Here is a 72089-nt window from a genome sequence, read left to right as displayed (position 1 = left end):
CGCGAGATCCGGGTGGAATCGGGTATGAACCGAGAATAAGATGAGCCTAGTGTTTGAACCTGGGATCAATACTTAACAATAAACAGATCTTAGATCTAATATATATACGATTAATCCGAAATATGGGTCTAGCTCATTATCACGTTTGATTGTATGTTATCTATATATATGTTATCAGTAGTATGTGTATGTGTATAATATTAGTATGAAGATTGAGAGAGAGAGAGAGTCTGGCAGAGGTTCGTTAATTAAAATCTCAATACTTAAATTAAACTGTAAACAGTGTTCACTATAAATATGAAGATGGACCTAGTTCGTTAACATTCCATAACGAACTAGGGTCCACTTCGTTACATACATTAACAAAGAAATAAACATAACGAATCACCCCCTGATTCGTTAAACATCCTTAACGAATCATGAGTGATATAACTTAGATCTAGTTCGGTAAACATCCTTAGCGAACTAGACTATTTCATAAACGAACTAAAAGATATAATTGTTTATTACATAAACCAAAACGAGAAATACGTTGATGATAAATACAAAGACTCGAGACGCAAAACCGTGCACTAACAGACACCCCCTCGTCTTGAGCTCTTTGTCTTTACTTTATTTGAAACGCTTGGACTGCTAGTCTATGCAACTATGAATTCCGTTCTCATAACATACACGCACAACGCGTTGGAATTACATAGCCAGATCATAGTCTTCATTACGCTCGATCAATATCTTATTCTTGTGTAGCACATCGTTGTCGGTCTCTGTTAAGTTAACCAACCACATCGGATCGATGATCGATCAGCTCAGTCTTTAAACCTGTACCAAGAACAATGACGGCCTCGCCAGTACGATTATCGTAGTACCAACGGTTGAAAGATAAATGCATGTGTTGGTTCATTGTCTTCACCGGCACACGCTTCATCGTCTTCGGCGGATTTACTTTAAGGACCAACTTCTTCCATCCCGTTTTTGGATCAATCTCGTCGATTCGCTTTCGGATAGGAATTTGTGGCTTAAAATACTTAAAACCATGATTCACCTCAAACACCAAGTGTTGGTGAAAACGTTTTGCCTGATAGTCCTCGCCGCGATTAATAAACGGATGATACGCCATAGTGCGCACATTCCATCTCGGTAATGAGAGAAGGTTAGACATCCTTTCGTAATACTGGACGCCCTTCTCCCATTTAACAATACATACCTTGAGTTCAGAATCAAACAACCAAGAAATAATATCACCTTGCACTTTTGACACGGCCTTGAATGTGGTCTTCTGGTTGGCTTTGGCTCGTGCAACAGCTTCTTCTTTTTGTTCTTGATCAACAAACCTAAATGCCTTGATGATCTTACTTGCTTTCTTGTGTCTGAACCAACTCTGAATCTCCTCAAGAGACGGATCGAGAAGCGAATCAGATTTCATATCAAAGACTTTCTTGCCTTTGGAATTCTTCTCAAGATGGTCTTCTGCTTCTTAAACTGTTTCTTCATTAAATAATTGAGCATTCTGATCAACATTGGTGTGTTGAAACAGATCAGGGTAATCCTCAGCAGTCACATCCTCCATCTCAACCTCCTCATTCTCATAAATATAATCCGTACTCATCTCAACAGTAGGATCATTTAGTATCTCATCATCATTAATTACCTCAACATCGGGCTCAGCTTCTAACACGGTCAAATCGTCTTCATTCAGACTAAGCAAGATAGCAATCTGCTCTCGTGTCAGTGATTTATCAACGAACTGCCCCACAGATATCTCGTCAGCATTCACAATACTCCTAACCATCCCCTTTTCATCAACGAAAATAACTGTATCGGCCTCGATCATCTCAATCGGTTTTGCAGCCGAATAATCATGATAGACAATCACCTGCTTGCTCGAATCATCAACAGAACTCGTACCCGCACCAGAAGATGGGTCTTGAGTTTGTTTAGTCTCACCACCAGCACCAGATTCATCTGGATCCTCATCGTCATTCTTGAGATTTTTCAGCGCATCATCATTGCATGTCAGTTGCAGAATAAGCTCCTCTTGTTCTTTAATTTTCACACCCTGAGACTCAACAATCTCATGAAGGGCTTTTGTTTCCTTTTGACAGAAAGAAACATAACTGATCAGCTTCTTCTGGTTCTCCATCAGACGTTCTTGATTCATACGGTCACCAGACATTTGATTTTCATTCAAACGTAATAGATTCAAAAGCATGTATGTCTGAGGATTCGGTGGCATAGCATACAAAGATGGATGAACTGATTGGATTGGTCCTTGAGGCCATGTAATTCTCATAAATGAGATATCACTAGGTGGAGGAGGCCTCATGGATGGTGTTGGAGGAACAGTAGAAGGTGTAGTAGAAGGCATTGATATTTCAGCTAAAGCCAGTTGTGGAATCATACCAAGCCTGTCGTGAGGAACCATCGACGTTGTCAAAGTAAGCGCCGGAGTGCTAGTAGTAAGCGGCACTGCCGGGCGTTGAGGAGTTGCGGGACGAGACGGTTGAACACCAAAAGAAACTCCAGCTCCAGCTGATACACGTCTCTTTGTTGAGCTTGTAGATGTCGGCTCTTTACCCTTTCATTTTCGTTCTAGTTGAGCTGCAATTGTAGCAGCTAACGCGGCTTCGACTGCAGCTTGTTGTTCTCGGAGAGCTGCATCACCATCACCACCATCACCATCACCTCCATCATCACCATCATTGTTCCCACATTCTCCTCCATCACGCTCGGAATCTGAGTCATCATGGATCCAGCGATCCTCGCGAGGACATACATAATCAGGATTTGCCATGATGACCAATCAATCTCTTGAATCTTGGAGGAGGAGATTGACGGTACAGTTTCAATCTTCATATTTTATCTGCCATCATATTATCCAATTTAAACTTATCATTCACATCATTCGGATCAAGCACCAAATCCCTGATAGCATCGTTGAAAAAAATTGGACGAAACGCAGATACATCAAAAACTTCACCCGTCGTTTTCCAAGAATACAATTTTCTTTCATATGATCGAAGATCATTTCAGAAAAATTGTAACGTTTGTTCAGAACAAGTGCAACAAATGCCGATTGTAACGCAACGTGGCATTCGTCAAACCCAGCATTACGTCCACCAAGGCAGTGAATAAGAGCATGAAGTAAATACTTGTATTGGGGACACAAGTATGCCTTGTTATACATAGACGCAGTAATACTGCGAGTATAAAACAATCGTCTAAACAGTCCCTTGATCAGTTCTTTATCATATTCACTGGGATCATCAATGGTATCATCAAATTGTAACACTCTTCGAACTGTTTCAGCTGAGACGACAACTGGTTTGTTATTAACCACAACAACAATATGGTCCTCAGCTTCTACATATTGAGCAGTGTTCCAGAATTGACGAACGATGTTGAATCTAATATTTGGACTAGCAGTGACAGCGTAATGAATACGGGAACGGCGTATAAATGCCAGCATACCACCATACACATCCTCATCGGGAAATTTTGTATCAACGAATGCAGACACATTATGCCGAGGGTCATAAGGAAGTAAAGGAACTTCCTCAGCTGGTTGATCAGCATCTTGAACTTGTTGTGCATCCTGAACTTGTGGTGGTGCATCAACAGGAGGATCTTGTTCCATATTATCAACCATAAACATGAATAAATAATATCAACTGTCAGTAAATTTAAAATTCATAAACACTATTTGTTATATATAATTTGAATCTTGTGAAATTATAATATTAATAATAAATTAGATTAATTTGAAAATTTAGTTTAAATATGTCATTCGTTAAGAAAACAGTCTGATTCGTTATAAGATTGTAACGAATCAACTGATTCGCTATCAAGTAAACAATTTAACGAAATTAGCGAACTACTATTAGAAAATAACGAACTAATCTCTAGTTCGTTAAGAATTGACGAATACACCGCGAATTCGTTAAGTAACTTATTCGCTAATCTAGTTCGTGTTATTTACTTAAAGAATTGGACACGAATGAGTTCCAATTCGCTAAGTATAACGAATGGCCACTAAAGGCTTATTCTTTGACTATCTTTGTCAAGGTCAAAATTGACAAGAACATAGAAAGTCAAAATTGAAAATTTGAAATCAATTACTCCATAATTATCGTTGAACAACCGAATCGACAGTCGTAAAGATCTCGGAAACACAATGCAAAGAAAATGGTCTCGATTTGAAGTTCAGAATCATGAAATAAGTTGGGTTAATAAGGGTTTGAACACAGCGTAACAACCCGAAAACAACAATCAATCACTTACCCAGCAATCAATCAATCAAACTATGATTAAAGATCACCAAGGGTCTCGAAAATCCATTCCGATTACAATGATATCCAAATACAATACAATAATCGGGTATTTAATCAGATAATGAAGATTTTATAAACCTTAAAACCCCGATATCAAATACTCAGAATTAACATAGCAAATCTTTGCCATTTTTGACGAAAATCACAAAGATGTGATCATCTTTACCTTATGAACAGAATGGTATACTCAAAAGTCTGAATTTCGAAGATCGAAAAATATTGCAAATTTGGATAGTGTAACCGTGTAAATAAGGAAGAAGAGTGAATAGTATAGGACGGTTCGTATGCACGTTGTCCTATATACACCATCTTTTCACGTTTCCCAATGTACGAATCAAACTGATTCGTTTGAAATTTGAAATAACGAATCAGACAATTCGTTAAAGTTAACGTAATACGTGACATAACGAATTAGATTCAATTCGTGTCTTGATTCGTTAAGTATGCATAACGAACTGGATGTGTTTTGTTACAGAGTGCGGAAGCGAATTAGGTGAACGAAGTAGAGTGTAGTTCGTTAAAAAAAACAACAACCTAATTCGTTATCCATAATTAACGAATTAAACTTTATTTAATTTTAACTTTAAATAAATTAAATCAATGAATTTTAAATAATAAAATAAATTGAGGAATTAATAAATTTAAGTAATTAATATTAATTTAAAAAAAAGTTACGGAGAACCTTTATCTCGATAATCAAATACCTTAAAAGTCGTTTCACGTTTGAAACCGATAAATTAAAATAATTTACATATAATTTAAAAGAAATAAATAATCTTAATTAATATCAGAGCGCGTGACTGCTCTCGATACATAAATTAACTTAAAATAATTAAATAATATGAAAAGAATAAAAATGTAAAATCATTTTGTATTTTGAAATCTTCAACATAAAAACTAAATATTTACCATAAAATTATCTGAGAATTTAAAACAAGAAAAATATTTTTGAGTTTTTGTATGAGTTTCAAAAGCAGTACATATTTTTTTTGGATTTTTGTCGAGTTTGAGCAGAGAATCATATTGACCAAATTGCCCTTTTATCACAGTTTTATATTTCAGCGATATTGTGACTGGTGTTAAGTCGGTTATTGGTATTGTTGTCCACTTAAATCTAATAACAAACTTTCAAGTGTTTTTGTGATATGATTAACGGTTCAATTAGAGCACAAAATATCAGAAACTATCAGCCTCTAATCTCGGTTCAAGCTTAATTTGATTTTTGCCATATCACCCCAACTTGACTTAAATCATTATATTGATGATCAAAATTTGTTTTTTATAGAGGTTCATGAGCAATGCATTGATTTTCTGTTACTATGAGTGAATATGCACGAGTCCATCTGTCGGCTTATATACATTGTATCCCCTGGGCTCCGTTTCTTAATGGTATTAAGACGCGCGCAAGGGAGGAACAATGTATGACAAACAGCGTATTTTGATCAAGTCAGTAATTTAGATTTGTACGAAGTACAGCAGTGATCAAGTTTAATGACTTTGGGTTTGCTCTAAAAGCGAGTGAAATATTCATGCATATGAATACCCAGATGATTAAGCCGCATAAAGACTCACAGTGTCCAGAACCTCAAAGCTTGTTATTTGCTTTATTTTATTTTTGGTGATCAAACAAATATAAGGCTTGAGTATGACAGGTTATTACATTTCTGCCATCCTTAACGAGACTTTTCCTAGAAACTAACACCTCTTTCAATTTGGCGTTTTATTATGTTTATATCACATACTTTACTCTACTTATTTGTTTTAAGACCTACCAATGCACCAATGCAATTAAGCGCACAGTCTTTTAAGCTTACTTCTTGCTGGATTTGGAGTCAAGATAGTCAATGTACTATCATTTTCTATTTTTGCTTCAAAAACTCAAAATTTTGAGGAGCATAAAGCAAAATAAAGATAAATTTAATCGCCCCAGCTAACTTAAGTCAATAAATAAATGGCTAACCTATCAATTCAACAAGTGAATAATAGGACCAAGACATGCAAGCATGCTTCACAAAATTAATAACTAACATAATTTTCAGCGAGAAAATAATCTAAAAATGCATAACGAACGCCCAACTACTTTCCATTATCAGGTAAATGGCTATCCTGAAGGTTCACAAGAAACTATCAGGACCAAACATATACAAGTATATGTCCTTCAATTGTAAATAATTGACATAATTTTAATCGAACGTATGCAAAAATCTTTTTGGTTTTTCTCTATTCATACCTTAAAAACACAATCTTTTTGTCTTTTTCAATTTTCTTATAAACAAAATAAACTTCACAACCTTTTTGGATTTTCGGATTTTTCTGTACATGCTGAAATCACAATCTTTTTTAGATTTTCAAATTTTAAAATGTTTTTTGTTTTTCAAAAAAATATTTAAAGGAAAACATTAAAGAAAAGAAATCACAATATTTTTATTTTTCTAAATTTTCAATTGTTTTTGGATTTTAAGAATTTTTAATGTTTTTGGGTTTTAACTATACAAACGAAAAGCACAATATTTTTGTATTTTCTAGTTTTTCACCCCCTAAAACCAAAATAAATTTTAAAAGAAAAACGACAGTAAATAAAGATATCCTTGTTTAAGGATATCAGCGAGGGTCTTCAATCCATTTAAACCAAGCAAAAATTGAAAACGCGTTTTATCAAAGGCTTTGGTAAACAGATCGGCTTTTTGAAAGTCAGTATGTACTTTCTCAATGTCAATCGACTTCTTCTCAAAGCAATCCCGTATAAAATAATATCGAATTTTGATATGTTTTGTTTTTGAATGTTGTACGGGATTCTTTGCGATAGAAATTGCAGCAGAATTATCAATAAAAATAGGAGTAGTAAGAAACTTCAAACCGTAGTCTCGAAGATATTGTTGTATCCACAAAACCTGGGAACAGCAACTCAATGCTGCAACATACTCAGCTTCGGCGGTTGAAGTGGAGACCGTTGTCTGCTTCTTACACTGCCAGGAAACAAGCTGGTTTCCTAAAAAATGACATCTTGTAGTCGTTGATTTGAAGTTGATCTTGCAACCTCCATAGTCCGAGTCTGAGAAGACAGTAAGCTCAAAGTTGTCATCCTTGGGGTACCACAACCCAATGTCTGGATTTCCCCTCAGATACTGAAGTATTCGCTTAACCGCAGCTAGGTGAGTCACTCGGTGACTTGATTGAAACCTAGCACAAAGACAAACAACAAACATAATGTCGGAGCGAGAATCCGTTAGATATATTAAAGAACCGATCATGGCACGATAGATGGTAGGATCAACGATATCCTCCAATTCATCCAGTAATAAATTGTGACCCACGGGTAGAGGAGTAGAAGTGATTTTTTTCGGCAGATATCTTGAATCGGCTCAAGACATCATTCACATACTTGGTCTGGTGAATAAAGTTTTCGTTTGCAGACTGGTGAACTTGCAATCCTAAAAAGAAATTCATCTCTCCCATCGACCTCAACTCAAACTTCGTTTGCATGGACTTCTCGAACTCCTTACACAACGTGTCGTTTGTAAACCCAAAGATAATGTCGTTGACATAAATCTGGACTAAGAGAAGATCATCACCAACAGTCTTATGAAATAAAGTGCAGTCGGCAGTCCCTCGTTTGAAGTCGTTATCAGTCAGATGGTCAGCGAGCGTGCCATACCAAGCTCTTGGGGCTTGATGTAGACCATACAGGGCATTGTTTAATCGGTAAACTCGGTCCGGATAATCAGGATCTTCAAAACCAAGAGGCTGTAAAACAAACACTTCCTCGTGTAGTTCACCATTGAGAAAAGAACTTTTAACATCCATTTGATAGACCTTTATATTCTTATAAGCAGCATACGCCAGAAAGATTCGAATCGACTCTAAACTTGCAACTAGAGCATATACTTCTGTGTAATCAATACCCTCTTGCTGATGAAAACCTTGCACCACTAAACATGCTTTGTTTCTTGCGATCACACCTCGATCGTCTTTCTTACACTTAAATACCACTTAGTCGGAATAGCTTTCTTGACTCTAGCATGTTTGTCGATTAAATCCCAAACACCCAAACGAGCAAATTGCTGTAATTCTTCTTGCATAGCTTCTACCCAAGAAGGATCTTGAAGAGCCATACACGTACTGTCAAGTTATAGTTATGAATATGAATGCTATGTATTATGTATGAATGATTGCTTGTCGGTGCGTGAACGATCTTCGGATATTGCACGTACTGCCAAGTTATACCTATGGATATGAATGTGATGTATAATGTATGAATGATATGTATGTATATTATGAATGAATGTAAGAAGTAGGGAGAATGCTCTTTAACACGTATAAGTATGTAAAGTATCGATAGACGTAAAGTGTGTAAATAAAGAATAAAAGAAAGAATGATTGAAAGAAAGAATATATGTATATATATGTATATATGTACGAAAGAAAGATGAGCAGATTAAGTATATAATACGGGTCTTCGGATGCGTATGTATAAGTATGTGAAAGTATTGTATGTTGTATGATTAACTAGAACTCACTCAGCGTAGCTGACTTTTAGTATGCACGCAGGTGAGTAGAATGAGGCAGCTCGCTTGATGAGGACACATGGCAGAAGAATGAGAGTCTGGCATCTGAAGACTTAAAGACGTTTTAGAATTTATATTGAAAGACAATATGTTTTATTATGACAAAGTTATGGATTCGTATGTAATGTTTTATGAATGTTTTAATGTTCCGCGAATGTTTTAATTAACTCTTATATTAAGAACTACGTTTATGAGTAAATCCAACACCAAATGTAGGGCACCGGTAACGGGGCCTTACAAGTTGGTATCAGAGCAAAGTTCGAGAGATTTAAGCATCCTACATGCTTAGACTCGAACAGAGAATGGGATTTAAGTAAGAAAAGAAAGAAGATGCCAGTTCAAGATATCCATGTGTCACTCAAGCAAGCTCAGTAACGGTAAAGTGTATGGTTAAATATGTATGTTAATATTAGCTTGATTGCTAAAGAAAGGATACGTGAATGTTAGGGATAGGATTATTTGATTGATTAACTGTTTAAGATAGAACAAGCACAAATAGACTCATAAGGGGAAGTGTATAGGACACGGAAAGTAACGTGATCAGCTAATCACAATTGGCCACTGTTATTACCTGTTAGCCTTACTATCCTTGTACTAAATGGTTCCTTAAGTGATGACGTTTGTGTTTTTCTTCCAGATTACGATGGCTGGATCTAGGGTAGTTGTTGGAGTAGGAGGCCGCACTGGTGTCGTGGCAGGCCTCGTCGTGTCCAACGACCTTTGGTAGAAACAGCCTCCAACACGGGAGGTGAAGGAAGCGCAGCTGGACGAAACCCAAGCAACAATGAAGGGGTTCAGCTAGATCCCTTAATCCAAGCAGCTATTGTCCAAGCAGTAGCCACTGCTGTAAAGAACATGAATCCGAAGAGGTTTGCTGGAGACCGTGAAAGAAACGCTGAAAGGGCAGAAGGAGATGGTAGGAAATATGATGAAGGAGAAAGGGAGGCTTCGAGCGTGGTGAGGTCTGTGAAGGCTGATGATATAAAGAGGGGCCGAGGTGGTTGCAACTATAAGTACTTCAAGGGTTGTGACCCACCGAAACTGACTGGTTTGGGAGACGCAATCGCTGCTCTTCAATGGATAACTACCATGGATAAAATCATCCGAATCAGCGAGTGCCGCCCCGACCAAGCTGTCGGCTATGCCACCCAATCGTTTGAGGAGGAGGCATTGTATTGGTGGGAAAGTGTGGAGCAGAGGAAGACCCGGGATGAGATTAAGGCCCTAAGGTGGGAGGATCTGATAGAGATGGTGATGAAGAGGTTCTGTGCTGACGCATAAGTTGAGAGGGTGGAGATGAAGTTTCTGAACCTAAAAGCCGGAACGGTGACACATCGTGAGTATACCATCGAGTTCAACCGAATGTCTAGGTTGGTACCCGATATGGTTAACATAGAGTCTAAGAGGATCAAGTGTTATGTGAGGGGATTGCCGCAGAGAGACCGCACGCTAGTCAGGACGAGTAAACCTGCTACCTTTGACTCTGCTGTCGAGCTCGCAGAGATGGTTTATGCAGACCTGGCTGCGGATGATATTGTGGTGGAAGAAGAGAAGAAAGTTAAACGTCCCGATATGGTTAACATAGAGTCTAAGAGGATCAAGTGTTATGTGAGGGGATTGCCGCAGAGAGACCGCACGCTAGTCAGGACGAGTAAACCTGCTACCTTTGACTCTTCTGTCGAGCTCGCAGAGATGGTTTATGCAGACCTGGCTGCGGATGATATTGTGGTGGAAGAAGAGAAGAAAGATAAGAAGTGGGTAAATGTTAAACGTCCCGATACTCAGTTATGGAACTCCAAGGATAAGAAACAGAAAGTATGGGAGAAAAGATCGTGCAAGACGTGTGGAAAGATGCATGGAGGTGAGTGCAGATGGGGTAAGGGTTCAGACGTTTGTCATAAGTGTGTGAAGAGCCATGCTGGTGAGTGCAAGTTTGGTACGAACCCTTGCTACAAGTGTGGAAAGGTGGGACATTATGCTCCCGACTGTACTACAAAACCCGCATGTTACAAGTGCGGTAAGCCAGGCCACTTTGCTAAGGAATGCACCGATGGGGAGATGGAGGTAGTGGAAAGAAAGATGCCGATCAAGCTAGGCCGAGGACCAGAGCCTACATGCTGACTCAAGAACAGGCCAAACAGATCCCGGATGTTGTGACTTGTACGTTTTAAGTAAACGGTATTTCTGCTTCAGTATTATTTGATTCGGGTGCGAATAGAAGTTTCGTAGCTACACCATTTAGAAAATTAGCTAAAATGAAATGTTGCCGAGTGTCTGAAACTTTTATAGTAGAAACCGCTAGTGATGCTTCAGTTAAAATAATGAAAATGGTTAAGGACTGTATGATAGAATTAGAGGGACATGAGTTCCCTGTTACCTTGTATGTTATGACCTTAGGAGGGTTCGATGTGGTTTTGGGAATGGATTGGTTGTCAGATTATGAAGCTCAGATAGTGTGCAAGAGTAGGATAATAAGGTTAAAATCCTTGGATGGTAGTGCGGTGACGGTTTATGGTGATAAGGAAAGTTCTGGGCTTAACGTCATTTCGATGATAAAAGCCGAGGGATTGTTAAGGCGAGGGTGCGGTGCCTACCTGGCGTATGTTGTCAACGCTACGGCCGAGATGAAAGAAATGAAAGATGTTCCTATCGTGTGCGACTACCCAGAGGTATCCCCAGAGGATCTTCCGGGTTGCCATAGGAGCGAGAAATAGAATTCCAGATAGATTTAGTACCAGGAGCCCAGCCCGTCTCGAAAGCGCCTTACCGCCTAGCACCATCCGAAATGAAAGAACTTATGTCCCAACTGCAAGAACTCCTCGACAAAGGTTTTATTAGACCCAGTGTTTCCCCGTGGGGCGCACCGGTGTTGTTTGTCAAAAAGAAGGATGGAAGTATGAGAATATGCATAGACTATCGTGAGTTGAACAAGCTTACGGTAAAGAATAGATATCGTTTGCCAAGGATTGATGATATGTTTGACCAACTGCAAGGTTCAAGTTGGTTCTCACGGATAGATCTTAGATCAGGCTATCATCAATTGAAGGTGAAAGAGGCTGACATCCCTAAGACAACGTTTCGGACGCGGTATGGACACTACGAGTTCCTCGTAATGTCATTCGGTCTAACGAATGCTCCCTCAACATTTATGGACATGATGAATAGGGTGTGTCGGCCAATGTTGGATAAGTCAGTTATTGTCTTCATCGACAATATATTGATTTATTCTAGAAGTGAGTCGGATCATGCGGCGCATCTGAAAGAGGTATTAGAGACTCTTAAGAAAGAGAAGTTGTATGCTAAGTTTTCGAAATGCGCGTTCTGGTTGCGGGAAGTGCAATTTCTTGGTCACGTGATTAATCCTGAAGGGATTACTGTGGACCCAGCCAAGATTGAAGCGATAACAAATTGGAAGACTCCACATAATCCGACTGATATACGAAGCTTCCTAGGGTTAGCTAGCTACTATAAGAGATTCATCGAAGGTTTCTCCAAGATAGCCGCACCGTTGACCGGTATGACCCGAAAGTCGATAGTATTCAGTTGGGGTAAGTTTCAAGAAGAAGCTTTTCAGGAGATAAAGAAGAGACTCACGCAAGCTCCAATCCTTACTCTACCCGATGGTGATGAGGATTTGGTTGTTTGTGCAGATGCCTCGCATCAAGGGTTGGGTTGCGTGTTGATGCAACGAGGGAAGGTTATAGCATATGCGTCTAGACAGTTGAAAGTCCATGAGAGTACTTATCCGACGCATGATTTAGAGCTAGCAGCAGTAGTGCATGCTCTCAAGATATGGGGGCATTATCTGTATGGTACTAAGTGCACCATTTACATAGATCATAAGAGTTTAAAGTACTTCTTCGAGCAGAAGGAATTGAACATGAGACAGAGGAGATGGTTGGAGTTGATTAAGGATTACAACTGCGACATTAAGTACTATCCTGGTAAAGCTAATGTGGTCCCCGACGCGCTAAGTCGTAAGAATGAAGAAGTCCTTGCAACAGTGAAGTCATACCAGTTGATTATGAATTCAAGTCTGTTTGATGAAATCATCAAAGTACAGTCAGAAGTATTGGTAGATGAAGGGCTAGTGAAGAAAGAAAGGATTTTCGGTCAGAAAGACGAGTTTATGGAAAACACTCATGGTGTTAAGACTAGGTTTGACCGTATGTGGATCCCACGCCATGGAGATTTCAGAGGTCGAATCTTAGATGAAGCTCATAAGTCAAGGTATTCGATTCATCCAGGAGCTACGAAGATGTACCAAGATTTGAAAAGAGATTACTGGTGGCCAAGCATGAAGAATGATGTAGTAGATTATGTCAGTAAGTGCCTAACTTGATTGCAAGTCAAGGCAGAGCACCAGAAACCTTATGGAAAGATGCAGCCTCTAGAGATACCAGAATGGAAATGGGAACGCATCACCATGGATTTCATAACTAAGCTACCTCATACAGCTAAGCATCATGATACCATCTGGGTGATAGTTGACCGTTTGACTAAGAGTTCTCACTTTCTGCCCATACGAGAGGCCATCTCGTCAGAAACGTTAGCCAATTTGTTCATAAAAGAGGTTGTGTCTATGCATGGAGTACCATTATCGATCGTGTCCGATAGAGATACTCGGTTTACTTCGAGGTTTTGGAAGAAATTTCGTGAAGCTATGGGAACGAGATTGAACATCAGTACGGCGTATCATCCTCAAACCGATGGACAGTCTGAAAGGACGATCCAAAACCTTGAGGATATGCTACGTGCTTGCGTTCTAGATTTTGGAGGAAGTTGGGATGATCATCTGCATCTAGCAGAGTTCTCCTATAACAACAACTACCATTCAAGTATTGGTATGATGCCGTTTGAGATGCTTTACGGTAGACGATGTAGGACCCCAGTATGTTGGGGATAGATCGGTCAGAAGGAGATGGGAAGCCTAGAAGTGGTTCAAGAAACGTCTTCAAAGTTCAATCAGATTAAGGCTAGGATGTAATCTGCTCAAGATAGACAGAAGTCTTACGCTGATAAGCGGCGATGACCGATTGAGTTTAACGTTGGGGACAATGTGATGATTAAGGTATCGCCTTGGAAAGGAATCATTCGTTTCAGGAAAAGGGGAAAGTTGAGTCCAAGGTACATTAGACCGTTTAAGATTATAGACCGTGTAAGTGAATTGGCTTATAAGCTGGATTTGCCAGAGGAGTTAGAAGGAATTCATTCAACCTTCCATGTTTTTCACCTAAGAAATGCCTAGCTGATGGCACGTCTCATGTGCCATTAATGGACATTGAGGTTGATGAACAGTTGAACTACATTGAGCAACCGATCGAGATAGTTGACCGCAAGGAGAAGCAGCTTCATCACAAGGTTATACCTTTAGTGAAAGTGATATGGAAGCATCGCAAAGATTCGGATGCTACTTGGGAAGCTGAGGATGAGATGCGCAAGTATTACCCGAATTTGTTTATGTAATAGTTAGGTTTCGGCGACGAAACCTCTTTAAGGAGGGAAGACTTGTAACATCCTACATTTGGTTATTATAATAAAATAAATTTCGTTATTTTATAGTGGGTCGTTATCGATTTAGATAAATAGAATACGAGTTGGGCTAGTGTTGGGTAAATGAATATGGGTTATGGACTTGGGTTAGGAATGAAAGAAGGAAAGACCATGGGCTTAAGCCCATGATCCATAAATATATAAACCCTTAATCTCCATTTAATCCTCATTCACACATATTCCATACACCACCCAAAACACACACTTAAGCTTTCTCTCTAGTTCTCTCCTTCTCTAGCCGAAACCAAGAAAGAATCCGAGCACCGACCCGAGGTAATGATAGTTTAATATTATATGAGCTTAACCCGTTAGATATAGTCACGAAACAACGAGCCGACACCGTTAAACCGTTTAAGTCCCGAGATCCAGGTGGAATCGGGTATAAACCAAACCTATGATGAGCTTAGGGGTCACCCTAGCTCAGATCTGGATCGAACGGGACGAAAAACGGCTCCGACGAGTTCGCGGTTTTCAGGCGGCTTTCCGGCGGCGGTGCCGGAAAAGTTAATACGAGGTAGAGAATGTTAGGGAATGTTTTGACATTCCCTGACCTAACCCTAGTTCGTTATAGGAACTTAACGAATTGAAGGGTGATTCGTTAGTTAATTCGCATAAGGGAGCACGACGAACTAGCTCTAGTTCGTCTCTGATTAGTTAGGGGAAGGGGTAACGAATTACCTTTGATTTGTTATGACCAGTTCGTATAAGGATCAGTTCGTTAAGGTCCAATTCGCTATATGGACCAGTTCGTGAGAGGGTCCAATTCGTCATAAGGACCAGTTCGTTATAATGCTTGATTCGTTACAAAGACAGATTCGTTATAATAGTTAATTCGCTATGAACTCCCATTCGTTAAGGACTGATTAACGAATTAGAAGTTTAGCAAATGACAAGAACAGTCCCTGGACTTAGAAAAGATTGATTTAATTACAAAGAAGCCCTTAGACTTTCAAGTTAGCCAATTAATTAATGATTCAAAACTCTAATGGAAAATGTGTTAAGACATTTAATGGAAATAAAATTTTTCCAAGCTCGACCCCAGCCAGGGGCTCTGCCCCTTGGACCCTGCTAGGGGCTGCCGCCCCTAGACCCCGCTGCCAGGGGCGCTGCCCCCGGACCCCCGTTCGTTGTGGGTTATATAAAGATAGAAATACGTTATGCATAGTAATAGTTAATTAATACATGTAATTATTACACAGTTAGACGTGCACAGCTCAAGAAAGGAATAACTATAAACGGCGAACGTAACCGCATTTAGGTGAGTTTCTAGCCCCATTCCTTGTTATGTTTTCAGGGCTGTGTGCATACTCGATGTGATTTGTTAATACACTTATCCTAAGTGATAAGTGTATGCCCTATGTGATATATGTGAACGGTAAGAATGATTTCTTGTCGGTATGTGAAAGATCTTCGGATATTGCACGTACTGTCAAGTTATAGTTATGAATATGAATGCTACGTATTATGCATGAATGATTGCTTGTCAGTGCGTGAACGATCTTCGGATATTGCACGTACTACCAAGTTATACCTATGGATATGAATGTGATGTATAATGTATTAATGATATGTATGTTTGTTATGAATGAAAGTAAGAGGTAGCTAGGTACAGAAGAAGGGGACTGAGCCCTAATAATACTCAAGGCAGAAAGGGACTGAGCCCATATAGTACTCAAGGAAGAAAGGGACTGAGCCCTAATAATACTCAAGGTAAAAAGGGACTGAGCCCTAATAATACTCAAAGTAGAGAGGGACTGAGCCCTAATAATACTCAAGGTAGAATAGGGACCGAGCCCTAATAATACTCGAGGCAGTAGGGAGAATGCTCTTTAACACGTATAAGTATGTAAAGTATCGATAGATGTAAAGTATGTAAAGAAAGAATAAAAGAAAGAATGATTGAAAGAAAGAATATATGTATATATATGTATATATGTACGAAAGAAAGATGAGCAGATTAAGTATATAATACGGGTCTTCGGATGCGTATGTATCAGTAGGTGAAAGTATTGTATGTTGTATGATTAACTAGAACTCACTCAGCGTAGCTGACTTTTAGTATGCACGCAGGTGAGTAGAATGAGGCAGCTTCCTTGATGAGGACACATGGCAGAAGAATGAGAGTCTGGCATTTGAAGACTTAAAGACGTTTTAGAATTTATATTGAAAGACAATATGTTTTATTATGACAAAGTTATGGATTCGTATGTAATGTTTTATGAATGTTTTAATGTTCCGCGAATGTTTTAATTAACTCTTATATTAAGAACTACGTTTATGAGTAAATCCAACACCAAATGTAGGGCACCGGTAACGGGGCCTTACAAGTTGGTATCAGAGCAAAGTTCGAGAGATTTAAGCATCCTACATGCTTAGACTCGAACAGTTGATTATAACACAAAATCCAATTCCAGTCAACCACAACTCACAAATACCTTACCAAACACAAATCAAATCCAATCATTCCATAATCAAACCAATTCAACCTCAAATTGATTCAAAATCAAACCGAACATAAACCGAATCAATTTTCAATTAACTAAAATCAAATAACAGGCAAATCAAGCGTAATTTAGCACCGAAAGCTCTGAGACCACTTGTTTGAACCTGGGATCAATATTTAACAATAAACAGATCTCAAATCTTATATATATACTATTAATCCTAAATACGGATCTAGCTTATTATCACGTTTGATTGTATGTTATATATATATATATATATATATATATATATGTTATCAGTAGTATGTGTATGTGTATAATATTAGTATGAAGATTGAGAGAGAGAGAGTCGGACAGAGGTTCGTTAATTAAAATCTCAATACTTAAATTAAACTGTGAACAGTGTTCACTATAAATAGGAAGATGGACCTAGTTCGTTAACATTCCATAACGAACTAGGGTCCACTTCGTTATATACATTAACAAAGAAATAAACATAACGAATCACCCCCTGATTCCTTAACGAGGAGTTAATGAACTAGAGGTAATTCGTCAGGTGATTCGTTAACAGAAGCTTAACGAACTAGCCTTAATTCGTACCCAAATTCGTTAAGGAAAAAATAACGAATTAGCCCCATTCGTTATAATCATTCGTTAAAAGGAGATAACGAGTTAGAAGGATCAATTCGTTAAAGAGGGGTCATTCGCTATGAAGTTCAATTCGTCAAAGGACCAGTTCATTATAGGGTCCAATTCGTCAAAGAACCAGTTCGTTATGATAGTCAATTCGTTAAGAACTGAGTAACGAACTAGAAGTTTAATAAAATGACAGCTTAACCCAGTCAGGGGCTCTTCCCCTTTGACCCCGCTAGGGGCTACCGCCCCTAGAACCCTGCTGCCAAGGGCGTTAAATTGAATTCAGGTGAGTTTCTAGCCCCACTTCCTTGTTATGTTTTTGGGGCTGTGTGCATACTCGATGTGATAGTTAATACACTTACCTTAAGTGGTAAGTGTATGCCTTGTATGATTCATGTATGATGATTTCTTGACGGTGCGTGAACGATCTTCGGATATTGCATGTACCGTCAGCTGGTAATTAAAGATACGAGATATATGATGTATGAATGATGTATGTATGTTATGTTGATAGTACGTGAACGATCTTCGGATATTGCATGTACTATTAAGGAAAGTATGTAAAGACAGGTATGGTACAGTTGCACAAAACAAAGGGACCAGGCCCTAATAATCTGTGAGGATAGGGATCAGGCCCTTATAATATATGTGAAGTTGGGGACCAGACCCTTATAATATCTATGAGGTTATAGGGCGGAAGGCTCTTTAAGTAGTATGGATAGTTACGCATGTAAGGTAGAGTATGAATGATGTACACCCCTTCGGGCATGTGTGCAAGTATGTGAACTGATTGTATGATTAACTAGAACTCACTCAGCGTAGCTGACTTTTAGTATGCACGTAGGTGAGTAGAATGACGCAGCTCGCTTGAGGGGAAACACATGGCATGGAAATGAAGACACTAGCATATCAAGAAAATGTTATGTTGTTTAAAAGACAATGTTTTATGTTTAAACGATTTGAATGCTCATTAAGACAAGAATTTCGGGTTATGTAATATAGTGGTTTGAAGTTTTTATATTCCGCGTAAAGTTTTAATTAACTCTGATATTTAGAACTGTGTTTATGAGTAAATCCAACGTCCAATGTAGGGCATCGGTAACGGGACCTTACACATGTTCACTACATCCAAGAGATTAATGACGAGGTTTTTTTTTAACAATATAAACATATAATAATAATGGAAAAAAAGGAACTACAAAAAATTTTAAAAAACAACAAAAAATAAGTTCTTTAGGAGTTTTTAAGTTTTCTTTTTAAGAAGAGTTTTCATTTGTTCACACCCTTATATATATGTGTGTGTGTGTGTGTATGTTGTTGAGATTAAATATGATTAAAAAATTAAGTAGGGGAGAGAATAAATATATACGGTGATTACACTAGTTTAAACGGCTGTTACACTTATGCAGTGTTGCAAAAATCCCGACTAGTCACCGATTAATCCCTGATTAATCGCTAGTCCCCACTTCACTGATTAAATTCGAGCAAGTCCGCCAACTAATCGGTCAATGGTAAAATTCGACCAAAATCGGCAGTTTCCGGTCAAATCAGGCCAAATTTGGCGGCTTCCGGCAAGATTCCGATCAAAAACAACGGTTTCTAGTGAGATTCCGACCAAAATCAACCGTTTTCCGCTAGAGATTTTAGCAAAAACCCCGGTTTCAAGCGAGATTCCAACCAAAATATGTTTTTGTATGTATAAAACTGAAAACTACATGTAAAAATGTGTGCATGTATATATAAAACTAAAAATTATACATTAAAATCTGATCCGATTAATCTCTACTAATCCCGATTAATCGTAGTCCCCACCCCACCGCCCGACTAACGACAAGCGATTTTTACAACACTGCACCTTTGTAAAAAGTTGACTCTGTGCGTAAAAAATGTTGTAATTGTTCTACGTACATGTAACCTACATATATTACATATATGTAAAAAATTAGAAAAAATGTTACATTAAGTTCTTTCGAGTTCTTAAAACTCAAAGTGTTTTTCAAAAGAAATCAACTTTATATGTATGTATATATATGTGTGTGTGTGTGTATATATATATTTATAAATGATCGCCTAGTAGAACGATTAGTTGTAAATAGATATTTGTCTAAAACACAATAGTGATAGTACAACATCTTAGATCTTAGGTTATTTTTAAACAAAGAAAGAAACATATATATTTATACATATTTTTGGTTTGAATTAATAATTTTTTTCTAACATAATAGAAAATTCTTATATATATATATATATATATATATATATATATATATATATAGGATTAAGTTCATGAGAGAAGTCAAATTATTGTGAAAAGTCCGAGAAATCAATGCAGCCAAACAAATTTTTTTTTCTTTTCTTTTTCTCTTTTTATTAAATACAGTGATAGAATGGTAAAACTTTCTAAGTAGTTTATATGAAAAGTATTTACTGAGCGTTCTCTACACAAAAATATACCATACATAGATATTATTCACTAATTTATTTCATGTAGACTATATAAATTACAAAACATCAGTACAAAAAAGAAATTGAGTAATAAAAAGATTATACAATATTTAATTAACAAATTATACCATTACATACAAAATACCATGTACACACTACACCACCCATAACTTTCCTTCACAATATATATACTATCCTACACCAGTAACCAACTTCCCTTCATAACATCAATAGTTTTTATCTTTCTTAGTTATGTCCTATGCAAACCATAATCCCTATTTATTATCGTTGCCCCTGCATAAGTTTGTTGATCATGTATGTTAGTCATCTGCAAAACCACAATCGCAATTTCTTATATACAACTACATAGAATAGAATTTACCTACACACCACTCTTATATATTACTGCATAGAATATTGTTACCCACACAAGTTAACTTACACTATGAACCTACATAGTCCTACACAAAATATAGATTACCTACACTTTTAAATTCTGAACTTACATAATCCTACACACAAAATATTACCTAAACTGTGCTGTGTAGGGAGTAATGCATAGTTTATAAAATCAAATTCATTATTTGGACAACTTATATAATAATTGTTTAGAGTATGTATGACGACACATTTTAGTATACAGTGTAGTTCTGACTGGTGAAGTGTAGGACTTTCTTCTGCAGTGTGGGAACAATGAAAAAAACTTTTGAATCCTAAAAGAAACAATATGATAGGTTTGTGAAGTGTAGGAAATTAAACAAAACCATTTTTAAACTACACCAACACACTTACCCATTTCTCAATACACAGTCACAAACACAAAATTTACATATGCATTCAAATAACTTTCAAACACATACGCATCTATGAAATCCTCAAAAATCCAACTTTCATCATAAATCAAAATTATAATTGAGTATATTTATTAGTGAAGGTTTATATAAATACAAAAGAAAATTCACATGAATCCGTATTACATGAAAGCCTTAATATTATCCCTAAGTCATTAATTCAATAACGAAAATCAGTAATTCAATCAATGTCAATGACGAGGGGATAATTTGATTTAAATAATAACACAAGGAAATCGTCTAACCTTGATGTCGATGCAAGCATATGAGATGAAATCCTAGAAAAAAACCCAAAATCGTTCTAGTCGATATTGAAAGCATCTTATTAACATTTCAAAATCATAATCCAGGTCATTAGACACAGAATTAGGATTTCTCATTCTTTAATTCGACAAAAAAAGATGAAATTTGATGATGAACAAAACCCTAACCATTGTTAACGGTCGACTCCTACACCTCATTCACTACAAAAACTAGGTTTTGATACAACTCTGCAGACTAATCTTCATCAAAAGAGAGAGGATATGTAAGAATAAGTTAAATATATGTGAGGATTGAGAGATTTTTAATAACTTTGGAAACTATGAAAATTTGATGATGATATTGTGATATATGGGATTTTGATTGACAACCTCCAGATTAGAACGTTTCATCTAAAAACAAAATTACTATACTAACATTTTCTATTAAAAAATTCCTTAAATAAATGAACCCACTAATTACAAAAAATTACAAAAATTCCATAACCAATATAGGTCATTGATCAATCTAATCAATGATTATAAATCACTTCTCGCATTTCTCGCAATAACTTAAATTCTCTCCTGAACCATCCTGTACACACACACTTATTAGTTGATTATTTTATAATTAGTCAAGGATTTGAAATTACGCTTGTAAAGTTTTCATAAAATGATTGCGGAATATATGCATGGTTATAAAGATGAAGTTATGAGGAATATGAAGAAGGTAGTAAATAATATTCTTAAGGACATAGTCATGGAATTTGGATGAAGGTGTCGCATGGCGGAATTAGGTTAAGCCTTTAGGAAGGTAGTGAGTGCGATTACTATAAGGAAGATGAGTACTGGATTGAAAAAAATGGTTAATCTTCGAGTTGACTGACTGGAGTCGAAATGGATTCATGATATGTTTAGCAAAGGTGACTCAATCAGTCTGAGGTTGATGCATTGGCAGCATAACGGGATTTTTCTTGGGTTATACGGGAATGTTGGGGGCATTCCCTACTTTTGGTTTGGGTTTAATAAATTGCGTGACGTTGAAAAGAAAAATATGATGGGATAAGGCGCGAGACAAATATGAAATTATGATACTAATGTTAAAGAGAAAAAAATAATTAAAAATTGAAATGAGATAATAACGAAAGTTTAATTTTTATTTTTTTAGAGAAAGCATATGCTAAGGTGACAAATCATGTCGAGTTGTCGATGATCCCTAAACACAAAAGTTCGGAGACTTTAGAATATGCGTAGTTGAGTAACTTACTAAAACACAATAGAGTATGAAGTCATGAAAATAAACCAAGGTTATAAATTGCAAGGGATCAAATAGAATTTGAAATAGAACTTGAGATAATTTGTTAAAATGATGTGACATAATTTTGAGTTTGATATCAAGATACATTACAAGAAATATTATTGAGGTGGGGGCAGGGTCAAGTGTCAAAATAGCATAAGATAGCTTTGAAAAAAAATAATATGAGTCAACTTGACAAAATAACATGAACAAAGTTGATAATATAATAGGAGGTTGATATCATGAAGTAAGATAACATGAGGTAACTTATAAGATATATCAAATAAATTGATAAAATAACATGAGGTAAACAACAAGAAATAAATTTAAAATAACACGAGGTAAAATGGATAAAATTACATGAGGTAAAGTTATCAAATGACATAAGGTAAAACAACATGAGGTAATGTGTAAAATAACATATGAGGGTAAAGTTGATAAAATTACATGAGGTAAATTTATCAAATAACATAAGGTAAAACAAAATGATGTAATGTGTAAAATAACATGGGGTAAAATGGATAAAATTACATGAGATAAATTTATAAAATAGCATGAGGTAAAACAGCACGAGATAAAATGGATAAAATTGCATAAGGTAAATGGAAAAAATAACATGAGGTAAGTTGATAAAATAACATGAGAAGAAATGCATGATGTAGCATTGAGGAAATAACAAGAGGTAAATTTATTGTGTAAAGAAAAAAATATAACTTGGGGTAACATCACGTGAGGTAAATTAATAAACTAATCATGTGGTAAATCGAAAGAAATAACATGAAATAATAAGAAAAAATAAATTGATAATCGAATAATATAAAATTCAAAGAATATTATAATCTACGAAATTTGAAAAAGGGATTGAGTTTGATATTGAAATATAGATGGATGAATGTAACATCCGACGTTTCTAAAATAATAAATAAAGAAATATTGTTATTTATTTTCGCTTATTTAATCGTCGTTAAATAATTAATAAAAAAAATTGTAAAGGATGGTAGACTTTATAGTGATGGGCTTAAAATAAATCATGGACTAGGTCCATAAACATAAGGAGTATATATATACCCTTAAACGCTTAAACCCTAGTCACTTTTCATTTTTTCCAACACACACACAAACACTTTCTCTTCCATTTTCGGATCCAAATCCGAGGAAGAACCGGAGCTTGTTGGTGTTTGAGCATCTGGAGGGGCAAGATATACACCAAGAATTTTTAGACCAAGGCTGCCCATAAGGTATGACCGGGTGGACGACGGCCACATGCTGACACCCCGCTAGGCCCGAATTTTTATTACAAAATTATATTTGTTTTTTATTAAAACAATATGTATAATTAGTGTTTAAACTCAATTACATAACCACTAGTTTGGTCTAATGGTAAAGGGGTATTACTCCCAACCAAGGTTGCAAAAGTCCTAGGCGGACCCTAGGCGGCCGATTGGGGAGTTGGGTGTACTCGGAGTACTCGGAGAGTACTCGGACATGGTAAATATAAAGAAACTTAGTTTTTGGATATTATATATATGTCGAATATCACAAATTTACTAATATTTATAACAAAATAGGTAAAGATCAATATAAATAAGAGAAATACACTTTTAAATAATAAATTATAATTGTTAGTCATTAAGTAAAAAAATGATATTTATTCTTTAATTTTAAAGAAATACGAGTAATGTTCTATTTTTAAGCCAAAATGGGCTCAAGTTCACCGACTAGTTGCGATTTGGACTAAGGTTGACCACCTTTAGTCAATTCTTAGTAACTAGGCAGAATTAAAGAAACTAGCCTCGGCAGCATACCTTGTAGTACTCGGGGAGTACTCGGCCTTGGAAACCTAATTTTACAACATCTCTCCCAACTCAAAGGTTATAGGTTCTACTCTCATTTGAAGCATGTTTAAACCTATTTTTATACAAAAGGTTTTTACACAACCCAATCATAACTGTAACACCACGTCTATAACCCTATAAAATTTTAGCTAAATTAGTTAACTTATAAAGTATAGGGACCAAACTTGAATATTCTGAAAACATCACCCATCACGATAGGCGACGAGGTAAACATAAGCCCATCGCGTAGCGCTATGACCTTACACACAGACACAGAAATAGGCGGCGTAACGGTACGCTACGGCCCAACCACAACGGTCATCGCGTATCGCGTTGACCATGCTGAGTCACTGGACACGTGTCCAACCATGTGTTAACACGTGGCACGATATAACAGGCCACGTGTCCGAGCTGGTTTAGCGGCGTCAAATTGCGGCATCGCGATACGCGACGAGTGTGAGAAAACCCATTGCGTATCGCGATGGATACCAAAATTCGCCTATAAAAGGGGGTGATGGGCATAACCCATTTTCATCCCAAAACACACTCAATTGCACACGCTTAAGCATAGGGAATTGTGCCCAATAACCGAGACGAGCCGACGTGCCATTTTTGTGAAGTTTGTGCAAGTAAAGAGGTCATAATCAAGTAGCAATCATATAAACGAGTAGATCAAGATCTTGCCTTTTTCTTATTATCATTCTTGGTATTCGATCTAAGGTAGGAGTTATGTTTAAGTTATTTTAATTATAGCTTAGACAATCAATCGAGGTAATGGCCTTTAACATTGAAAGTATTTTGTAAACATTCACATTCATAAACGAGTTTTCATAAAAGTTACTTCATAGCAAAGTAATGTTAAACAAAGATATATTTCGACGGGCATGTAGTAAAATGTAAGTGTGATATCACTAGTAGTAAGTTTATTGCCTAAAGAAAAGTAATTCGTATAAATCCCAATCAACTGAGGGACCCGTTTACTTACCTGGAGAAACTTACCATCGTGTTATAACCTATTAAGCCAAAACATGCTACATAGAACGTCATATAAAAACAAAGTGTTTTCATTCACAATCAAAGATAAATGAACCTATTATGTATAGGTTAAATATCATTCTCAATCAATCAGTCAAGGTTTCCAACACCGACAGTACAGGTGAATACGTTAACCTTTTGAATCAGTCAAAACTTATTTATACTCAATAAGATGAACGGGTGTTTGTCTTAAAGAGTCAGTCAACGTTTACATCAGATTACGTGATCTCTAAAACGTTATAATACAAAGTAGAGAATAAAATCAACTCAGACCGAATACAGATGTGTCTGGATTCAAACATAACTGTTCAGCCTAACCAGTCAAAGGCTACGTGGCCGCGGGCTAACGGTCATAACTAGTTTCCATTAATGGCTACGTTCTCGGGAACAATTGTGTGTGTAGGGAAGTGATACATAGACGGGAAGTAGAAATGCTTCCGTTGAGCTTGTCGAGAAAACTATATTTGTATTGTAACGTCATTCAAGTGTTTTATAGAGTCATACGTGTTCACCAGCATATAGCTGACGTATTTTTCCAACCCATTGCAGATAATTAAGCATAAGTAGCATTAGCAAGGATTGGAGTGTTATTGAAGATAAACTAAATCCTTGTAATATGAAATATATATTTTGTAATCTAATACTTGGGTATTTAATTCCCAAGTAAATTTTCAATGTAAATTAATATTTTATTCAAACCTAAAGTCTTTCGCTGAAATTTACCCATAACTCTGATATATTTATAAAACAGGTACCAACTCGTGGTCACACGCCTAGACCCTAGGTCGGGGTGTGACAGGTTGGTATCAGAGCCATCGGTTTCAGTGAATTAGGTATTTAAACATTAGTACCTAAGCTTTAACCTTAATGTTATTATTATTATTATTATTATTATTATTGTTCGTAGGGATACGATAAGATTGGTAAACTTCCTATCCCTAAGCCTAATTGAGTGCATATGTCTTAAGTTAACTATCTTGGTCATAGATGCCGAGTTGCCATTCGATCAAAACCGACATTCAACTACGATCCATCCGATATGGAGAGTAGCAATAGTTATTATACTAGCTTTTTCAATCACAATCAACCGATCATTCAGACATTACCCTATGGGGGCCAACCCGTGTATCTCCCAGGAAGTCAGCAATGCCCAATCGAAATCTCCGACAACACTACCGACAACATTCCCCAGTACTGTTCATTTGAAATTCCAACTTACCATCCTTCCGAGGAGCATGAAGTGCACAGTAAGATCAAACAAGAAACTGATTCATCAAGCTAGAAGATGGCATTTTGGATCGCCACCACCGGATTGCCAATACCAAGTTCCACAAACTAATGCCGAACCAAGCCGTAAACCAAGGATGAGGGTTATCTTGCCCTATAAAAAGAGATTAGTTCAGTCACCAATCAGAAATCTTTATGAATCAGAGGAGGATCCCAAGGAAGAAAATGAGGAAAACCAAAATCCTTATTTTCCTCCATATGTTGGACCGAGACCATCAATTTCCCAACAAGCTAATAAAATCTGTGAAGAGGCAAACCTAATCGAGGAATTTAACACAACTGATATCCCCGATGAGGAATTGAATGCATACGTTGCAAATCCACACCTCTATCCACGAGAGAACACTTCTCTTCCCAGCTGCACCTGCGCCTATGAGATATCTTAACCCGCCTAACTCGGTGATGGACGAGTTGAGGAACGAGAAAGTGGATAAGAAAAGAATAGAAAAGAAAATAGCTAAGAAATATAACAAGATGAAAAATCTTGTTAAAAAGTGGATTAAGGATTAGGAATCGTTGTAACTGTTATGTACTCTTTCTTGTAAATAAATAATGTATTATAAAGAAAGTTTGTCTTTTCCTAAAATCTTGTCTTATTCATGTAACAGCATGTCTGGACAAGATAAAGTTAACAATAACCTTGATGTACAAGTAAACAACAGTAAAGAAAAGACTGTTGAGAGAACATTCAAGCGATACCGAAGGATTAGGTGCTCGGTATTCGCGATCTAATAAAAGAAGTTGTACCACCACTCTATGATTTAATGAAAAACGACCCAAGTTAGACCGCCTCTCATTCTAATAAAAGGGCGAGTCAAAGCAAAAGTGAAAATGTTAATTCAAAGAAAGAAAGTAAGAAATAGGAAAAAGAAACCGAGAAAGAAGCAAGTGATGAAAGCTCAACAACTGAAAATGACCTCTGTGATAAAACAAAGAAACTTAAAATACACGAAGGTTGTGATTTCAATATTTTTAAAGTTTATAATCCTAAAGAATTCTATGGAGATAAAGGAGCAATAGTTACCCTCCGATGGTTGGAGGAAATGGAGTCGATAGTAATGATTAGTAAGTACACGAGAAGGGAGAAGGTTCAATATACCTCCCAGGTGTTCAAGTGGGAAGCACTTGAATGGTGGAATACCCTAATCGGAATCAAGGGTAGAGAGGACCTGTATAATTTGGAGAGGGCAACGTTTAAAGCCATGATATTAAAGAAGTTTTTCCCGGTTCATGAAATGGATCAAACTCAAACCAAACTTTGGAATCACAAGGTTGTGGGAACAAACCTCAAGGAATATAACACCAAGTTTCTTGAATACTGCCTAATTGTACCTCACTTGGTCACTCCAGAAATTAACAAAGTGACGCGATACATTTACGGGTTACCAATCGAAATCCGTGACTTAGTTCGGTCACATATGCCGTCCATGTCGGAATCTGCTATGGAGTTGGCCGGGTATTTGATGGATGGGATGATTAGAAATCGAGATGAGAAAAAGAGAGATGATGGCAAGACGCCAGTTGGAGGTAAAGTGAGAAAAGTTGAGTAGAAGAGGGAAGAGGCGTTTGTGTATAGTCAGCCTGTATGCAAATCTTGCGGAAGGAGACATTTCGGTAGATGTCTTCAACCAACTAATACCATCACATGTAATTTCTGCAAGAGACCGGGACATGCGGTAGCCGACTGCAAGAGGAAAGTAGTGGTATGTTTTGATTGTGGTAAAAAGGGGCATTTTAGCACTAAATGTCCGAAGAAGAAGCCGATAGTGGCGGTTGGTGCAAGTGGCAGCGGTGCCAAGACCGATGCCAAGAAAGGAAACGCTCGTGTCTTTATGCTAGACACCCAGAAGGCAGCTGATAAATCGGACGTGATCACCGGTACGTTTCCTATTAATAATGTTTATGCTAGGGTTTTATTTGACTCAGGTGCGAACCAAAGTTTTATTTATTATAAATTTTGTAGTCTATTGAATGAACCCTTAGTTAAACTAGATAAACATTATGAAGTTGAAACTGCTGATGGAAATGTGAGTATAATAATTGAAGCTTTAAATAATGCCACAATTTCGTTAGTCGATCACATCATACCTGTATGACTGCTACCTATGACGTTAGCAGGTTTTGATGTAGTTTTAGGTATGGACTGGTTATCTTCTAATCAAGCCTGTATCTTATGTAATGATAAAGCCATTGACATTCAAACGTCTAACAATAAAACCATTCGTATCACCAGAGACAAAGAAGCAGGAAAAGTAGAAATCATTTCTAAAATAAAATCAAGTAATTGCTTAGGTAAGGGATGCCTTGCATTCATGGCCTATGTAACTAAAGAACCCGAACCCAAGAAGACGGAAGAAGTACCAATTGTATCCGAATTCCAAGATGTGTTTCCAAACGAGTTACCAGGAGCCTCGCCGTAAGACGGAAGAAGTACCAATTGTATCGCGTTGACCATGCTGAGTCACTGGACACGTGTCCAACCATGTGTTAACACGTGGCACGATATGACAGGCCACGTGTCACGAGCTGGTTTAGCGGCGTCAAATTGCGGCATCGCGATACGCGACGAGTGTGAGAAAACCCATTGCGTATCGCGGTGGATACCAAAATTCGCCTATAAAAGGGGGTGATGGGCATAACCAATTTTCATCCCAAAACACACTCAATTTCACACGCTTAAGCATAGGGAATTGTGCCCAATAACCGAGACGAGCCGACGTGCCATTTTCGTGAAGTTTGTGCAAGTAACGAGGTCATAATCAAGTAGCAATCATATAAACGAGTAGATTAAGATCTTGCCTTTTTCTTATTATCATTCTAGGTATCCGATCTAAGGTAGGAGTTATTTTAATTATAGCTTAGACAATCAATCGAGGTAATGGCCTTTAACATTGAAAGTATTTTGTAAACATTCACATTCATACACGAGTTTTCATAAAAGTTACTTCATAGCAAAGTAATGTTAAACAAAGATATATTTCGACGGGCATGTAGTAAAATGTAAGTGTGATATCACTAGTAGTAAGTTTATTGCTTATGGAAAAGTAATTCGTATAAATCCTAATCAACCGAGGGACCCGTTTACTTACCTAGAGAAACTTACCAACGTGTTATAACCTATTAAGCCAAAACATGCTACATAAAACGTCACATAAAAACAAAGTGTTTTCATTCACAATCAAAGATAAATGATTTCAAGGTTAAGCTTAGCATTCATAGCTTAATCAAAACACCATTCAGATATTTATGCGAACATATTATATATAGGTTAAATATCATTCTCAATCAATCAGTCAAGGTTTCCAACACCGACAGTACAGGTGAATACGTTAACCTTTTGAATCAGTCAAAACTTATTTATACTCAATAAGAAGAATGAGTGTTTGTCTTAAAGAGTCAGTCAACGTTAACATCAGATTACGTGATCTCTAAAACGTTATAATACAAAGTAGAGAATAAAATCAACTCAGACCGAATACACATGTGTCTGGATTCAAACATAATTGTTCAGCCTAATCAGTCAAAGGCTACGTGGCCGCGGGCTAACGGTCATAACTAGTTTCCATTAAGGGCTACGTGGCTCGGGAACAATTGTGTGTGTATGGCAGTGGCACATAGACCGGAAGCAGAAATGCTTCCGCTGAGCTTGTCGAGAAAACAATATTTTTATTGTAATGTAATTCAAGTGTTTTATAGAGTCATACGTGTTCACCAGCATATAGCTGACGTATTTTTCCAACCCATTGCAGGTAATTAAGCATAAGTAGCATTAGCAAGGATTGGAGTCTTAATGAAGATAGAAGCGCATACGAGATGGCTCCGTTTTTTATAAACTAAATCCTTGTAATATGAAACATATATTTTGTAATCTAATACTTGGGTATTTAATTCCCAAGTAAATTTTCAATGTAAATTAATATTATATTCAAACCTAAAGTCTTCCGCTAAAATTTACCCATAGTTCTGATATATTTACAAAACAGGTAACAACTTGTGGTCACACGCCTAGGCCGTAAGTCGGGGTGTGACAATAACCAAATAAGCCCATATAAAAATTAAATCTTTTAAACCCAACAAAATACTTCTTTTACTTAAAGCCAAAAAAAATTTCACCTTCGATCTAATTTTTTTTTACTTTCTCGAAGCCGGCTCTGCTTTATACCTTTATTCTATTCTTCTAAACCGGGTTAATCGTCTATTCACGCAACTGGAGCAAAGACTTTCAATAGTGGCAATATTCAAATATATATCGACAACCCGTCAACATCCATCTATGTAATTAAACACTCAGTTGCTCTATCATCAATGATCAATTTTCCCCAAACAAATTCGATCAGCGCTTCTGTCTAATTTCATTAAACCTAAGAACCATGTTGGAGCTTAACTTAATATTACGATCAGTAGCATTTTTGTTGTTGAGTTCAACTTGTTTCACTTCATTAGTTCAATCTGCCTGTAAGAGAGGCTGTGATTTAGCGCTCGGTTCGTACTACGTTGGGCCAGGAATTGATCTCGCTACAATTTCCCAGTACATAAACACCAAAGTCAGCAATATTCTCAAGTATAACCCAAGCATCCCTAGTCAGGATAGTGTCGAAGCTCTTAAGAGGTATAACCTGCCGTTCCGGTATGATTGCATCGACGGTGAGTTCTTAGCGCACGTGTTCTACTACGATCTTATGTCTGGGGATACGTATGAAAAGATTGCACAAGTGCTGTACGCTAATTTGACCACCGGAGACTGGATTCAGAACTTTAATACTTATGAATCTAATAGTTTGCCTGATATTGCTAGTATTAACGTGACGGTGAATTGCTCGTGTGGTGATCGTTCGATTTCAAAAGATTATGGTTTGTTCGTAACGTATCCTCTTCGTCCGGAGGATACCCTTGATTCGATTTCATCCGAGGCGAATCTTAGTTCTGAGTTAATTCTGAGTTATAATCCAAATATCAATTTCAACCAAGGAAGTGGTTTGGTATATATTCCGGGGCGAGGTAAGTATTTGGAACTTTGCCAAACAATTTTTGTATATAACCCATAATATCAATTTCTTTTCATGTTGTCCTTCTCATAGGTCAGAGATTTTTCTAGTTCTTAATTACCCTAGTTTTAATTGCTCTGAAAATACATGAGACGGTCTGAGGCACTTACGGTCCCACAAAGAAAAAACCAAGGCGTTAGGCGCAAGAGGAGAGTATATATTATCTGTAAAATAACTTTAGATACTGTTTAAGATAATTTTAGAATGCCGTAAAATAGGATACCTGTTAGTTGTAGCGATAACTTCTCAGTTGTTGGTACTAGCTTTGAGATATTATACGGGGTTTGTGGTTCATTGGTTACTTCCTTTTAGATTTATCTTGTGATTAGCGGTTAACATCGGTAAGGAGAGAAATATATAGTTTTTCATCGGTGTGTGGGGGTTTTGGTTATTGGGCTTGGAACGAGACAAATGGGGATGGTCTTGATTTTATTCTGACCCACACCATGGGTATAATCGGCATGTTCTTTAACAATACCGAAACACATCTGATTAATTTTATTCGTCATCTTCGTCTTCGTCCCCCTCCTCGTCTTCGTCCCTGTTTTCGACTTCAACGGGACAATTATCCCAAACATGTTGAACCAAATCCGCCTTAAGTTGGTTATGTGTCTCACTTGATGTGAGCTCGTGAGTTGTGAATGTTTCGCGTTCGTTGTTTTTCGGTTGGTTCAGGGGATTGTTCAGGAACGATCCCTGGTGTATAGTGTTGACATATTGCTCTGCCCTTGTATTCTAAAATCATATTATGCAATATGATACACGTATACATGGCATCACTCATTTTTGCCATCGACCATACACGGCATGGTTTTTCACATAATGCCAACATTTTTTAAAAACCCCGAAACACCTCTCAATATCCTTTCGCGCGGACTCTTGTTTCTTCTTAAAGTATTCTCTTTTTTCCTTCGATCGGGTCTTGAAACGTTTTGACGATGATCGAGTACTCAAGATATACTCCCGTGATGCGTAAAAATAAACGTCTAGACATCTAAAAACGACGTTGAAAAGTAACATCGTCGAGTATAGGTCTGCCATTGAAGTAGTCATTCATCAAATGATTGTTCGCATCAAGACGATCTCGAAGGATATACGATCGCCTACGTTGTGACGAAGAACTAGTAGAGCCAGACGCTATCTTATTGGCGACGGACCACATTGCGCTCATGACCTCTATCACCTCCTTCAACGACTGTTGGTGCATCTGATGAATATTCTGAGTATCCTTAATTAGTTGATCCCAAATGTCGGAAGAGTTCGGGGAATCCATTTTGAAAAAGTATGAAATGTAATGGTGAAGAAGTATGAAATGGTGAAAATGGTTGAATTGGTTTGGTATTTATATTTGAGTTTGTATATGAAATGGTAAAAATAGTTGAATTGGTTTGGTATATGTATTAAGTTTTAAAATTTTTATTTAAAACTTTTGACCGTTCAACAACGGTCAAAACTTTATATTATTATTATTATTATTATTATTATTATATACAAGTAATGGGCGACAAAAACTCATCGCCCCCCTTATCACCCCGTTTGTCACGGGGGGGGGGTCCAAGTGAAAATCGCCCATGTTGCCCCTAAATATCGCCCACTACACACAACCTTAACTATAGTCTTGCATTGTTAGTACTTTTGTATTGATGTCAGCTCTGATTCTTTAAACCATGTGTAATTGTATGTAATATTTTCTATTTGTTATGTTTTTCCGAGTTCAATACTATACTATTCTTTAAAAAGGAGTTTTGGTGTCAAGGTCTTAGCGAGAGCACCCTATCTACACCCTAGGATAGAGGTAAGGTTTGCCACCCTCATACCCTAAGCCTACCCTACCAACATATGCACTATAAGTGATATTAAACTGGGTATGCTTCTTTTTCTCCCCGGTTGTGAAAAATACCATATGCATTTGGATCTTTATCGTCTCCGTTAATAATTGGTTGTTCAACAAGCTTGATGTCAAGAATGTCTTTCTTGCATTATCTCCATGTTATCCATGTTTCACTATTCATGATACTTAGTTTTTGCATTCCTTCATGTATTTAAGTTGAGTTTGAGTTAATGAAAAAAAGCAGAGAAAATTGTTTCAAAAATCCTGTCTTCAAAAATCTTATTAATCTTGTAAATTGACCCACTCAAGAGTTACTATACATCAATTGGTGCTTTCATTCTTGAACTCTCCCATGGCTCCCAAGAAAGATGCTTCCATCTCAACCACCTATGATGTTTCGCAAGCCTTCCTTGATCGGCTTGAAGCCACGAACACCCACACCACCACTCAAATTACGCTCTCCAACCACTCTTAAACCACCCTCGCAACTCTCACTGAAGCCATCTCCAACATCCCCACTGCCACTGTTACCACCACGACCAATGTGGTCGTCCGTCTTGTTCCACCATCACAGCCACCATTGAACAATAACCTGCCGCCAAACAACACCCCGCCGAACAGCACCACACCTCCGAACAACCAAACACCAAACAAAAACTCCACCCTACGGCCACTAAAAATCCACCTACCCACTTTTGACGGTTCAAACCCCCTTGATTGGCTCTTTCAAGCTACAGATTACATTGATTTCTCTTTCGTCCAACCCACTCAACGCCTTTCATGACTCGATTTTATTTTACCAGTGAAGCTCTTAGTTGGTAAAAATACCTTGACAAAAATAACCTACTTACAACTTGGCCCGAGTTCGTGCGAGCCCTCGAACTCCGCTTTGGTCCATCTTCTTACGAGAACCAACAAACGGCTTTGTTCAAGCTCCGCCAAACCACAACCGTTATCGCGTATGTTGCAGAATTCGAGCGATTGAGTAATTATGTCGTTGGCCTATCGGCGGACGCTTTGCTTAATTGTTTCACTTTGGGTCTGTGATCCGATATCCAGCAGGAACTAGCAATCCATTAGCTGACTTGATTTCAACATGTTGTGGGTCTTGCGAAGCTTGTGGAAGACAAACTTGCTGCCATCGTTCCATCACTTTCCTTGTCATCGACCACTACTCAAGAGACTAAACAACCGGCTCCTTTACAAGCACCAATCAATGCTTCTTCGGCTCTTTTTCCTGCTCCCACTGCTGCCACACCAACCCTTCCTACTGTGCGACTCTCGCCGAAACTATAGCAATAGAGGCGGGCTGCCGGCCTATGCTTTCGTTGTCCCGAACGTTACTTGCCAGACCGCCGGTGTAACCCACCACAAATTTTACTGATTATTGATAACATTGCTGAGATTCCAACTAATGCCACCATACCATTGCTTGAGGTTCATCCGGATATTCCATGTTTCCTGTCGATCTCTCCGGCACTTTTCTTTGGGATGACTACCACGACTTTCATGAAACTCATAGGTTTTATTCAAGATCACCCGGCTAGCATTCTCGTGGATTTCGGGAATACTCATAAACTCATCCAACCCCATGTCGCATCCCTGCTTAGCCTTTCTATCAATCTGACACCACGCTTTCCGTTTCTCGTGGGCAACGATGAGCCCCTACAATGTACCAGGTTCTGCCCGAAAGTTCCAGTCATGTTGAACAAAACCACAATCCCAGTTTCATTGTTTATGTTGGCTTTCAATGGGTATGAACTCATTTTGGTTTCGACTGGCTTCGTTCTTTGGGCCGATAACAACGGATTTTTCCGTTCCATCGCTCACATTCCTTCACATATATCAGATTGTCACTTTGAAGGGCACCCAACCCGTCGTCTCTCCAAAGTTGGTTGGTGTTACCATCATCGACCTTGGGGGAAAGGTCGAATCTAAAGGGGTTGGTATTGATACGACCCGTATACCCGCTGACCCTATCCATTAGACCCGACCTAGTGACTCAGTTAAAAAGGCGTGAAGAAGTCAACAATCATTCCCTAAAATCGGTCATGCATTATAGGATTAGATATGCACGTTTATATTTTCTCCATGCTTAGTTTATTCACATGTTTGTATTATCTCCATGTTTTCCATGTTCCACTATTCACGTTGCATTCCTTCATGTATTTAAGTTGAGTTTTAGTAAAAGAAAAAAGATCATAGAAAATTATTCCAAAAATCTTGTCTTTCTATTGCTTATTAATCTTGGAGGTTGACCCATTCAAGGGTTACTATCAGATTTGACAGGTTGTCCTATTTCACGTTGGTTATTGACCGAGTATTGTGTGTTTTCTTGAATAAATATTGTGTGAAAACACTATTACCCAGATTGGTTGAGTCAAACTTTAAAATCCACGGCAGATGATATGGGATTGTTGTTTTCTTAGAAAATCTGTGGTTATTTATAATGACTTTGTGTTGTTATACTGTGATAATCAATCAACTATACACATACCTAAGAATCAAGTATCGATCTCAGAAGAATACGATGGCATATGGAGGTTGATTATCATCTAAAGTAGAGTTGGAGTATTCTGCACTCAAAGGGACCACCCAACTATATAGCAGATTCACGTTTAGACAGACTTTTAGGTTGCAACAATGCCAAATATATTTTATTTGTATCCGATGGATATCAAGAACACTGAACATATAATTACAACACAATCAACAATAGACATACGATTCTTTATAAGTGTTCGCCTATTTATAGTCTACGACCGGATCTTACAAGGAGATTACCCCTGTTCGTTTGGTATAACAGAAACCGTCAATAACCGCTAAATTACGGCCGATAGACTTTTATCACGTTTGACTTTTCGCTTATGTTATGTAAGTAATATAATTATAAAATACATAAAAATAATCGAAGTCTAGATTAACATCTATGCTCTAACTTGGGGATGAGTGTTAGTTGTACTGCATATGCAATATGAAGTTATGAATTAGTTATTATTTTATTATCCATTTATGCCATAGGCCATAGTTATCAATCAGATACATGTTCCACTCTCGTTAGAGTCCCAAAGCTAATAATGAACAATAGCATTCTCTTTGTTCTTGTGTATAGTTTGCCTCACAGTTTCATTTTTTTATAAAACAAACATTTTCCTATTGAAAAAAAAACTAGAATTTCAACTTTTAGCAATTGAGGTTGGTTTACACTAACTTTGAACCTAAAACTAAAGTGAACATTGTTCAATCTTGGTTTGTTTTTCCCTCTAGTGTTAGCATTCTCATGAATATGGATGTTATTGGTAGATGAATATGGAAATTATCCGCCCTTAAAAATCGGGTATGTTCTTTTCCTTAAACGACATGTTATTGGTAGTAATTGATGACTATTAATGCCATTTTAACAAGTCTTTTTCCAATTCTTGTTAACCTTTGCAGCTCAGGTGACGCGACCGTCCCTTTCCACAATGAAATTATTCCATTATATATTCTGGAATTAAACTATGAGTTATTGAATATACTTTCTCAAAACCAGGATTATCTGGCGGTTCCCTAGGTGGAATAACAGTAGGAGCGATAGCTGTGGTGTTGTTCCTTGCAGGATGCTTATATAATGGAGTTTATAGAAAGAAAAATGGCAAAACAAGTGTATGGGTACGAAAACCACAGGTTCAACTTATGCATGCTCAAGGTATAATTTTCATTCTTCGTTTGGTCTTTCAGTTGTTAGTATTGCTTGAAACTGGACAGGTCAGGTTGGTTAACCACAAATACATTCTTCTTTGTAATTAATGTGATAGTCATGAGTACTGTGAAAGAGAGTAGGAATTATATAATAATAATAACAACAACAACAACAATTCAGGTTGATCATCATCATCATCCAGACATGTGTCTAACGAATTAGGAGGTTGAATGCATTAAACTAGACTTTGACGAATTCAAGTTGTCACCATATGCTCATAGTATTAATGTTCAGTATAAGGTGATTCAGATGTTGATTTTTCACATGTTTTTTTAAAATATTAAGTGGTGATAATGTATTAACCTATCCTCTCTTTCAATCGTAGCCCCTGGTGGTTCTTTGATTACAAGTATGACATTTGACAAAGCAGTGGAGTTTTCATATGAGGAGCTTTCAACGGCAACACTTGACTTCGGTCTTGCTAATAAGATTTGTCAAGGAGGTTTTGGTGCCGTTTATTATGCAGAGCTCAGAGGCCAGGTTTGGGATTATGGTTTTATATTTTAGCTTTTCTTGCTAGAGGTGGACTTCAGAATGCTTCTAGCAAGTTAGTTAACTCCCTATGAGAGTGTATAATAATCTGATTTTGTGTTTAATTGTCTAACATTTTATCTTGATTTTCTAACTTGCCAAACTCGTGCAGGAAGTTGCTATCAAGATGATGGACATGGAAGCATCACGTCAATTTCTAGCCGAACTAAAGGTTTTAGCACATACTCATCACATAAACCTGGTAAGCGCTGTTTAATTTGGCCTTCTTAGTTAATGCATATTGTCTAGAGGTGTAAGCATGGACGAGTCACGGAGTCATGCAGATTGGATAATGGATCAAATTGAGTTTGAACCCTGAATGGGTTGTTTTATATATGTCTCGGGCTGGGTCGACCCACACAGATTTTTGTCCTTGTCTCTTGTATTTTATGAATATTTTTATTAGTATTCTTATTATAGTATGGTGTGAGTGTGATATATATATATATATATATATATATATTGGGCTACAACACCATTAGACTAACATGCGTGGATACCATTTTACTTCTTAATTTACACTACCACGTCAACGCCACATCATAGCCCACTCCACTTTATTCTCTTCGATAATATTAAGGAAATGATTACCAATTCACCACTTCCCACCTTTTCAAATAAAATAATTAATATAAATAAAATTAATTAATATAACTAAAGTAAGTTTATAATATCTAAAAGTAAAAATTTTGGAAAATTAAAATTGCATTTAATCATATAAAAATAACAATAATAAATTAACTTAATTTAAAAATCTAAAAAAATAGAGCTGATAAATATAAAGGTAATAAATAAATAAATAAATAAGAGTACATCCAATCATCCATATATGTTTTGGCCATATTCCTTGCATTCTCTACCAAACACCCTTGCATTCTCTACCAAACACCATATGTCTTTGTTCCCAATATTTCAAATCCACCCATCTTTAAAACCAGTTATCCTTCACTCAAAACACAAAACATGAGAACAAATTTAGTTTAGTTTATCAAGTGTGTTGTAGGCTTGTCGCTATATAAATTAAATAGAAAATACCATTGTTTTGAAAACCGGAACGGACCGGCTGGTCGAACCGGTACAACCGGGATTCGGTGATGTCCGAGTTGTCACTAAGAACCGGTTGATAAGTTAGTTTTTGGAAGCAATGTAAAACTGGGAATATCAATTAAAAATAATCAATGCTGGCCATGAGAATCAAACTTTAGACCTGCATGCTGGAATTATAAGGTAAAACCCAATGGGCTAGCAAATGTTTGTGAGAATTTCGTGTAGAAATATATTAATATAGTTAAGTATTCATATGTAAACTATTGTTTTTCATTTAAAAGAGAAAAAACTTCACAATAGTTAATGTAAGAACATTTAATTTAATGATATTGTATCATTAATATGTTTATAATTCCTTATAATTAAATTATAGTCTTTTTTTATTACTTTTTCTAAACATCATGATTTTTTTTGTTATATTTTACATATTGTATAATTTTTAAATAGTTTATTGCTTTAACCGATTTTTAATTCGAGTCAACCGGTTGAACCGGTCCAATCAGTGAACCAGTAACGCGTCCGGTTTGATGTCCGATCCGGTTATGAAAACTTGGAAAATATAAACTTCAGCGGCAATTATATCGGCAATTTCACCACCAAAAATTCACCGTGGGCGGCGCCGATGTGACCGGGGCGGTGTTCACCGCCGGCACCGACAGCCACACAGGCTCCTTCAACGGCATCCCGGCATCCACACCTTATAGCCTTACACCCCAAAAATAAAAACCCACTATTTACTGACTGGGAGCCACATGGCGCAAAACGCTCCATTTTATAGCCCCTCCACTACACATAGCCTAAACAACTAATTTTGGGTAAATATGTTGATCATTGGTAACTTTAATGTCTTCAAAATGATATATGAAGTCTTACATTTGACCATATGTGATGCAGGTGCGTTTAATAGGATATGTGTCGAGGGTTTCCTTTTCTTGGTATATGAGTACATTGAAAATGGAAACTTAAGTCAACATTTACATGGATCAGGTCAGCTAAGTTAAATTTAAAAACAGAACCTAATTTCTGATATCGAATTGACTTCAAACAAAGACAAGTTATGATCTTTTTAATGTCCAGTTCCAGAAAGCGACCCGCTACCATGGTGTACCCGCGTCCAAATTGCCCTTGATTCGGCAAGGGGTATTGAGTATATCCATGAACATACTGTTCCCATGCATGTACATTGTGATATTAAATCAGCAAATATACTAATCGACAAGAACTTCAATGGGAAGGTTTGCATACAATCATGTCTTCATAGTTATTTGTTTTAATTAGTATACAATGGATTAATGGTCCTTGTGAAGCTAGGACAAAGATTCTAGAACCCTAACGAGCTTAACTCACATGTCGGTTAACCATAATATATAGAATCTAACAATGTTAGCTCACTGGTAGTTTTGATTTAATGATGCCACATGTTTACTATTAGGTTGCAGATTTTGGTTTAACAAGGCTAAATGCTGTTGGAAGTAAATCGCGTGTTGCGGGTACATTCGGATATATGCCACCAGAGTAAATCTTCTTCTTTTAGCGTATTTGGCCAGCTAATTTATTTACCAAACGTCCCTAATGCCAATGGTTCTATATGGGTTCACTAGATACTACATCATAGTCTTAGTTTAATGCCTATATAAGTAATGAATGACAATTAACTTAATTGAGATTGTAGGTCCGTAGAATGGATCTAACAACGTGTTTTTGAATCAATATCAACTACTAGCTAGCGGAAATCACTAGTAGATTACCGAGATCTCGGATCTTGTTAGTGTTCGGTTTATTAACGGTTATGGAAAGAAAGAGAGGGAGAGTAGAGAGTTGGTGAGAAAGTATATTAAAATATGTCAAAAGGTTGTTGTGTACCATGTACATACTTCACCTTTTATAGGTGAAGCCATGCCATGCTCTCATATATTATATCCAGCCCAATAGGTTCAACATGCATGGCCTTGGGCTCAAACATACATAAACGAACTGAAAGCTAATAAAATACATCGTGACATGATTGAAATAATATAAATGACTAAATAACAAAATAGGGTCTAATAATCTCCCTCTAGTCTTTAGTATTATCTTCAACTTTCATCCTCAGTCCATCTCGTACTCAAAAGGGGAGTCATAATCAAATAGCTGATTGTCAACAAGATAACGAACAAACTTGTTGAAATTTTCAACTATCTTATCAGTGTTGTCCCTTCGAACGTCTTCAACTGTGGACGAAGGAGAATTGTAAAGCTTCAACAAATCCTCCTTGCCAAGACCCACCAGTTCATGCTCGTATAAAAAGCGGAGCGAATGCATGGTCTCACAGTGTGAAAGACGACCTCCCCGATGTTGTTGTCGAACTCCCACTCAATGAAATCATGGAGTGTGTTAGGCGTGAACGACTCTCCATTGTAGATTGGCTCCCCATGATCCTTTGACATCTTCTACCTCCATGCATTTCTTCTCTTGCCGGTGGCCGGATCGACTTAAGTTGGATGCAAGTAAGGTCTCTCCTTGTTAAGCTTGAAGTTGGGGTAATCATCCTTCCACTGTTTGCTCAAAATCTCTTAAACAAACCCTCCGGCTTCTATTCACTAGCTCCACTACCCACAATTCTTCTGAAGTAATTCATGTCAAATTGAGACAATGAATGCATATCTGAGTAGTGCATGTAGGTAAGATCACCATTTGCACGTCTTATAGCCGATGTTTTGCTATCATTGTGCCATTTGCAGTAGAGAATGGGAGAGTCATTGTGGTAATGGTTGTTTCGGCACCTGATGCTCAAATTTCTGCCGATGTTGTACCACTTCTTCTTTCTGGGATTTGACACTTGAGAAGCTTCAGCATCAGAAGGAGTGACAACCGTAGCACCTTCTTGAACTGGATCTATCACAAACCAAAGTATTCGGATTCGAAGAGTAATTGATGTCATCATCAAGGGCTTCTTTCTCATGAGGTTGGGTACCTGCAAGTTCATCAACATTAAAAATAGAGTTAAGTCTTCTTAAAATGCATCGTCCCGATTTCTTGTTTGCTTTTCCGCATCCCCGAACATAGGATCATCAAGCAGCGTGTCATCGTGTGGAGGAGTTTGTTGACCTGCCCCACTGCCACCACCAACACTAGCACCTCCATTACCACCACCATTATTTCCATCAGAGTCATCGTCACCACTTGGCTCATTAAATCTATCAAGTGGTTCGTCTTCATCTTCCTCCTCCTCATTGGATTCTTCATCACTTTCTTCTTCCTCGTCTCCTATAGCAGTTTCTCCAACAGCAACTACAGAAACATCTCATGCACCAACAATCGTGCCAACTACCACTATGTCACCACCAATAACGCCAACACCATCTCTACGCGAACACACTTCTCAAACTTGTTGTAATGTGAGAAGAAGAGGGTAAGTCATTTTCAAGGAAGGAAACCCTTGATTCTAACCTCATAACATCATCGTGACGTTCATCACTTGTCAGCGACTGGTTGGTCAATAATGTTTGCTAATTGTTAATTCTCTTCTGGAGAGTCTCAATTAATCTTTGTTGACTTGCAATGAGAGCTCTGTTAGCCTCTCATTCATTCTCCAGACTTTTCACCCTTTTAACCAACCCAATATTTTCTTTCTCAGCTTCCGCATTCATTTTCTTCTGATCCTTCTCATATTCAATCATACTTTCTCCCCTCCCCCTAAGCCTGCTTTGCGTTTGATTCCTCCAGAGCTTGAATCCTATCGAGGATAGGATCCAGATACACCGAAGATTTCTTGAATCTACCAATGGATAGAAGGATGGCTGAAAATATTAGAGATTTTGTGGTTGTGGGAGGTGTGATTGAAAGGGTAGGTTGGGTTGTGGTTTGGGTAGGCATGGTTATGGTTTGGGTTTTAAATAGTTTGCTTAGGGCTAAAGGTAGGGATAGGGATTGTGTTGTCAAATTGATTTTTTGGTTGGGTTGAGGTGGGAATGGATATGGTTCGGGTACTTGGTGAGGATGTGAAAGTGGATGACCAAAAGGTTGTGGCTCTAAGTGGGGATGTAAAGGTTGGAAAACTAGTGGGTGAGGTGGCATGTGGTGGAGAGAGGGTTTGATAGATGGGAGAGGTATGTTGTGGTTTGGTTTCGGGTTGGTTGGGTAAGTCTAGCTCAGGTAAGTCTAGGCCTTGGATGGGATTGTATTTTTGTGAGGGAGAGAGTTCAGGGTAGGTTACGGGTGAGCCATGTAGTTTTCTTGGAGTGTGTTTAGGTTTGGGCTTAGATTTGGTTTTGGGATGGGGAACATGTATTTGCTTGCCTTTCATGGCAGCTACAGTGTGGGACAAGGTAGTGGGTGATGCAGTATAAGGGTTAGGTTGGGTTGCTTGTGGAGGTGGGGTGGTAGTTTCTGTCACAATGATAGTAGGAAATTTTACCTTTAAAGAGGTGGGCTTCTTGGAGTTCCCGACTTTCTCTAAATGCTTTAGCTACTGCTTGGGATCTTCTTCCTCCTCAGCTTGTTGGAAAGAATCACCAGTAGAAGGCTTGCTAGAAGCCTTCCTTTTCTTTTCGGCCTTTTGATTCCTCCTTCTCTCAACTTCAACCTCGGGCTCTGTCTCAGTAGCTTCAACACCAGTCTCTTCCTCATTGTGTTCCTCATCACTTTCATCATCACCTCCATCATCATCATCATCATCACCACCACCACCACCACCTTTTTCACCGAAATCTTTATCTTCAGGTTCGGCTTCATCAAAAAGACCAAACTTTGTTCTAGGAATTTCACCTCTATATTTGTATCCTCGGATGGGAGGTGACAACATGGCCTTGAACACCGTTTGCTTCACCATCTTCACATGGTGAGGTTCCTCAGGAGGTATCTCAGGCGTTGCCCTTTGTATCATAAATCATAGGGTATACGGGTCTTGGTGTCTCATGCATCAAATCATCCAGTAATAGTGCACAAATCTTGGATACATCATCCAAGTATTGTTTTTAAAGCATTTGCATGCATACATAAGAAGATAATTCTGGAATAGTTGAACTGAACTTTATTCGTCAAGCAAGCCATAAGCCTAACCTAGTCGGTTCTCAATTTATCAAAACATCCTTTCAACTCGGATAAATAGTTTGCAATATGGTGGAAATGATTCTTCTCACAAGCTGTTCACTTTTCATCCTAATCTCAGTAACAAAATCTTGCAGCTCATCCTTCTTCATTCATTTGAAATAGTGATCGGGAGCATCTTTAATATTTAGAGACCTTCTAACGTCTGCCTCGGTGATCCTTAGCCTTTTTTCAACCACCTTCGTAGTAATTATAAGTCCCAAATCTAGATCACTACAATGCAATAGCAAACAAACACGTGACTGGGCGAAATCCGTGATGAATCAAGAAATAGATGAAACGAGCACAAACACAAGATTCAAAGCACACGTTTATTATAAATGTCGTGTACTTAATCCCACAATACAAAACCGATTACACTCTGTAAGAACCCAATATCAAGGATTCCTACAGTTGGTAATCATTCCAAACAAATTCAAATATAAAAGATAAACCGGTTTCATATAATTCAGAAATTCAACATAGAGTATTCTTGCAGCGGAAAATTAACAAAACATCCAAATATTGTCCTTAAAACAAAAATTGTAAATTTAAATTTTCTTAATTATTAACACGATAAGGAGCATCGACTAAAACTTCCTCGGGACCTCGGGTAGTCTTGAGCATATCCAAGCAGTAATCCCATCCACACTCAACCTGAAATCATTCTAACATACACGCAAAGTCAGCTTGAGATGAGTGAGTTCATGTTTTTATCATCAAAACTTATTAAAGACTGACCACGGTATTTAACATACGACTTTCATAAAAGTTAATAAATCAATAAATAATTTTCCTCTGTTAAGCACGTAACACGGGCCACATCCTCTCAAGTATAAAACACAAAGTTAAGTACCCGAATAAACATCCACCCCAAGGACAGGCAAACTACCCAGGGACACATCCACCTTAACCCTAATAGGGGAATTAAGGAATTTTATAACATCCATTCGACCCGGTCACGGCTTAACAAAAACATTCACGTGGTGGCCACACACACACATCCAAATAAAACAATCATAAATCATATAAACTTCCAAGCATAGATAGAAAAAAACATTAACTATGCAATATCATCCAAACGGTTCAAAAGGGTAAAATCGTCATAAAGTGTGTATGCTAGCCCAAAACGTAAAACATTTAAAAAGGGGCATCATGAAATTCACCTGATACGGATCACACCAATATCACAACTGGATCCTCTAGATAATCACTCACAATGCACGGGCCTGTCAAGTTAAAGCACACAACAATCACTAACTAGACCACGACGACTCGCTCACTCTACGAGACGTCTTAACATGATTGGATTCATACAGCCTCTTACAATATCCATATTCATTTACATCAGCCCCGAAGTTGTTAAATTACCCAAAAAAACCCTTCCAATATAATCACCACTAATGGTTCCCAAACTATGTCCGTCTTACGTTAACTGTGTCGAATTCGCACGTTAACGAATCAATTAACCAACCACCAACCAAACCAGCCCCATTTTGATAACATTTGACAATATTACAGCCCATCCATCTATATTTAACCATCCAAGTTGATGGGGTTTGAAATTCGTCACTTTCCACATTAATTAACAATTAATTGATTTTACGCGCTCTTACAAACCGATAAAGGAATCACCAACCAAACCAGCCCCTATAACCAAAAAAAAAACTTTCCTTCCGTCCTTACACTAACATAAGACCCCTCAAACTGATCGGGTTGGAAATTCCTTCAAATAAAACCCAAAAGATAACAATTAACGATTTCCACATTCTAGAACCCTAGAAATCGGTTTTTTATCAATTGACCCATCAAACCAACTTCAATGGTCATGAAATTTTAGTATGATATACTATATATACCTGGGGATCTTTTGACACCAAAAACTCCAACTTTTGACCTCGGTAAGCATGCCAATTGATATCAATCCGAATCTTCCCCTAGTTAAAGGAACGGATTAATTGACCATTGTAACGACGTAAGTTATACAATTAAAGATTATGGGAGTTTCGTACACATCTTGGATGACATATAGGAGCATGGAATTGATTTAAATCGATCAAAAACAAATTGTTTGGTGGCTTGGGAGCTTGCGGCCGCTACTAGGGTTAAGATGGGTGGGGGGGAGTGACTGTTGTGATATAATATCAAAATGTTACACTTTAGTCCTTGCACTTTGTAATTCGATTCTCCTTGCTCCCGAACTGAATAAAACACTTCACAGACATTCCCATAGGTCCCCGACTCCTTAATCTAACCCCGGGAAATTAATTTGCAAACTCTACACTCGCGCCATAAGGTTTACGAGAATTTTAGGGATGTTACAAGTCTACCCCCTTACATTGGGATTCGTCCCGAATCCCGCTGATTCGGAAACAAGTGCGGTTAGATTCTCATCATCTTGTCCTCCGACTCCCAAGTATCCTCGGAACACACCCTATCATCAAATGTCTCGACCTTCGGCTTCTTTGTAGTCAAAGCGGGATTATCACTTCAAATCGATCACCATCAACGCCAAGACTAAAATCATTCCTCGTTCATAAAAGATGCCCTCTAACGTCACTACTGAGTGGTAAGTGCTCATCTTTGTTGCTCACAACCCTACGAATACCCACCGCTAAAACTTTAACATACCTCTTAATTCTCTCATTCCTAGGGGTAATTAATTTAAAACACAAACGGGCCACACGAATTTGTTCAATAACCAATTTCCTCATTTCCTCCCAAGTCATTCTGCTATCATCCAGATTCCCTATAGTTTGAACTACATTATCCCACCAACACAATGCTTCCGAATGAAACGACGTGGTTGCATACCTCACCATACCATCCTCCCGACACCGACTAATATCCTCTAAATCGTTTCCATTTAGCGCTCCCACTCATAAGCCGACAAACCCATCTTATGGATCGAAAGAGATGGGTCACACTTCTTAAAATCACCATAGGGTATCCACAAGCATTAACCTTGCCAACATAACCTCTATCCTCAACATGACCAGATAAAGTCAACCAAGACTCATCTCGAGCCCCCTTCATCCTCCGACCACCCTCAGCCCCTTTAATTTTGTCAGAGCACCCAGTACATTCACAGACTCACCAATCATTTTAGACATTTTATTAAGCACAACACGACAAGCTTCCTCCACATAGAGGTGTTCAGCACCCCTTTGATTCCCACAAGATATGTTTGCGTCATCACTACGGGTAGCGCATCCTGGATGAAGCCAATTGTAACTTCTTGTATGTTGGTATCTTACAAGAGAACAAAGAGGAGGCTAGGAGGTACACCATAAGGCGTTGAATTATCAAATAAATGATGGCGTATTATATCCGCGATCCTACCTAGGACCACTCCTCCGCTGCATAGTCCCGTAAGGTGCCAATTATCAACTAAGAGAAATCCATAAAGGAATATATGGGGTCCGCGCAAGCCCGTACATGGTGGTGGCGAAAATCATGAACGCAAGATACTATTGGCCAGGCATGCATGTGGAAGCTGAAAAACAAATCCGCAAATATGACACATGCCAACGTTACGCGTCTAAAACCTTTCGCACAAAGAATAGCATGATACCAATAATCACCACGTGGCCATTTTAGGAATGGGCCATAGATATTACTGGTCCATTTTCGGAAGCGCCAGGGTGGATTAAGTTTCTGATAATCGTCATTGACTACTTCACCAAATGGATATCGGCTAAGCCAGTAGCCACTATCAACGCCTTCGACGTCAAAATGTTCATATGGGAGATCATCATTTGTCACTTCGGCCTACCCATGAACATTGTTAGTGACAATGGAACGCAATTCACTGACCAACGTATGAAAACTTGGCTTACAAAACTGCAAGTAATGCAAACTTTCACGTACGTGGTGCACCCACCAGGAAATGAGGAGGTTGAGTGCGCCAATCGAAACATCATTGATGGAATCAAAAAGAGGTTAGACCGCTACAGATATGGCTGGATAGACCAAATCGTGCATGTCCTTTGACCCCTCATAACACAAAGGAACACAAGTAATGCTAAAAATGCCATTTAGTCTAACTTATGGAAAAGAAGCAATGGTCCCCAGTGAGATAGGTCTACCCTCCCCGCACATCTTAATTACGAAAGACAACAAGGATGAGCAGCGGTGCATCTATTTAATGCTCCTAGAAGAACGAAGAAAGTTGGCTGCTATGCGCAAGAACAACTACAAGCTCCAATTCTAGAGGTACTAAAATGCCAAAGTTAATATTTACGTGTTCAACGCAGGAGATTACGTCATTGGTAACAACGAGGTGTACAACGTTCAAGCGTTTGGCAAGTTATCACCAAATTGGGAGAGACCTTATCAAATCAACAAGGTCCTAGGCAAAGGCGCTTATGCGTTGAACAAACTCGATGGCATGCCTATTTCGCAAACTTGGAGCGCGGCACAATTGCGGAAGTGTTATATGTAAATCGATTTCATTTTATGTAAAAGCGGGCCAAGGGCCACAATATTTTTAACGAAAACAATACTCTTCTATTAACAACCTAAATAGGCGTTACTAACTTATCTATTATGTTAATTAACAAAAAGTAATGCGCAGAAAGAGGTGGAAATATTTCATTGCATTAATAAACAAGTATTTACAAAAGTGGATACCAACATCCACTAAACAAAATATACAATTTACATAAGTCCGATACTACTTATGTACAAATCTAATATTCAACATGAAGCATAGATTTTACTCATATCCTACACAACTACAAATAAAACTTTGACACGTGACCACGGCTTTTTAACTAGGACATCATTTGTTTGTGATTTTAGTATAATTGAGGATTAAATTGTTGATCAAGTTAATTGTAATATGCATCTAAATAAGTTGGGTGCATAGTACACACTTATTTGATCTTATTATAATTTGTAACCCTATTGGTACTTAAGGGCGAAGCCCCAAGGGGGTTTCAAGGCGGGAACGCCCCTTGATAGGGGTCCGGGAAGCACCCTTGGTAGCAGGGTCCAAGGAGGAGCGTTTTTAATTATCAGAAATGAAGGAGCATTTTTATTGTATTTGAAATTAAATACTTAACAGTTACATACCCTAACCCTAAAAAACTTATCATTTTATCATATGATGAATTCTCTCTAGTTCACAAAACTCTCAAATCCATACTAGGATTCTTGCTCAAGTTAAACATTTGGGAACCACAAATAGTTTTGATCTGAAAGTTATTCACGATGCTCAGTAATCCAATATAACCCTTTTTCTGCAAAATCCCCAACATCATTGACTGTGTGTCATCTAAAATTATTTCAATTTCAACTCCTTTTTACTGTGTGGCATCTAAATTTATTTCAATGTCAGATCCTTTTGATACTTGGGTATTTCATTCAAATACAAATAACACTATAATGTCAGGCCTTGAGGACTTGAAGATGTTAGGGCAGCCATCTATAGTTCAAGATTATCTAGGATGTTATAGTGGTCCTTTTTGGCATCAACATTGGAACACATAATGGTGATAGTTTTTGAACAATGGCAACAACTCGATAGAAACTGAACTAAGCGACATAAGGCAAGATCCTGGCGAAATTCATGCGGTAGGTGGCAGAAAGCTTGGTGAAATCTGACTTGTGGTTTGGTTAAAATCTTATTGAGAACCAGTGGTCCACACGCCAATGCATAGGTGGAAAAGGCAGAGATCATGCGGCGTGTTGTGGCACGTTTGGTGGTGATTCTATGTGGAACTCTCCGGGCGCCCTAGTCGGATCCCTCTCTAGATGAGAATTCGTATACTCAATTAGTTTGGCTATCACCCAAAATACTTTATTGATCAAGAAAACTATCTCAAAAACTTGATTACAATATTAAACCCTATACAATTTATATCGACCAAACCTATACATGTCTGAGTCTAACTAGTCTTGCTATACAATAGAGACACATACAAAACCAATGCTTGTCCTAACAACGTACACAAGTTTCTTGCATTGAGAGTAATAGTAATCCATTCTTTTATTTAACTTTACCCTTGCACGCCAAATTAACTTGCCTCGCACTCCAAGAAAATATATTCGAAATTGCCAACATTTACTACCACCATTTTCAGAATTGTATAGTGTAGGTCTTTCAACTTTAGCAAATCTCGCATCTCCTTGAATCTAATATGCTTGAGAACTTAAGTCGATAAATCCGCCAGTTGTACCTTGCCAGTGATATGTTTGACATCCACCTCCTCCCATTCAACACAATCTTGACTTGCGATGAAACATCAATTTTTTCACAATAGCAATTGCAGACGTGTATCCACGTATCATGTTACTTTCTGAAGTGGTTTTTTAGTTAACATATTTCCTACCAATTTCTTTGGATTTTGCACAAACTGACCTAACTCTCCAATTGCATATGCAATATTTAGTCTCGTGAGCTTTAAATAAATAAGACTTCCCACCAATTACCGATACATATAAAGTTGTATTCCACTCATTTCCTTCATCTACCCGAAGTTGAAACTGTTCGCCATTGTTTACAACTCTTAATTCCAAATCTGCTTAATAGATCATCTGAATGCTTGTGTTGATGCAACATAATCCCATTTGGTTCACATTTAACTCTAACCTAGAAAGTGACGTAATGTTACAAAGTTTTTCATATGAAACCGGGTACGTAAGCTTTCATTTAACTGATCAATCACACTACTTAAGTCTCTCGTGATAAACAAGTCATTAGCTATGGCAAACACGAACCCATTGTGTTTAGAAATCATCCTATGTTTTCAAAGCATGCCAAGGTGGCGGTTTTAGCCCACACAATACATTTTGCACTTTGCGAACATAGCCCATGCGTTCTTCACTCTCAAAGCCCTTCGGCCGATGCATGTAAATCACATGATCAAGAATTAGATACTAAAAAAAAAGAAAGCGTTCCTAACATCTATTTTCCATAGCTTCCAAACTTGACTTGTTGGAATTACGAGCAATACTCAAACCATTGTCAATTTTGCAACGGGTTTAAATGTTTTAACATTGTCAAGCCCGTGTTGCTTTGAGAACTCGCGAGCTACAAGGTGTTCCTTGTACCTTTGGACAAGTTTGTACATTTTTCTCTTCATCTTGAACACCCATTTGGACGGAACCATTTAACATTGGCTATTTTGTGAACTACTTCCCAATTCTGTTTTTTCACTAGGAATTTAATTTTCTTCCATCGCCACTATCCATTTTTCATTTCCCTTTACTTCTTTGAATGTTCCTATTTTGATTCTTCGCACTGAACTGTTGCCCATTGGTAAACCTAGGATTAGGTTTACTTGGCCAATTAGCCCGTCTTAGCCCTTGCTCCTTGGAATTAGACGCAATGATTACTGCATCGAATACCTTTGGCATGTTTGCTATAGGCCTTGATTAAGGCCACAATTGGGTTAGCCTATCTTTCTCCATTATTAGTTCTTCATTAAAGTTGAAAGTTACTCGGGTCTTAGGCTTTCTTTCGAATCTTCATAATCCGATAATACTTCTAGATGTAGAGACCACCATGATGGCATATCGTCAAAGACAACATGCCGAGATACATACACTTTTCCTGTATCTGGTTTACATCATCACCACACTTCCGTTTCAGGTCACACCTAACAAAAGTGCACCTAATTTTTTCCCTCTCCATCTTGTATCTAAAATGGATTTATATGAACACATAGCACACAACTCGAATAAATTTAAAACTTCTGGCTTTAGTTTGAACATTTTTTTTAAAAAGTGATACACTCCTCATATTTTGTTGCAGTAACTGATTAGATATAAAGATTGCAAATCAGTGATTCACACAGCTTCAGCCCAAAATCCATCTGACATGTTTTTATCATGAATAATACACCCCGACCACTCAGTTAAGGTTTGGTTCTTATTTATTAGACTCTATTTTTCTTTGGGGGTGTTGGGGTAAGTTATTTTTCTTTAAATCTTGTATTATAGTCATCAAATTCTTGTCATGTATACCCGCATCCATTATCAGACTGGAGGCACTCGCTATTAGTTTTGGTTTCTCCTTTTTCTTCACTTTTAAACTCTTTAAACTTCATAAAAACCTCATGTTCTTTGATATAATATACCCAATGGAATCTAGTTATATCTTATACACGTTGTCAATGATTATTTCATAGGGTTGAACACATTGGTATGGATAATCAAGAACGAATTGATGACGGAAACACAAACGAGCACACGATATTTAGGGTAAACCTCTCGTATATTATAATCAAGAAACTAGCTCAAAACTTGAATACAACAATCCCTCTCATAATACATTAACCCTAATCATGGCTATTATTTATAAGGTGACCCAAACTTGGCCAACAAGTAATTACCGGTTATAATTAACCCTAAGTGCAACCCCTTAAACCCATTAAAATATTAATGAATTCTATTGGCCCAATAGGTCAAACTCGGTCACTTATAGGTGCCCAAACTTTGCCAACAAGAAATTACCAAATATAATAAACCCTAACAACAACCCCATAAACTCATTACAAAATTAATGAAATCCATAGGCCCAATAGGTCCAACGCAGTCACCTACACGTGATGGACCTTTTAAGATGGAAATTACCAATAATTACCCCCCAATTTCCGACTCGAAACTAGGAGATCTTCAACGCTGAGCAATCTTTTCATCTTGTCAAACTTGATTCTCATAAGTTCTTTCGTAAGAATGTAAGCACGATGTTCCTTGCCATTAATGTTCTCTACCACTAACTCCTTCCGCTCCACACACTCCCGTATATAGTGAAATCGGGACTTTTTATGCTTGATCCAACTATGAAAAATAGGATTTTTAAGCAAGACAATTGCCGATGTATTATCAATCTTTAGCACCACTTCTTGCAATTCCTTATGGTCAGCTCCGTCTACAATTCACCTAACCACACGGCTTGTTTCAATATCTTCGAGCATAAGCACTTTGATGAGTTCTAATCTCATTCTCCAACGGTAAGACTTCAATTCCAAGATAGTATGTGGGCATTCCCAAATCAGACATTCCAAACTTCTTAGACATCGCAAGTTTGAATTGATTAATGTGATCATTGATTGAACCAGTAACAACTAAATCATTGAGATACACGTCGACAATAATAATGTCATTTCCAATCAATCTCCGATCCACCGCTTGTTCTTTCGAGCACCTCACAAATTCACATTTGAATACCGCCAAGCTTGGTGTTCCACACCCATGGTGCTTTCCTCAAACTGTATAAAGCCTTGGTTAGCTTGTAGAACTTGTTTTCCTCCATGGGTTTATCGAACCCATCTAGTATCAAGTCTCTCCACTAGAGCAAAGACCTCGTAAGACTATTGCATGTAACCCTTTTCCATAAGTGTTGATTTATATTTATTAATCGAACCATCTGCATTTCTTTTCACCTTGAAAACCTACTTTAATCTGATAGCTTTAGCCCCTCTCGGTAACTCGGTCAACTTCCGTATATCTTTTCGTTTAATGGATTCGAGTTCTGTTTATTTAGCCTTTACCCACTCCTGTTTCGATTTTACTTGATCAAAATTTCTTGGTTCACCTTCTTCCAGCAAAAGAAGTTCAATGTCTTCCACTTTCGAACATAGGACATAATCATTGAACTTAAACAGTGCGATCGAAACATGTGTAGATCTTTGTAAGTTAATTTCTAATTCATTAAGTGTTGCTATCGCTAATCAGATGCTACTAGTGTCGCTAAACTTGTTGCTGTGTTGATTTAATTAGCGACCAGGGTATCAGAATTTTTCGCTAATGATGCTGATGCGCTGTCTAAATTAGCGACATAAGCTAAAGAAGTTGTCGCTGATTCTACTGCTGAACTTGGTGGCAAAGCTGAACTTATATCATCCATGCTATGCTTCCCATAGGCTCGGTTACAACTTGTGCAACTCCGGTATCAATAATCTCGTTCCAATGAACCCAAAATAAAACTGTACTAGCTCTATTTCTTCATTTTTTGCCTCAAACTAGACAAAACCCACATCTTCTTCTCGTCAAAAAACACATCTTGAGTTATCACAACCTTCCGGGTCTTCAGATCGAACAACTGGTAAGCTTTGAATCCGGTCTCGACTCCGATATGCACTAAACTCCTAAAATGGTTGTCGACGTTTTTACAAGTGAGTTCCCACTATCTTTGCAAATGCTACACAACCACATACTTTTATATGAACAATATTCAGTTTCTTTTGTTTTAACATCTTTTATTGTGTTTTCTTCTTTAGGGAACGAGTAGGAATTCGATTCTTGATGTACATTGCATGTCGGATTGCCTCACCCCATAAGTAATTCGGAACACCCATAGCTTTTAACATACTTCATGTCATCTACAAAAGGTCTGGTTCTGTCTTTCAATCACCCCGTTTTGTTGAGGTGTATATGGTGCCGTTAGAATTCTTTGAATGCCTTCCATGTAAGAAAACTGGTTGAGCTCATGTGAGGTAAAATCACCAACATGGTCGGTACGAAATCACTTGATCTTTTACACAACATCACTTTCAACCAATTCCTTAAAATTCTTGAAAGCTTTAAACGCCTCAACTTTAGCTTTCAACGAATGCGTCCAAACAAGTCGTGAGTAATCATCGATTAAAAAAAAAACGTACTTGTTACCCGCTATTGTTGGAGGGGTAATCGGTCCACATAGATTACAATGCACAATTTTTAGAGCTCGAGTTGCCCTAAAAGCCGCCGAATTAGGGAAGTATTGCCTCGTTTGCTTCCTGGCCAAACAAGATTCACATAACTTTTTTTCATGTGTAATTCCACGCGTCCCTTCAATCATCCCCTCCTAGCCATTAGCTTTAACGACTCAAAGTTCAAATAGCCAAGCTTGTCATGCCACAACCAACTTGTTTCTTTAATTTGGCTAAGTAAACTAACCGGTTTATCAATCTTTAATTGTATACAGTATAGTCGATTAGGGGAACGAGTCACATTCATTAACAACCTACCCTGCCCATCTTATATCGTAAGGTAGTTATCTTTTATATGAACATCATAGCCGTGTTCCGATGCCTGATCAAGACTAATAATATTACTTTTAAGACTCGGTATGAAATAACCATCCGTAAGTAAGCAATGTTCACCACTTTTAGCATCAAATAAAATTGACCCCCAGATTATGCGTCTTAATCGTGTTCCAAATCTCCTTGCCCGAATCAAGATTACCCATTTGCATGATAGTTGCTTTCGAGATTTACTTATAAATAAATGTAATCGCGATGTTATTTTTATCAACATCGGTTGCCCCAGATCAATGGTATCCCAAACCTTGTGCATGTTCAATAGTACATTCATTCAAATAGCTCATACCATGTAATTGGTAGAGGTAAGCATGGGACTTTGGAATGCATTCAGGTTCCCGCTCCCACTCCCATCGCTCTTCTTCATTGTTTCCTTATCACCCATCGTTCTTCGTCAAACCGTAACCGCGAAACCAAGTTGATCAAACTTTGTTGAACCAAGAAAAAGGGAATAAAACCACTATGTTTATTCCTTTCGGTTATTTTTCCGACCTTCCCTCTCGTAAGAACAAACAAAAAATATTAATATAGGACCTTGACATTATTTCCAAGCAATAGCCGCAATCCCCTTTTTTTTTTCTTTTCAATTTGATGTGAACATGTGGCACCAAAAAGAATTCCTCCAGAAATCCTTTATTCTGCAAACAAAACAATTCCGATTTAACTCACAGACTCGATCGCCGATCTTCAATGCTCCACGCTAATCACGTCTTTTGATCAAACGCGTTGTAGAGCGGAAATCACCGGATAAGACTTAACCACTCTGATACCAATTCAAGAACAAATTGATAACGAAAACACAAACGAGCACATGATATTTAGGATAAACATCTCGTATTATTATAATCAATAGATTACCTCAAACCTAGAATACAATAATCTCTCTCATAATACAATAACCCCTTATCATGGCTATGTATCTATAGGTTAACCAAAACTTGGTCAACAAGTAATTACTAAATATAATAAATCCTAACTGCAACCTCAAAACCCATTTACAACAATAATGAATTCTATAGGTCCAACCTTGTCACCTACACGTGAGGGGCCTTTTATGATTGAAATTACCAGTAGATAAGCTCCAATTGTGCTTCATGGTGATGTGCGCTCTCGAATTTTAATTGCTATGCATTGTAGTATTGGCATATGTTGCTCAACACATCACTTCATACTTCGATCTTCGATATAACGGCTACAAGGTATTTCGCAATCATTAGTTTGAGTCTATCATAGCTAATGTGACCGAGTTGGTGTCACTAATCAATGATATAAAGTATTTAGGTTTTATTCACATATGTCGTTTCAGTGGAAAGTACGTACATCATCTCATTCTTTCTTCTTCACGCTACAGTTTTGGATGATGTTTGAAAACTTACAGTTTTGACTTTATTCGGGCCAAAGAGTACATACCAACATGTAGATGTTATTTGTGGAACTGAAAGTAGATTCTTTTCTAAACCTGGAAGATGGTACTTATTGCTTAGCACAAAATCTCCTTGTTTATCCGGTTGGAACCATACATCACCCGTATGATTGATTTTATGTCTCCAGTTTATCGCCTATTACAACCATTTGATTTCCCTTATATTTGACAGTGTTTTGTAGTCACATCATTTCCACGATCATATGATTTGAACACCAAGAAACAACAATTTAGTCATCCAAGGAGTTGTCTAGGGTTTCAGTGTTCGTGGTCAAAGTGATCACATGTTCTTTGGTTGTAAAATAGGTTTCTACATCCCAAGCCACTTATTCTTGAACTATGGTCGCATTCCCTGTTCCACCACTTCGATGACAAGTCCTTGGATATATAGTCACATTTTCCACAATTCTAACATTTATACAGAAATCACTAACCTGTTTTGTTTTCTAAGATTTTTTGTCATCTGGTGGTTCTTATTGATTATACTGTTATCTGGTTTGGGATAATCTGGTTACATGTTTTAATTAAACTTCTTCCTTCCTTGATTCATGCTTGGTCGAAACCTACATTTTCCTCGCTTGGCATACGCCTCTGCTTCAGTTTCGGATCAATGATCGAGACTAAACCGGTTTGTTCTACCGAGGCTTCTTGGCTTGCGAGTAGGTTCTCGTATTCAAAAAACGATGGTTGGGTTCCTTGAATGACAATTACCATCCTTGTTCAACCCTTACTTTCAAATCGAGTTGTACAATCTCATGACACAAGTTTTTACGTGGGGAATTATTGTGGTATCATGAGATCTATCCAATTAAATGAGTGCATCTCATTCTCAAAAACTTGTAGCTTCCCGTCGTTTTTCTTAGAGAATAGTTTTCTTTTACCATGTTTTTTAATACGTACATATCTCCCTATATTTGAGAAGTTGCTCAAGGGGTTGCGTATGTGTCTGCCCCTTGAGCAACTTCTCAAATATCGTGAGCCTATAAACATGAAGACATACGTGTTGACCACGTGTAATTTCACACCTCCGTTTACTTAAAATTGTCCATGATTAATGGATTGGCTCTGATACCAGTTGTTACATTTAAACACGTGAAATCGTTGATAAAATCCAAGACCCAAGGCATGATCGATTTTTCTTAAAATAGACGAGTGATTCTTTTCATTAGTAATCGCAATGTTGTAAAATTAGGTTTATAAGGCCGAGTACTCCTGAGTAATCGCTAAAAGGTATCACGCTGAGACGACTTTCTTTAACTACGCCTAGTTTTTAGAATCGATCAATGGTGATCAACCTCAGCCAGAATCAGATCTAGTCGGTCAACTTGGGTCGATTTTGACTTAAAATAATAAAACATAATTCGTATTTGTATAACATAAGAATGAACATCATTTTTTTTTAATTAATACTAGCAATTTTTAAAATAACTTTAAGTTTAAAAATATTTTTCTCTTGTTTATATTAATTTTCACATGTTGTGTTACAAATAGTAACAAAGTTATGATAGTTGACATAATATCCAAAAATTAATTTTATTTGTATTTACAATGTCCGAGTACTCTTCCACTACTCCTCGAGTACTCCAAGTACACCCAACTCACCAATTGGCCGCCTAGGGTCCGCCTAGCTACTTTTGCAACCTTGACTAATCGACAACAAAATGACAATATAATAAGCTAAACCATAATCGGGTCTACATAATGCCTAAAGATATACTTGGACTCAAATACTAATCCTATAAACTCAAAACATGAATTAAAACTATCAGCTTATTCGAAGCAAAGATAAAGATAAGTATCAAATCAAACCCACTTATCCACATCTGTTGTATCTGTTTAATAAGCCCTGGTCATTAATCTAGAACAGGAATAGGGTGGTGCTGTTATGTCTAGGTATCTAGAGCCTTAGTTTTAATACCATGTAAAAGAGAGTGGTAAATAAGGGGAGGCTCATTTTACACTCGCTCAGTCATTGAAAACCATCAGCTGAACATACACATAATCAAATATCTTAATATTCTTATGACTGATAAGATTCATGGGATTTCAAAGTGCCAACCTGGCCTTAAATCAGTCCTTCAAATACCCTCTAACCTAGTAACTAGAGACAGACTTTGGTAAAGAGTACATATGAAAAATCGGTATAGCTAAGAGGTTCCAACTACCTCTAATTTTAAAACCAAAAGAAACTTATCTTCGGCCTATGGGTTATACAAGTAAACCATATTAATAAAAGACTACTAAGTGTAATTCACATGATGAAAAATCTGACCCATTTGCTTAGGTTAATGTTTAACTAAAGCGAGAATTGGTGAAGTTCAACACATTATTTGTTTATAAGAAAAGGTCTAAAGAATAAACAAAAAGGTTACAGGTCAACCCCCGTTTCAGAGTGTTACCTATTGGTGGTTTATATCATTTTATAATGTCGATGGAGAGATAAGGATTATAGATCAAGTTCTCTAATTATTGGATACAGGTATGTGCAATATGGGGATGTTTCTTCAAAGGTAGATGTGTATGCATTTGGGGTTGTACTTTATGAACTTATCTCAGCTAAGCAAGCCATAATCGGAGCAAACGAATCTGATGCTGAACCAAAGGGCCTCGTTTCCTTGGTAAGTAATAAATGTATGCATACGGTGTTATTTAATTTATGTTTTTATCAGATGATGATGATGGCAGTTAACTACATAGCAACCAATGAGTTCAATATTTAATAATTTACAGTTTGATGAAGTTCTTAGCGGGATAGCTCCAGGAGATGACCTGGTTAAAGTGATTGACCCTAGGCTTGGGGATAACTACTCTATGGATTCAGTACATAAGGTAAATCTTTTGTGATTAAAATGATTTTGGTTAATTCTATTGACTTCCAAAATAGTTTTATTATTTCTGAACTCTGTTGTAGATGGCTCAATTTTACCGTAAGGCGGGTGACAAACCAGGATCCGAACACATTAATCACACCAAACGACATCTATATGGTCTTAAAAGTTTTAATAAATCAAAATAAAATGTTCAGAGTACTTAACTGCTAGTGCGGAAGCTAAACAAAGTGCGGGAGCCATCTCCCAAAATAAGTTTAAATAATTCATGGCGCTACAAGTGCAAAACCAATATCAAATAATTGTTTTCAAACTTAAACCAATGCGAGTCCATGCATGCAATGTTATCCTAATCCAAGTGCTTGCTAGTGACCTGAGGAAAACATGCTAAAAAGAGTCAACACATATGGTTGGTGAGTTCACAGGTTTTCAAAGTAAGTTATAATCTATCAGTTCATAAACATTTATAAATAAAGGTGGCCCATGGTTAACTACACTTAGTTAACTCGTTGCCGTATAGTGTTATGTTTCCATCACGACCGAAGCTGACTAGTTATTGCCTCAAGTCAACTATTGCAAAAACTTAACAATGTTTGGTCAAAGTTACACCCCGTTCGACCTCCAGTCGAGAATAATGCAGGGTGGGGTTTGTCAAACCCAATAGTACTATTTAAATTTATCACACCAGTTAACCTTAGTTAACGGTCCGATGTTTGTGAGGACTTTCCATGGCAAAGAAACACTACGTTATAAGCAACCAAACGGTTGTGTAAAGATTTAGAGCAAGTAAAGTAAAACAGTTTTGCATGTTTCCTCCCCCAAAGGAAAAGTATAAAAGTGGGGCCGTAAACTCACCTTGTTGGTGCTTCGGGTATTACACAAATCCGACCGAAGTAAATGCGTCACGTGCTAAGACCCTAAAAATGCAAGTACGTAAGTAACTTGTGGGATGGTTCCTAGAACCACTAGTATCCAACAATCTCCCATTGTTTTTAAAAAAGACTTTTGACCAAAGTTTGACTTTTGTTGACTTTGACTAAAGTTGACTTTGACTAAAGTTTTGACTTTGACTAAAGTTTTGACCTTTGACTAAAATATTGACCTTTGACTAAAAGGTTGGACTTAGAATGTTTACCTTATAATTCTAGTCACACTTAATCAATCATCAAGTATACACACTTAGCCATATTCCTTGCAATTCTATGATCAATACACTTTCACAACATCACAAGCAAGACTAACTATTTAGTCAACTAGTTCTAAGTTGACTTAAAAAGTCAAAGTTCTAATTTACCACAACTAACATATCACAATTTGCATTTATCTCAATTCAACCAACACCTTTATCACCTTTAACAATTTATACCACCTAAACCGATTTTTCTCATCAATCAAAACTCACAATTAAATTACCAAATAAATCACACATGTACACATCAGTATTAGGTTCAACATATATTTTTCTCACAATTTTTGGATTTACCAATTCGTCCAGAATATTCATATACTACAACAACATGATTTATATTTCTACAACAACACAGCAGTAATCAAAAATTTGTCAAAAATTTCATATTTGTCCAATTGATGCAAGACCAATTGGAATAGATTCCTAATTCAATTTACAACATCCTAGAAGTAGAATTATATCCATATCTATTTTTATCATCAAGTTATGAAATTTACAACTCAACTCAAAAATTATTATCCCTAAATCAGCTTTGCATCCTGATTTTATAAATTCATAAAAAGTACTCAAACAGAGTCCAAAAATTAAGATTCCGAACTTTCTGAAAACTAGATTCAAAAATACATGTTCATAGTATCAAAAATCGATCAAAAACTTAAACATATCATCAAGTTATCAACAATCCAAATCCGTAACATCTAATCTGCCAATAAACAGTTTTAACCACAATCAACTACAAATCACAACTTTTCTATCCTTTTGATTCAAAATCATCAAGAAACATTTATGATTCAAAATCATCAAGAAACATTCTTACCAAATCAAATTTCATGTCTTATTTTTATCCATTTGATTTCATAAGAGAAGTAAAAACACATGTATTTATAAAAGACTCAAAAATACTAATCAAGGCACATACAAAAATCCTTTTTACTTGTCAAACTTTGATCATCCCCTTTCATGATCCAACCATTTGGATACAAGGTTCATATGAATTAAAAGAAAAAGAAACATATAAACATAATAATCTACTCACTTTGCTTGATCAAATGCTTAAACCCTTGTTTACCAAAATCACCAACTCTTGTGTTATGGAGAAAATACTAGAAGATGATTGTTTGTATGAAAGAAAATGAGAGTATGTGTGTGTGTGTGAGTATCACGGCCAAAGAGAGAGGAAAAGGGAAAGGAAAAGGTGTTGGCATCCAATAGTTGTAACCTCCTTGTTATTAACAACCCTTTATGATTGATTTAATGAATAAAATTACTTAGGTTAACTTTTATTAACTCATGTATGACATGCTACATATTTTAATAAACATTTCCTATGTAACATAACCTAAGGTTCCATTTAAATAATAAACATGTTACATGACATACAATATAACCTATTTAATCATTTATCTTACTTACAATCACATCATCATGTAATAACCATAATATAACATATTAATCACATAGCACATTATACTTATCATACATGTTATATGACATGTTTATTATAACATGCAAGACGAGTTTATTATCCTAGTTATAATTAGTCACTTATACTTGTTTAAGTCACCAATGACACGTTGACTTAAATATGCGCATACATGACATCACATGTACAAGAGTTCATACTTATAGTTAACACAACTAACTGAGTTTATAGACATAGTCAACAGGATTTAACTGGGTTTAGTTAACAGAGTTAACCTAAAAATGCCGGATGTCACAGGCGGTATCTGCAAAAGAACAAACATTAAAAACTTAAGCTATTTCAGCCTCCAGCGCAGCATCCGCTTCTCTAACTCTTCACGCTTTACTTAGCAAGTCTTGTGGTTCACTCCCCTTATTTCCACCAGTGGCCTTATCACTGCCACTGTCATCATCATTATCATCATCACCGCTTTCATTGCGCGGTTCAACAAAACTATCATGAGGATCATCATCCTCATCATCACCTTCATCGTAACCTTCTTCATCATCAGCATCCGAGTCATCTAAATTGGACTCGTCGTCACCATCATCACTTTGAACTATTTGCTCTTGTGGAGCAGGAGCAATCACTTGTGCAATGGTAGTAACTGCCAAGTGCAAAAGTCATTGCACTGACCTGACTGGTGCTAGCAGCATTAGCATCAACAACTTTCGTGTTCACAATGGTTCCAACCACCGTGATTGGCTTATCACCAGCATCACCAACACCGCTTCCACTAGATCCTTTCTTTGAAGATTGAGTAAGGGTTATGTCAAGATTGCTTTGAGCTTTAACCCTTTCAGCGTCGGCAAGCTCAATGAGAGCAGATTGTTTCTTGTTGCTTTGTTCCGTCCTTGGTTCATTTCCCTGTACCAGTCCTCTAAAGGTTTCCATCAATCGTTTCCTCAAGTTCTCAACATCTTCATTGGTCATCCTCATAACTTCTGTAGCCGCAAGATAGCGGTATACAAGACCCTCTTTGACACGAACTTGATCATTGTTGAAGATTCTTTATTCTTTTATTTCTTTCTCTAACTGATCAATCATTGACCTTAGCTCCTCATTCTCACCAATCAACATGCCCACGTTCTATTAGGAACTGGAATCATATTCCAACAACGTCACCCTAGAACCAATTGTCTCAAAATCCACCACTGCTCGATCAACAGTTGACTCTAACTCCCTCCTCAGATTTTGTGCAAAGTTTGAGGAGGAAGGAAAGATCAGTTTCAAGATGAGACACTCTTGACTGAAACCTGACACTCTTGACTGAAACATGATAATATCATCGTGATGTTTGGAATTTATCAAAGAGATTTGATTAACCAAATTTTGTTGATTGTCTATTCGGTTATGCAGGTTTTAAATAAAAGCTCTTTGCCTTTCAATCCGGGCTCTATCAAGTTCTCTATCGTGCTCCGGTTGGGCCACCCGTGAAGCAAGTGTGTTTCTTTGTTTCATCACTTGCTCGTTAATTGCCTGTTGTTCCTTCACAAACTCAATCATCAAGTATTCCCTCCTCACCCTATTCCTTGGTGATTCTTCATGTTCTCTAATCATATCGAGGATAGGATCCCGAAACACAGAAGACTTCCTTGATTTACCACTTGACAAGGGTGTGGCTGATATGATTAATGGTAGGCTAATGTGTTGGATTGAGGTTGGTATGGTTTATAACGTAGTTTGGGAGTGGAATGATGATTTAAAGGTTAAGGTCCAAAAATAGGTGAGGTGAATTGGTATGTTGGTGAGCTAAAGGTGTGGTGGTCCTAGGAGGTAAAAAAGTTTGTTTTATGGGTTCGGTTTCTTCTTGTGTGGTGGATATGGGCTCATCTAGTTTTGATGGTGAGGTCCCGGGAGGTGTGAGGGGTTAATCTCTAAGAGACCTAGAGGAGGTTGATTTTGTTTTGGATTTGGATTTGGATTTTTATTTGGTTTTGGGGACTTTTATATGTTTTGACTTAAGTTTTTCTATTGTGTTGGCTAATGTTATGGGTGAGGCTTGATGTGGGTCAGCTAGTGTGGTTGGTGGTGTTTGTGTCGAAGTGGAAACCGAAGGAAATATTACCTTAACTATCAGCATCTTTGAAGGTGTAGAATTCTTGGAGTCTTTCATATTCTTCAAATGTTTTAGAGGGCGTTCGGGCTCCTCCTCGTCTTCAGTAGGTTCTTTGGAGGACTCACCAGCCTTTCTTTTTATTTTATCGTGAAGCTTTTTAGTCTTGTGTTCACCATCAATATCAGTGTCAGGCTTACTTTCTTCACTTTTTTCACCCTCAATACCACTTTGACCATCGTCATCATCACCATCATCTCCACTAACTCCTTCTTCTTCAATCTCTATTTCTTCACTGTCTTGTTCGGTCTCAGCAAACTGACTAAACTTTGTACTGGGATCTTGACCCTTGTATTTGTACACACTTCTTCTAACTGGTTCCAACATTGCCTTGAACACCATTTGTCTAACCATATTTGCATGATGAGGCTCATATGGCTCGATATGTTTCCTTCATCATCAACCTCTTCTGGATATTCTGGTCTTGGAATGTTCTTCAGTAGATCATCCAAAATACGTTGAACAAAATGAGGATACATCTTCCAAGTTTTCTTCGCGAGCACATTAGATTGCATGCTCTTGAAGAAAAAGCCTAGAAATGTTATACTTCGTTTGATTTGTAAGGCATAACATCACTCAGCTTGTCAAACCCGCCCTTCTATGCTGATAAACAGTGAGCAACTATGTGGAATAGGAACTTCCAATAGGCGGCTAGGTGTCTCTTCACATAGGTGGTCCAAACAATGTCGTACCCAATGTCATTGAGAAACCTCTCAATGTCTTTCTTGTCACACTTCTCAGGCGATTCATCAGGGCCATCATTGATAAGCAATGCCCTTCTCACATCCTCCTTAGTGATGGTCAGTTTTTGATTATTTACATATGTTGTGATTGAGGTCCCCTTCTTAGTGGTCCTCAAAATTCATCCTTGCTTTCACCATGTTCTTCACGGTTTTTTCAGAAGAATACATTTTTATTATCTTTTTGAAACTGTTAGTGTGATTGAATAACAAATATATAGACCTAAAATTAAATTTTCAGTAGTTGAGCCAGTAATTTAATGTATTTAAGTTTGATTTGTAGTAAGATATAGTAAGATCTAGTAAGATATAGCTTAACTTTAATGTAGGCTATCATTACCAAAAATATTTTTCCAAGATTTTTGACAGGTGAGTATAATTGTTATAAAGTTCACAAATTAATTCTGACATGTGATATAAATGCAAGTAATCTCTAGTTTAAACAAAAAATATGAGACAAGTTTGTGTGTTTCCCAAGCGTGAGACACCCTTTTGTTTTTTTATTACAGAGTTACTATTCGTCCGTGAGCGTTTCCCAAGCGTGGGACACCCTTTTTTTTGTCTTTTGGTTATATATACCTACACCACAATTGTGAAACTCATATACCTATATAATTTTAAATTATTTTTTTTAGTTAATAATGGATTGCTCGTCATCATCCACATCCTACAAGGATGTCCTCAAGAGGCAAATTGAGGATCAAATCGAGGAAGATAAAGCTTGTCGGGAAACTCTTACTGAAGAATTTGTAAAGACTAGCAACAACTTGGATGCCAGGGATGTCATTGCAAAAGTTCTTACTCAAATGCCCGCTAGTACTATCCGAGATCTTGCTGTTTTGTTTATGGTTGATGTAGGACAGAGAGAGCTTGACCAGTTAATACTTTTGGGCAAGGCAATTCTTGAACTGAATTGCTCAATGGAATTGAAGTTGAAGTTTCTTATGTCACTCAGAGATTAGTATGTGATGGTGTTTCATCAGTATTTATGATGTAGTGATGGTGTGTTTATATGTGTGTCATGCAGAGATTAGTAGTAATAAAATTTGTATGTTTGTGATGGTGTACTTATATGTGTGTTTTGGTAACTATTATCTTAAAGTACATTACAAAGTGGTAACAGAAGACTAGAGATCTCCATAAGTCCATATCATAGCAAGTATCTTAAAGTACATAGCAGTCAGTTTTAAAATCATTCAAATTTGTTGTTGCCTTTTCTTAAGTTCAACAATAAACTCTTCTCTAGTTAAAAGAGTATCGTCATTTTCATGGAATAACAGTGCTTTCTTGATAAGAGTATTTCTATGTTGGTTTACATACGAGAGGAGGATTTTGCACAAATACTTTGACCTCAACCATTTTAGAGTATTTCGATGTTGTCTGAAAACACATCCAGTCTTTCTTTGTATGCGTAACCCCTTGACTCAAAATAATGGTCACTTGTCTGTATAATAATTAAAATGCAGATGATTAAAGCGTTTATTGAGCGTTTTCTAATAGTACAAACAAAATAGATTAATTCGTACCAGCAGAGTGCTTGAAGCAAAGAATCTGAACGGTGATGCTGCAGATTTGTTCTTTTCTTCATAGTTCATTAGTTCAGTGAATGCATCCATTGCATTGGTGGTTATATAAATGCCAGGACAACAGCTTTCAAAGATCACCTTGAACGAGTCTGTGTGAGTGGACTTGTAGACCTTCTCCCAAATGTCTTCAAGACCAAAAATATATACTCTGAAATTATTTCTTCATCTTCTGTGACACTAGCGGATACGTCAACCTCTCTCAGAAGATATGGAGATTTCCGTGTAATGAGGTTATCACTTGTTGACAATTCGGTGTCAATTGTTAAACATAAAACAACTCATTTTAAATTTTACTGAAAATAATTGTAACTATAATTAAATACCTTCAACCCCTTTTGTTTTTTATTTATAAATTTTGGCAATCAAAGTCACAAAACTGCTTTTGTATGAAAGGGATTAAACCACCACACTTATACAAGACACTTTAGCCACCTATTTATACTAAAACATTACAACATAAAATCTGCATAATCTTAAAACAGCTTGCATAACTAGTTGCAAGTTACAACCTTATCTTCCTAGATATGCTAACCTCCATTATTTTAAGTTATCCTAATATAACAACTTGACACACAATTTGTTTACACAAACCATCATTTTACTTAATCACTGTATTAACAATAATTAAATACACTCTTTAGCCCACTCAACCACTGTATTAACAACTTTATCAATATTTGCGCATGAGACATTGTTTTCTTGACCTGCATCACCTACATCATTTTTTACGACAGCCAAAGATGTAATAAGTTTAAAATAACAGCCTAAGCGTTTTATGAGCGTTTTTTATTGTGATTATAATTAAGCTGGTACATATACCTTTTTGAATAGCCACTGGATCACCAACACCAACATCTGAATCAACTGGATCACACAGATGTAATAAGTTTAAAATAACAGCATAAGTGTTTTATGGGCGTTTTAATTATACTTATAATTAATTTAGCCCAAATACCTTTTTGAGCAGCCACTGGATCACCACCACCAACATCTGAATCAACTGCATCACAAAGATGTAATAAGTTTAAAATAACAGCATAAGCGTTTTATGAGCGTTTTAATTATACTTATAATTAATTTGGCCCAAACACCTTTTTGAGTAGCCACTGAACCACCAACACCAACATCTGAATCAACTGCATCACATAGATGTAATATGTTTAAAATAACAGCATAAGCGTTTTATGAGCGTTTTAATTATAATTATAATTAATTTAGCCCAAATACCTTTTAGAGCAGCCACTGGACCACCAACACCAACATCTTAATCTTGTGTTTAAGGACCACATTATTAGTGAAACTATTTTCCCATTCACAACATCTAGCAAAGATATTGTGATTTGATGGATGTCTATCATTTCCTTGACGGACCAACTCGTTGATCTGTGAGCAAATTTTATCAAATGTCTTCAACTTTTTATTCATTGCCTTATTCCAAGACAGTAAAAAGAAAATATCGTTATTATTAATTCAAAAACATTTTCAATTTATCCCAACCAGTTGTAATGGAGTTAAATAATAGTCAACAAGCACGATAGGCATTTGCAAACTTAAAGGTGAATAAACGCTTACTTAATCATCCAAATCTTGTTCCGCTGTTTGATCGGCATTATCTGTTTTAGTAGCAGCAGCAGCAGCAGTCTCATCAAGTCCCTTCCCGGCAGCACTAACTGTCACAGCAGCAGTATTAGCAACAGCCTCATCAGCAGTCTCATCAAGTCCCTTCCCGGCAGCAGTAACGGTCACAACAGCAGGAGCAGCAGCAGCCGCATCAATCCCCTTACCGTCAACACTAAATGTCACAGCAGCAGTAGCAGAAACCTCAGTAGTATCTTCTTAAAAGGGAGGACCATTATTCTCCAAGTATTTTTCCATCTTATTAAGAGTAGTTGTTGTTATGTAGTTGACTGCAGGCGTTGTGATGGGAGTCCCAAATGGACCATATTTTTCTGGTATTCATGCGTGTAAAGCATCACAAGGAAGGTGATCGGACCGTTGTATTGACTGTTGATATCTCTCCATTCTTCCTTTGTCATTTTCAAGTTTTCAATAAGAGAGCTGCACCAGTCCATATTTGGAATATCCGAGGTTTTATCAATTGCGGCGATGAATCATTGATTGACTGTTGTTGATTTTGTCACAAATCCTATACAGGTGTTGAACAACACAAGGAAATTAATCTTAAACAGTTCACCAACTCCTTGATCCGCGGCCAGTTTTTCTTTCACATGCTTTATACTTATTCTTGAATTTGCAGGGAATTGCTTTTTGAACAAATCTGTAGTAACATCTTCCCCCAATCTTGGTCTACTCTTGTCTAAATAGGAATCTTACCCATTGTTATCCCCAACACTTCATGTACTTTTTGTGGTGTTATCTTAATAACACCGCTCACAATGTTCAATTCATTTAAATGGTTATTATAGTTCATGAGCAACCAATATCCCAAAGTTGTTGGAGTTTGGGTTATTTGAAGTCTTAACATTGACCCGAAACCCATTTCTTCTACACGAGTTTTTTGGGCAGTGGTCATTGCCTTCACTGCATCAACAATATTACAATTTGCACACATATTCTTTAATTTTTTGTCTACAAATTCAATAAAAGGTTTTCCCCTCTCGGCTGGCTTCTTTTCTTTAATGGCTTTCTTTTTCGGACGCTGAAAGTCCGGGTCAGAGGTGCTGTGTTCCACCTCTTTCCGCTTTAACAACAACCTGTCGATTTTTGTGTCAAGGTCTGAATCAGAGTCTGCTTCCACAACATGTTTTGTTTTCACATTTTTCACCACCGGAGCAACTTTTTTAGTCTTCCTTTTATCTCTCTTCTCGTTTAGTTGCTTAGCTTTATCAGTCTTGTTTTTCGACAACTGAATCACATACATACAATAAAACATGGGGGTAGGGGATAACAACACGAATCACAAGAAAACAGAAAACTCTTTTGAAACATCACATTTATAATTCTCATACCAAAGCCATAACACGCTTAGCATACGCTTATAACATGCTTTAATATTACACATAGATTTAAAAAAACAAAGATATGTATTACAACAACAACACACTTATAAAGCGCTTTAATACTTTATGGTAGCTTTACATAAGATGATTTAAACAAATGCTTTGCAAAACTCAATTATTGATGCTTAAATTCACAGATGTTACATTTTAATAATAATTAAACCTAAAACGCTAAAAAAATCATAAATTAACACATGTTCCATCTTTATTCTGAGACCTATCGTGCTTGTGCTTCGTCCTTAGTTCCGTTCCAAAAGTAGATGAGTTAGGGTCCTTCATTTTGGTTTCGTTCCAGAATAATTAAACCACTCGGGCTTGTGGTTGAGGTTGTGGTTGTGGTTGTGCTTGTGCTTCACAGTAGAAATATTGACTTACAAGTTGAATTTTGGGTAACTATTTGACCTTTTTAAAAGAAGGCGTGTGCTTTCAAATTTTAATCGTAGGATATAAATATATATATATATATATATATATATATATATATATATATATATATATATAATATTAGTGGGTGGTGGTGGGTTCAGGCGGTCATGATGGTGGTGGACGGTGGCAGAAGTGTGGTGGTTCGTGGTGGCGGATGTGTGGTGGTGGGTGGTGGTGGCAGAGGTCGGTGGTGGTGGTGGCGGAGGTCGGTGGTGGTGGTGGTGGCGGAGGTCGGTGGTGGTAGTGGTGGGTGGGTGAGTGGGTGGGTATAAATATAAATATATATATATATATAATATTAGTGGGTGGTGGTGGCCGGTGGTGGTGGGTGGGTGGTGGTGTTGGTGGCGGAGGTGTGGTGGGTGGTGGTGGTGGGTGGTTGTGGTGTGTGGTTAGTAGTTGGTGCTTGATGTCGTTGTGGCGAATGTGGCAGGTGGATTGTGGCAGTAGGTGGTGTGTGGCATGATTGCGGATATGTAATCCATGAGACGATGACGTGAGACGATGACGGTGCTATCCCGTATGATGACCATGATGATTGGCCCAATTATGACGACGACGATGCTAATATAATGGTACCCACATGAATACATGGATATAACAACCTGGATTGGTGGTGGTTATCATAATGATGCTGCTAACCTATATGGTACGGTTTGCTTACACCAACCCATACGATGGCGAGTGTAGCTTGTACGATGAGCTTGATGTCTATGATGATGATCACACATATATATGATGATGATCAATTATATGTACCTATATGACAATACGCCACACAGACGCACGTACACACACACACACATATATATATATGTGTGTGTGTGTGTGTGATGATAGTGACACCGATGTTTAATGACATGTAACCTGTATGATCGACGACGACCATGATAACATATACGATGGTCATACTGATGGTAGCCTGTACGACTGATGATGTCGTTTGATGACGACAACAATTCATAGATGGTGCCGACAGTGATCGCTAATATTGGGCGTTTTGTTTACGATAACCCATACGATGCTGACTACATCCCGTACATGGCAATAAGTTGATGATGATTCTGATGTTGTTGACGATGATGATGACACTGATAACGAGATATATGTTACCCGTATGATCAACGCTGACTACGATAGCCTATACAATGACCACGTTGATTACCCGCACGTTAGATGATGATGCCGGTTCATGGTGACGGTGATCGATGATTATGATGATGATAACCACTATATACATGATAATGATGATAACTTTATGATGTTGATTATCATCATAACACATATGGTGATGATGATAACCTAGAAGATGATACTGATACTAAACTACATACTTATTCTTTATGATAATGATAACACTAGAATGTTATGAGCTTCTCTATTACGAAGTTGTAAATCTTATCCAGAAAATCTCACTAATGGTTCAATAATGGATAAAATTTTAATTTTATTTAAAAAATACGTTTTGTTAAACGAACTCAACTTTTAACGAAATTTATACCGGAATGTTAGTAAAAAAAAGTAAAAGTAAGACTATGTTTTTATACTATTTTTTAAAAAATAAATATAATAAGTTATAAAACAAAAACCAAAATATATATATAATTAAATGTGTAGAAAAAAATAAAAAAAATAAAAATTCAAACCATTCTCAATGATAAAACCCCTTTACTTCAAAACCCTAAATCGACTTCTAACTTCGCTTTACTGTAACAATATCTGTAATTCGTATTTACTGTAATTCGTAGACATCGCTTATCCTGGTAGATATTGACATAAAAATGCCACGTGTCAATAATAGAGTTAAGTTCCTGGTAGATATTGACAGCGATTCCATGAGTAGGATGGTATGTTAATGTTATCTGGTTAATTTTTTTTTATGAAACATTTTACAGTTTAGCAACATATACATTCTAAGAACATTTTTTGTGTTACTTATAGCTCATTCCTAAAGCTGTTCAACCAATGTTTGCTGATATGAAATTGAATACCGGCTGTTGTTTGATTTATGATCAAAGTGGTAGAACGTTTTCTGTAGTTATAATCAAAGTACTTTATGACTTTTATTTTGGAACCGGTTGGACTGAATTAATCAAAGTATGTTGTATAGAAGCTGGAACATATGTTGTTTTGAGGTTAAGTCAACATCTTTGTTAAACATGTTTACTTTCAAAAGAAACGTAAATGATCAATTCGGTACAATGTTATGCATTCCATTCAGAAACCGACACGTTCATTACTTGGTAAGTTTTAATTTCTGTTTTTAATGATTGTTTCCAAATTCAAATGTCTATTAATTAACATGTTTAACAGGATTTCCCTGAGTGGTACGTGATTCAAGAATTTTGATGAAAATTGCATGAATTTGCTTTTCGAGCTTATTGCTCCAGATAGAGTGTTTTTTAATGTTTCATATCATTGGGATGGAATGGGTTATAGGATAGAGTATGGATGGAATGAGGTTTTTAAACAAACCAACTTGAAAGGAGGT

The 72089-nt window shown here is 37.2% G+C and overlaps 1 pseudogene across 1 annotated transcript; it reads left to right on the top strand.

The window, feature by feature from the left end:
- The first annotated feature begins 30840 nt into the window (after positions 1-30840).
- Positions 30841-59075, top strand: LOC143573515 (lysM domain receptor-like kinase 3; annotated as a pseudogene). Its single transcript, XR_013142443.1, has 10 exons — positions 30841-31513; positions 36695-36760; positions 36897-37079; positions 37459-37613; positions 37777-37866; positions 39606-39698; positions 39789-39946; positions 40144-40226; positions 58711-58849; positions 58962-59075. The product of XR_013142443.1 is annotated as a lysM domain receptor-like kinase 3 (transcript).
- The last annotated feature ends 13014 nt before the right edge of the window (positions 59076-72089 follow it).

This window comes from Bidens hawaiensis, unplaced genomic scaffold, assembly GCF_021521415.1.
Source record: "Bidens hawaiensis isolate Kalapana, Puna unplaced genomic scaffold, B.hawaiensis_p1.1 tig00026557_1, whole genome shotgun sequence".
NCBI lineage: Eukaryota > Viridiplantae > Streptophyta > Magnoliopsida > Asterales > Asteraceae > Bidens > Bidens hawaiensis.
The sequence above is the reverse complement of the archived record's forward strand: the minus strand, read 5'-3'. Positions and strand labels throughout refer to the sequence as shown.